This window comes from Natrix helvetica, assembly GCF_964273705.1.
Source record: "Natrix helvetica genome assembly, chromosome: 7".
NCBI lineage: Eukaryota > Metazoa > Chordata > Lepidosauria > Squamata > Natricidae > Natrix > Natrix helvetica.
Window position 1 is genome coordinate 51,506,016 of NC_138558.1, and position 60,948 is coordinate 51,566,963.

Genomic DNA, 60,948 nt, shown 5'->3' on the forward strand with positions numbered 1-60,948 from the left:
AAACAATTATTGGCTCTTCTGCTCTCCATACCCATATTTGTACCTTATCCATCACTTTCTTCTCCCTCTCTCCTCCCCGTCCCTACTTCCTTTCTTCCCTTTGTCATCTTTCCCTTCTCTACTTCCCCTTCCTCTCTCCTTCTCTCTCTCCTTTCCACTCCTCATTTCTCTCCTCCTCTTCCCCCTTGCCTTCTCTCCTATCCCCCTCTTCTTCCCTTACCTCTCCCCTCTACTTCCCAATCTTCATCTCATTAACTTGGTGTATTTCAGCTTCTGAGGAAGCTCCATTTTATGTTGATGGTATTTATAATTCCTTTTCAATATTCATATTTAATTTTAACATGTATTCTTCTCCTTTAAAAAAAATAGAACAAAAAAGTATACATATATAGTCATTGTGCTTTTTTAAAAAAAACCCACCAGTCTAATTTTGGCTGTATGTAGATCTGGTTACAATTCCCAGCTATTTTCATCATTATCTTTTATAATTATACATCCTTACATGCCCCCAATTTGTGATTCTGTCTTTAAATCTCAATAGTTTCCCATTGTAGGTATATTTCATGTTCCCTCTCCATTTTTCCATATCTTCGATTAGATTACCCTTAATTGTCTTCTAGATGGCAATCCTCACTGTTCAATGTTCATTACAATTCCCTTAATCTATTACCGTATTCTTTGGAGTATAAGACACATCTTTTTTCCTCAAAAAAGAGGCTAAAAATCTGGGTGCGTCTCTAGGCTGCCAGGCAGTGGCAGGGAAATCACTCCGGCACACCTTTGCAATGTGCCCCTTTTGCTCGCAACGCTGGCCAGCCAATCTGACATGGTCTCCTCTGCAGCTTGCACAAGGCGGGAGCCACTGTTTGAAAGAGCGTGCTGGCTGGGCGTGGCTTCTGTGCATGCAGCAGCTGTCATCTTCTTCTTCAGAACTCTTGGGCTCGCGATGAATGCGTGTGCTTTTCCACGCTTCTTGGGGCGCGCTTTGGCGCTGCAGGGTTTCAGTAAATTTGATGGCTGCTTCGGATGCCCTGACTTCGTCCAAGGTGATTTGCAGAGTGAGGTTTGATTTTGCGAGCAACCTCCTCTGCAAATTAATGTCCCGAACACCGCATATTATGCGGTCCAGAATCAGCTCATCTAAGTCTCTGAATTCACAGTATGCTGTGGCTTTACGGAGTACGGCAACATACTCATTAATTGACTCACCCTCCTTTTGGTTCCTGATATTGAATTCATGCCAGCGAACGTGCTTGGATGGCTTGGGCGCATAATGAGTCCTAAGCATCTGCTGGACAGGCAACTGATTGGAGCAGTGTCAGCTCGGAGAGGTCTTGTGCTGTCTCAAACACTTCCCGGCCACAGTACCCGACAAACATGTTCTTTTTGCGGCCTTCAGAAAGGCCCATGAGGTCGTTTGCCTCGAGGAAGCAGTCAAATCGTAGCATGTACGAATCCCAGTGCTCGGTGACTGGGTCATACAGAATTGGTGGCGCATGTATGGCCATTTTGCGTGCAGAGGTTGTTTTGAGTTTGACGCTCAAAAATGGCTGCTCGAAGCCGCGCTGAGCTCCGGCCTGGATATACTTGCTGGATCTTCACTCTTTTTGGTTTGCCTAGTTGCCTTCCAATCCCACCTTCGTTGCCAGTGTTAGATTGAGTAATGGATAGGCACACACGGGCTTAACGGTAACAGCTCTTTATTATAACACAACAAGTAGAACAATCCAGTGAAGGTTGAGGGAGCTGTCAGACTGTGTTGTTCCAACAGTATATAGCTAATGTAGGAATTAAGAACTGTCTCCTTTAAGAAATTTCCTCGTGGGAAATGTAGCCGCCTTGTGGGAAATGTAGTTCCATAACATGTGACCACATCTGTGACCCCTGATTGGGCAGCGGGAAAAGTGATTTATTACTGGGCTCTCTCTGAATCGCCTTTTGTTAACTGGGATGGCAGCCACCGCTCATCCCCTCATCTCCGCTCATCGAGGGATATAGGAAACCACAGACTTTTTACACCATGTGATGGGACAGATCGTGGAAAGTCAGAAGCATCTTAACACTGAACTGTAAGTTTTGCTATTAAGGATGCCTGATAATAAACTTGATCTGAAAGAGATTCCTAAGCGTGGAATTTAGCTGCCTGCCTCGGGCAAACTGACATCGCTGAGGCAGAACACAGACCCTTCGGCCAATAGGATTAAACCTCTGTTCCCGCCGGAACAGAGGACCTTGGTGGAAACCACTGTAGTTGGTATAATCTAACAAAAATGTTTTGAGAACTCTGGGATGTTTGGGGATATTCAACATATTTCACAGGGTGCTTGGCTGTGGAGTGCTGGTCCAAACAGAATCTGGCTGCTCTGATCCTTATCAGCTGTCATTCTCTCCCCTCCCTATTTCCTATCACATATAGACACAAAGCTTTATTGCCCTTTCCCCCTTTCATCCTTCCCCACCTTCTTTTGATGGCAGGATGCCTATGAGGCACCACGCTTAGCCAGGCAGAGCTGACAGGCTCCCCAAATCCAAAACAAATGATAGCAATGTAAAATTCAAAGCATTCATTGCAAAATTCTCTAGGAACTCTGGCAAACTTTTTGAAACAGGTCAAAGTATCCATCCCAATGGGTAGATTGTTAACTATTCACGAAATCTCAAGTGAATTATTTTGCCCATTAATTAATATCTATTGTCAAGAGAACCTAAATGTAATAGTGAAACCTAGACTGTATTTTCTCCAGTTGGCATAATATAGCAGCAAAATTAGCTTTTCCTCTCAAAAGGCAAATATATGTCTTCTAGAATCAATAGCATAACAACAAGATAACAAAAGATTTTTTTTTGCTCCAAAAATATTGGATTGCAGCTTGCAGATTGTTGAATCTCAGTTCTAAGTATTATTCACAACAATATATACTGCTTTGTAGTATTTTACTGAAGGGAAAAAGTAAAAATATACTATTTTCCCATGAGATACTACCAACGGCATTTGATGTATAGATTTGTTTTTAGTATTCCTTTTGTTAGTTTGATTTTGAAAGCACTGAACATTTCTTAAAGAAAAAGTTAAGGGAATTAAACAGGTAATACTTCAGCAGCTACCATTCAATGAGAATTTATTATTGAATTTTTCTGTTCTGTACTTTATTTTTAAAAATACACAATAAAAACTTAACTCTTTACACCAGGTTTTATTTCTGGTTAATTAAATGTCAAATAAAGGTAATATATTTTTTATAAGGAAGAGCCAATTTGGAATACTGATAAAAAGCACCAGGCTAGAAACTGAGGAATATTTAGTCCTCCCTTTGGCAAAAACCAGCAGAGTGAGTTAGGAAGAAGCCAATGGCAACCACTTCTGGCAATGTTGCTAAGAAAAGTGCAGAGATTTAGCCAGGCAGTGATCAAGGGTCAGCTTGAAGACATAAACACATACAATTTATAAAGAGAAGGTTTGTAAGTAACTGTCAGTGTATGAGAGTTCATAACTTGGAAGAGACATAGCAACAAGTCATCTAGCCTGGAAAAAAATGTTGCATTAAGGAAGAAAAAGGGCAAGAGATAATAAAACATCTATACATTTGACAGGGATACATTTAACCCGACAGAATATGAAGGCTAAAAGCATAAATAATCAGCCTTAAAAAATGGCAACTTGACAATATACATCAAAAATAAATCATCTCTTATGTTTTTTTATAATGTGACTTAACTCAGAATTGTGCTTGAGATTTTTATCAGTCTCCAAAACCTGACTGAATTTTAGTTGGGTGGAATACAAGAAAAAAAACATGAGAAGAAACATTAAAGATTTAAGGAATAGATTACTATAAATAATTTTGGAATTATACAAGATATGAAATGTCTCCCGATCTCTTAGCAAACAACGGGTATGCTAATGTTTGAAAAATTACAGCCTGGCAAATATCACTGTTCTTCCTTCACATCAATAGCAGAAAGCAATATGGCATTTTTTACCAAAGAAAAAATAAGTGTTCATGCCAAACATAATAGATGGCTCAAAAAGTTTTAAATTGATTTTATAATAGGATGAATAAAGGATATCATATTCAGGCAAAGATCTCAGCTACTTTGCAGTAAGGCAGCATAGCCTGCAGATAGAAGCTTCTCTTGGTCAGTATAAGGCAACTCACTACTGCGAGGAAGCATAGCAATTAGTAAAAAAAAAAAAGTCTGATCTCCTTCAGGAATATGTTCAAATCATTTTTATTTGATTAATTTGTTTATTCATAAAAATGCAACAGCTTCTATTTTAGGCTATAACAGCACATCTCCAATACTGCTAGTTAATATTTTGCAAGAAAATATGATGTATGATTTTTTTTTTTTTTAAGCAAGGACAATTGCTAGAGTCCAGTAAAATACAGGATATTCATTTTTCAAAAATCAGCATTTAGTCTAATCTACTTCTAAATTATTCAATATCCAAACAAAAAAAAAGTTTTAAAATCTTAAGGCTGACTGTTCCATTTCCAAACAACTTTTATTATTAGGAAGTTTCTCTAAAAGTTTTGTCAACATGTATTTTCTAGTTTCTGTTCCTTCTGAAGCTATAAAACCAATAAAGGAGAATATTTGTAGCTCAGGGATGGAAATGAGAGGTCTTGGTGCTCGCTGAGTGTGGTTATTTTCTTGCAGAAGTTTCATTTCCCAAACTAGGTAACATCATGAGTGTTTGCTATAAGATCTGATGGCTTAGAGATATGCATTTTATTATAGCCTTTTCTACCATCTTTATCGCAAGATCACAAATACTAGAAAACTATATCTAAAACAAAAAAATAGTCCTATATGTTAAGGTGACCAACTGTCCTCCTTTAGGGAGGACAGTCCTTCTTTTGTAAGTTCTGTCCTCCCTCGAAAAGTGTCCTCCTACATGTCCTCCTTTTTGATATTTGAAGGCTAATCTGTTGCGCGTTATGTGACGTATTTTATTAAACAGTTTTTAATGGTGTTTTTTTTACTTCATCGCAAGTATATTGAACAGATATTGAATCTTGTGTTGAATTTTTATCTAAAGAAATGCTAGACATTAAAATAGACGACAATTGTCTCTTTGAAGAAATTAGAAGACTGAATGTATATTTAAATTCTGAAAAATTAATACAATGGGAAAATCAACATGTTGAAATTGATAAAAGATGGGTGGATATTTTCAGCCATTTCAAAAATGAACATATTCCATGGGAACATTTATTTATACCTGTTCAATTTACGTTGTGCTGCCCTGGAACTAATGCAGCAGTTGAAAGAGTTTTTTTCAATTGCCAATGATTTTTCAACGAGTGAGAAATCGAGATTGAATGTTGATACTCTAGCTGCAGCACTTGCCGTAAAATTCAATATGAAGGATATTTCTTGTTCAGATATTTCCAATATATTGTTAGAAGATGATACATTTGCAAAAAATATTAATTCAATGGAAAAGTACTCATTTAAATAATAATTAACCGGCATGTAAGCATAATTACAATATAAAATGTTGCAAATGTTTTTATTATGCATATATCATATTTTAGTGTATTATTGTTGCAATGAATAAAATATTTCTTTTATTTACGATATTTTTTTCCAATTTATTTGTCCTCCTTTTCATTGTAAAAAAGTTGGTCACCTTAGCATTTTGGACAATAGAACGTGTTTTGTCCTCCTTTTCATTGTAAAAAAGTTGGTCACCTTATATATGTATGTTATGACACTGGATCTGGAGGTATATAATATGTCACCTTTGGTAATGGCATGCCCAGTCTTCTCAAACTGAACCAGAAGTTCAGAAAAAGAAAGAGAGAAATAAACTTTGCAACTTTTATTCCATTGGAAGCTCAGACTTCATGGGATTTCTTACTATCATTCTTATCTTAATTATACTCCAAACACAGTAACATTCTTTTACAATCCTCCTGAATCTTTCTTCTTCATGAGAAGCAATAACTATTAGGGTGTGTGACCAGAATGCACATACTAAAGTGTTTCCTCCTTACTTACAGTGCGATAAATACAGCATTTATTGTTCTGTTGGACATTACAATACAAATAGTTGGATTCACTTTGTAAATTAAAATAATTCTAGTTCATTAAACTACAGTTTAACTATTTAAATTCCATGTTATTTGAAATTAATATATTCAATGTGTTAACTCAGAAAATACTCTTTGATTTGGGGAAGACTCTTGGGTTTAGCAAGGAGGAAGGAAAACATTAACCAACCCCTTTGCTAATTCCAATAGATTTCTTGAGAGAGAGAGAAATTATCCAAATAAAACAATTGCAGGATGAAAATACAGCAAAATACATAAATATTATGTCATTTCCTTCTTCATTATCAGAGGCTTTCTCTACATCACAAAGATTTCTTCTCATTCTCCCATGTATCCCTGATACAACCCAGAATATTTTTCTCATTATTGTTATGTATTTCATTCCTGTGAATTCAGTTTAAATGTCTGCTTTCAAATTATTGTAAGTAATGTTGCATATTTCAATAATCAGTCATTTCTTTGTACATTTTGACCCTAATAGAAAGCTCACCTCTTGGTGTAATACTTGCACAGTCTTTAGCACATAAGAAGCAATGATTGAGCAATCTGTATTCACAGATTGACAGTAAGAGAAGACAGCTGGTGAAGAATGAATGCTTTTCTCAGACATAATATTATATTAAAATCTTGAGTTACTTTGTGTCTCCTGAATCCTTCACATAAAAATATGAAACTGGCCATGAAGGGGTTCGTTAAACTGAACAGTATGAAGCATATCAAGACATAAACATACCTAAAATCTCTCTGCCTTACCTATGTCTCAACTGCTGAGAAGATTAAATCTATAGTATTTCCCATTTATTATCAATCATTTTAGTACTTGAAGTTGCTTTGTCTTTCTAAGTCTTACACTTCAGCAGATCAGTACAATACCATAATTGCATTAACCCATGTAAAACTCAAATTAATCACTGCACTAAATAAATCGTCCAGAAACATTGAAGTCAGTCCTGAGAATACAGGCTGAAAGGAAAGTAATCAAAAATACCATCTGCTTTTTGTATCAGTTTCTTGAGAGACTGGTTTCCATTAATAGGAATTTTAGGTATACCTAAGGCAGGGATGTCAAACTTGATTTCATTGAGAACCACATCAGGTTGTGTTTGACCTTGGGGAACTGGGATGGGTGTGGCAGGACAGGCATGGCCAGCTCAACATCACTTACGTTGGGACGTCTGTGGTGGCCCAAGCGCTCTGCCAGCAAAAACAGGCTCCCAAACTCAGTTTTCAGCTATGATAGCCTCCTGCAGCCCTCTATCAGTGAAAACAGCTCGAGACGGCTGCCCGCAGCCATCATGAGCTCCATTTTCACTGGCAGATGCGCTGTGGGCCAGTCCTTCACTGTTTCCAGGGTGGCCCCATGGACCAGATCTAAGCACCTCAAGGGCCGGATCTCGTCCCTGGGCCTTGAGTTTGACACCCCTGACCTAAGAGTAATATTATCAGAATTGATCTTCATGAACATTTAATTATCTCAAAATCTCTCAATGATCCTCATTTTATCTGCACAGTAATAAAAAATCACTCCTGAAATGCTGCAAAAATCACTGCATGTTAGCATTTCAAATAGTGAAGATAGTGTTTTTTTATTAAAAAAAAAACCTTTAATAAATTATTCTACAAACCTAGAGATTTAAATCCTCCAGTTACTTTGTACTTTCCTGTAGAATTGTGTCATTATAATAGAGTTAAAACAATTGAGGTCCCAAGACCACAGATGGCCCTCTCTAAAGTTTTTGGGGTGAACAGTTACAATTTTGCAATGAAAACATTGTTTTTTAATGTTCAATGTTTAATGTTTTTAATATTCAATTAATAAACAATTGAAAAATAATTAAATGTAATGTAGAACATTGCTTCCTGGGTGCCATATAAGTAGTGATGTTGACTGCATTTCAATAGTAAACTATTTTTTAAATAATTTAAATAAAACATTTTTGTCTGTCACATTTAGTTTTTTGAAACATGACACCATAAAAGTTTTAGCACTTAGTCAAAAAAAAAAAAGGAAGGAAGACATGCCGTTACCAATTTGGAAACAGAACATTGGTATTTGCTCATTGATTTCTTATTACAAGTAGGTGCTCATCCACCAATTTCTACTTCTCATTTATCTTTATCAGGTGAATATCCAAATTCTATTATCTTGACAGTCAATACACAAATCATTTGAGTGAAGGTATTGGTTTATAATAAACAATCCTGTTAATGTTACATTGACTTCTCTCTATATTATTTTCATTGTACAACCTCCCGCCATAACCCTGCTTTATTAATAACTTACTGACAAATTATTTCTTCTTCTTTAGTAATGAGGACCAAGGGATAGAGTTAAGCTAAGGCTCACAATGAACAAAGGCTTGGGACAAAGGTAAAAAAACCAGAAAAAGCTTCTCCCAACATGTTAAAAACAAGGAAACAATTGGTCCATTGCTGAGAGAAAGTGGCAAGAAAGTGACTATCAACAGAGAGAAAGCAGAACTACTTAACTCATTTTTTGCATCTGTCTTTACACAAAGGGAAAAAACCAGTCCAACCTATCAAAAACAGCACCACAAAAAACAGATTAGGAACAAAAGTTAAAATAGGGAAGAAAATAGTAAGTGAGCACCTGTCTACCCTAGACAAAATCAAATCACCAGTACCGGATGGATTACACCTCAAGGTTCTGAAGGAACTGGCAGATGAGATCTCAGAACCACTGAACTATATCTTTCAAAGATCCTGGAGCACCAGAGAACTATCAGGTGACTGGAAAAGAGCTGATGTAGTTTCCATCTTCAAAAAATGAAAAAAAATAGATCCAGGAAACACAGACTTATCAGCCTGACCTCAACACCAGGGAAGATTCTGGAAAAGACAATCAAGCAACGAATCAGTGAACACCTAGAAGCAAACAAAGTAATAAGCAAAAGCCAACATGGGTTTGTCAAAAACAGATCATGCCAGACTAATCTTATTGCATTCTTTGACAAAGTGATAAAATCAGTGGACCAGAGGAATACAGTCGATATAATTTACTTGGACTTCAGTAAGGCATTTGATAAAGTAGACCATAACCTACTACTAGATAAAGAAGAAAACTGTGGGTTAGACAGCATCACCACCACATGGATTTGTAACTGACTGACCAACCGCACTCAACATGTGGTCCTCAATGGAACTGCATCTACATGGAAGGAAGTATGCGGTGGAGTACCCCAAGGTTCTGTTTTAGGCCAAGTACTCTCCCACATCTTCATCAATAAGTTGGACTATGAGATAGATGGGGAACTCATCAAAATTGCAGATGACACCAAACTGGCAGGAATAGCCAACACTCCAGAAGATAGGCTCAAGATACAGAAGGATCTTGACAGACTTGAACATTGGGCGCTATCTAACAAAATGAAATTCAATGATAAAAAAAGTAAGGTTCTACATTTAGGCAAGAAAAACATAATGCACAGATACAATATATGTGGTACCTTGCTCAATAGTTGTAACTGTGAGAGGGATCTTGGAGTCCTAGTGGACAACCATTTAAATGTGAGCCAGCAGTGTGCAGCAGCTGAACTGAAACAGCAGGTGAGTAGAACTTCTACTGGATTAATTTTTTAAATTAATTAATGCAGGATTAATTTCTCTAATTAAAGTGACTAAGAAGAATGAATGCATATCATGTCTAGTGAACATTGGGCACTATCTAATAAAATGAAATTCAATGGTGAAAAGAGTAAGGTTCTACATTTAGGCAAGAAAAACGAAATGCACAGGTACAGTATAGGTGGTACCTTGCTCAACAGTAGTAACTGTGAAAGGGATCTTGGAGTCCTAGTGGACAACCATTTAAATATGAGCCAGCAGTGTGCAGCAGCTGCCAAAAAAGCCAACACAGTTCTAGGCTGCATCAACAGAGGGATAGAATCAAGATCATGTGAAGTGTTAATGCCACTTTATAATGCCTTGATAAGGCCACACTTGGAATACTGCATTCAGTTTTGGTCATCACGATGTAGAAAAGATGTGGAGACTGTAGAAAGAGTGCAGAGAAGATTATTAGGGGACTGGAGGCTAAAACATATGAAGAATGGTTGCAGGAACTGGGTATGTCTAGTTTAATGAAAAGAAGGATGGGAGAGATGATAGCAGTGTTCCAATATCTCAGGAAAAGGAAGTCAAACTATTCTCCAAAGCACCTGAGGCTAGGAAAAGAAGCAATGGATGGAAACTAATCAAGGAGAGAAGCAGCTTAGAACTGAGGAGAAATTTCCTGACAGTTAAAACAATTAATCAGTGGAACAGCTTGCCTCCAGAAGTTGTGAATGTTCCAACACTGGAAGTCTTTAAGAAGATGTTGGATAACCATTTGCCTGAAGTGGTGTAGGGTTTCCTGCCTGAGCAGGGGGTTGGACTAGAAGACCCCCAAGGTCCCTTCCAACTGTTATTCTATTCTATAAAATAATGAACTTAAAAATATGAAATTGGGGGAAATAATGAACTTACTTTATAAGGTCCTGAATTTTTGCCATAAGTGCTTGGGTTAGGAAAAAAGCAGTAAGCGAATTCCTTTGTGTAAAGATACAATACAAGCATTTCTACAAGAAGTGTCACAGCAGCTGGTATCTTGATTAATAGCAAATATGCTAGAGCCAAATTTGTTTAGGATGAATTCCAAATAAATTGCTAATTGTGTTACTTCAGCTTGGTTTGATATCTTTACAGCCATTATTCAGCCTTTCCATTATCATAGAGCAGACCCACCACACCAAGGAGTCCAGGTAATTAGTACTCAAGGAAATTGTCATATCATACTGATTAAATTCAAACTATTTTATGTTAATGTTTTTATTAAATGCACCTGTCCAAAACACATTTTTGGTCTCTGGTGTATGTATAATATTTTATGGATGAAAGCTTTTCTGACAGCAAAATTTCTATTTTGAATGCTGAGGAAGTTGAAGACTACAAAGCACCCTCTTCAACAAAATGTTATCTAAATGTGTTGGACTACAAATCTCATCTTTCATGAGCTGGCTGAAAATATTGTAGGTTCTAGACCTACAATATCTGAAGTACCAGATACCATGCCCAGCTCGGGCACAAAAGATTCAGATGCCAAGGAATCTGTTCTTGATGCATCAGATGAAATCAGGCTTGGGAAGTAGCAAGCAATCACCTGAGGCTGGTTTTGCCAGCAACCATCTGGAACAGCTGGACCCAAATTCAGATGACAGGAGACTAGACAACCTCCTGGTCCACTTTCGGTACCAAGCCCAGCAGATGCACTGAACGGTTCTATCAGGTGGTGGCTCCATAGAAGACCATTACTACCCAGCCAATAATATTTCTGAAATTCACTCTGAACCCTGAGGCAGCTGGCATGAACAATTAGACTATTGACTATGATTAGATTTGTCAATGCGATTGATGTATACTCTCTTCAAAAAGGGAGGTTATGGGTAAGAAATTCAAATAACGAAATGTATAAATCAGAGTATGGACCTACAAAAGTTTGCAAAGGTATAAAGATATGGAGAACCATAGTGGAAAGCATTGGCATTTAGCTATATTACATTTACTTTTATTACCTCCTGCTGTGAACTATTTTTCTTATGAATTCTTATACCTTTTTCACTCTGCATAATATTGATTACTCCAAAATGGAACAGCATGATCAGTATGTATATAGCACTTGGTCAAGTCTTAACAGTAAGTCATTTATTGATACAGCAGAGGTGTTACTTGTGCATGGCAGATGGGTCATGCTTTTTATATAAAGTTGTGCCTTCTACAAGAAAATTAAAATTAGTAGTCATCTCGTTATAAGCAAGCATCCCTTGAAAATATCTTTGTTTTCTCTCTGCATATATACCATTAGATCATTAGATAAAGAGCTCTAGAGGTAGTGATGACCAAAAATATCAAGTCAAACTGGATGTAAATAAAATATTTTGAATGCCATATGTATATTTGTGGGATTATATTCCCTTATGAAGCAAACCTGAACCAGCAAAGAAAGATTGCCAATTTCAATTTGCACTCCACCTAACCTAATTATTTTTTTAAAGATACTTTAATTTTAAAAAAAATAATAAGTAGGAACCTGTCATGCTTCAAAGTAAAGCATCAGCCTCTAGTATCATATTTACTTGAAACTGTTTCTAGTACTCAAAAGGTCTTACCAGAATGATAATAAGCAATCTACAAAGCTAGTTCATCTTCTGGTAAATGGATAATTTGTGATGATAAGTGCAATTGCCATTTGCTCTCTAAATTCCAGATGTGCTCCCAGTCTAAAAAATACCGCCTGCTTCTACCTTAGTAGGACATGTCAACCCAAACATTATCATTTGTCAATCCTAGTTTATAAACTTAGTCAACTGTTGATTAGTCAACAAACCATCATATAGGAAAATATGTAGGTCCAGCTGCTTGCATCCTAATAAACAGAGTGAAATGTAGCGTAATTCCAGGGAGACACAGGTTGAAGATCACCTTAGTTGTGGAAACTCACTGGATGACTCTCTTAACCCAATCTTCCTCAGACATTTGCCAGTGTGGGTAAACAGAAATAGTACTGCGTAGGAAATAAATCTAATAAATACAATTTATTTGGTCTAAAGTTCAAATAATTTTGTTACATAGTCTAGTGCCCACATACTTCTGATGCTCTTTCAACTTCCTGATTCTCACTCAGTCACTGGTTTCACAATATATCATATTGTTGAATGTTCCTTATTTCCAAATAATGAGAATTAATGAGAGCTTCAGTGCTATCGAGTTTACTTTAATGAAAAATTATAAGAGCTTCAATGCTATTGTGTTAGGTTTTCTTTTATCAAACCACTGGAAACATTGGAATTTGTCTGAGCACACAGGGAGCAATTAACTGTGCCTCAGTACAGTTCAGATTCCCTGAGAACAATTTGGGCAGATAGTCTTCCTGAAATGGCATTCTTGCTCCAAGTCCAGCTCACTTCAGTTAAAAATGCTCCTATCTGTCTCTCTCATGGCCTCTAACCAAATGCATCTTTCTCTCTATCATCCTTGCTGTGCAAGTGAAAACATTTCCTCCTGTAAAAGCTGATGGGTATCTTATTCCCAAAAACCTGATTGTTTCTGTTTTTGTTGTTGTTTTTCATCTCCACTAAAAAAAAATTTAACTGATAATCCCTGATAGTTAGATAATAGTCGCTGTAACAGTTTAGCCAGCATGCATTATATTCTGCAGCTGTGTTCAATTTTGTCCTCACTGTTCATATTCAAGAAAAGCCATTAACATAAGAATAGTGTTAATGCACATTAGAAACATAAGGAAGGTCCTTCATTTATAGTTGTGTATAGTTGTGTGCATTTAGTGATAATTTAAGTTACAATGGCACTGAAAAAAGTGACTTACGATAGGTCTTTGTACTTATAACCATCATCTCCATGCCCACAGTAATCAAAATTTGGAAGCTTGATAACCAGCATGTACTTAAAACAGTTACAGCCTTCTGGAATCCTATGATCACCATTTGCAGCATTCCCAGACAGCTCCCAACAAGCAAAGTTAAAGGGGAAACAATTTGCTTAACAAGTGGAAGATTCGTGAACAATTGTCATATTTCCCTTTTAATTAAGGCAAAAAAGGCATAAAAGTAGGTGCAACTCACATAACCATCTCCTTGGTTAGCTATAGAAATTCTGGTCCCAATTATAGAGTTAAGTTGAGAACTACTTGTATAAGCCTCAGCCACATTCCCGAAGCTCAGTAAAGTTTGGCTTCAAAGACAAAATTTATTTCTACACTTTTTCCTTACTTAATAATGGAAGGAATGCTTATTAATATAACATAACCATAAGGAAGGACCTTGAGGCTGTTTTGAATTTAGAAAATGCTCTAAAAGAATACCCCATTGTCAAGCCAGCCTCCCTCAGCAACCAAGAAAGAAACCACAACTCCATTTTGCAGAATTAAGAGTACTTTTACTGGTTATGAAAAGATAGCAGCTAAGCAAAGCAAGATCTGAGTCAAAAGCGCGCGAAATCATACATATCAATATTTGTCCAACCCCCCTCCCCCTGGTAGCCCTCATCCCATTGTCCAATCTGCAAATCCCTCAGGTGTCATGTGGGTTTCATCTCCAAGGAGCATCATCAGGTTGGTATGCACGATGGTTGGCCTTGACCAACTCTAAACACCAGTCTTCAGCATGCATAGTAGATAGTGAGAACAAAACTCCCTTTTTTCAATCTCTCCTGTACCAAATCTTCCCCTCCCAAATACCAGGTCCCCCTCCCCATTTCAATGGCAGCCGAAAACAAACAGCGAAGCAGAGGCTGACATCCGGCCCTCCTTCAGGAAAAGAAGTCACCCATGTAAGAAAATAAAACAATAGAAAAGATAACATAAAATATGTACATTTCAGATATAATCAAGGCTTATCGGGGTATTTGGCATAGAACTTGCTGGCAATTTCATCCCTCCAGTTCCGGTCAGGTGCCGAGGTGTCAAGACAAAGGATGACCTTGGCAATCTAGAAAGGAACTTTATTTTGGCTACATAACATTCTACTCTGTACTATCCTTCCTCCCAATTCCTCACTATAGAAACAGCAAAGTAGAATAATAGAAGTGTAGCAGGCCAAAGATCCAAAAGGAACATGGCTGCAGGCCTGACAGGCGGCCTCTCCTCAGAAGAGAAACGTTTCCTGCAAAGAGAATAATGTAGGGGTTAACATAACAAAATTAACCACCTCTTCCCCCCTGCCAGGGGGACTTTTGGCTTATTGGGAAACGTATCATGGAATTGTTGTACTAATTTATCAGCTTTTAGGTTCCAACTTTTCACCCAAGTAGCCTAGACAAAGGGTACCCCTTCCAATGCACTAAATACTGTAAGCGACCCCTATACAGCCTGGAGTCTTAAGATTTTTTTTCACCTCATAACGTGTTTCCCCTTCTATCACTACAGGAGGAGGGGGAGGTTGGATGGATGGTCTTATGCTGGACCCAATTACTGGCTTCAATAAGCTACAATGAAATACTGGGTAAATTTTCCCTAGAATTCTGGGTAGACTGAGTTGAACTGTAACTGAGTTAATTATCTTCATTATTGAGAATAGGCCCAGAAATTTTTGGCCAAATTTCTTGCTAGGCATTCTTAATCTTATGTATTTGGTAGATATGAAAACTTTGTCCCACAGACGAAAAGGGGGTTGGAGCCAGCGATGTTTATCAGCTTGCTTCTTGTATGCTTCTGCTGTTTCTGCTAGAGCTTTTTTTGTATTTTCCCACCCTTTTTTAGAGTGTCCATCCATTCAGTCAGAGACATGGAAGAGGAAGGTTCCTTGGGCAGTTCAGGCATGGGAACAAATTCCATGCCACTGGTAATTTGAAAAGGGGTTAATCCAGTGCTGCTGTGAACAGCATTGTTGTATGCGATTTTGGCAAACAGTAGCAAATCCGACCAGTTATCTTGTTGGTAGTCCATATAACAATGGATGTATTGTTCTACCATCACATTGGCCCTTTCTGCTGCTCCATTCATGCTCGGATGAACAGCTGAGGTCAGTCCCTGCGTGGACCCAATGGACTTCAGGAACTCCCTCCAGAACCTGGCAGTGAATTGAACTCCACGGTTTGAAATTATCCTCCTTGGCACTCCGTGCAGGGGGTAAATGTGCTTAACAAACATTTTCGCTAACTTCTTTGTGGACAGTAATCTTGAGCAAGCAATAAAATGGGCCTGCTTCAAAAATAGATCAATAACTGTCCAAATTACTCTATTACCGCTGTATGGGAGCTCAACAATGAAGTTCATTGTGATCTCTTCCCATGGTCAGCTAGGATTGGCCACCCGTTGTAGTAGTCCGGGGAGCTTTCTGGTCCTATTTTCATGGTCATGCATGTGGCACAGCTTTTTATGTATCTTCCGTTTTAATTTTTCGCCACCAAAATTGACACCTGGCAAGGTGGAGCATTTTTAGGAATCCAAAGTGGCCTCCTAGTTTTGTATCATGGCTTCGCTGTAGAACTTCCAGTCTCAAGCTCACGCGAACATACAGTTTGGATCCCTCCCAGGCTAAGCCATCTTTCATCGTCAGGATTTCCTTGTTGTTGTTGAGCCACGGGTCTGCCAGCAGCGCCGATTTCATTGCTGCTGTCAGCTTATTCTGACTTCTGGTGGTGACTTGGGCTGCCTTTTGGTGGGAAGAAGAGAGGATGGGGTGAACCACTTCTTCCTTGATAAGGCATCTGCCAGCAAGTTGTTCCCTGCAGGGATGTGCTTCAGTTCGAATATGAACCTTCAGAAGTATTGTGCCCAGCGAACTTGTTTTGGGGACAGTCTTCGAGGGCTTTTGAGAGCTTTGAGGTTTTATGGTCGGTCCAGACCTGTCATTGTGGAGGTTTTTTGTCATCTAGTTGTGACTGGCTGTTGTTAAGGTGGTGTTCATAAACTGTCCATTGTATGAAGAGCTCATCCATATCATCATCCAATGAATGGAGGTTTGGGGGGGGGGGGGTAATCCTTCTTTGGGTTTGTCTCAGAGTCTCTGCAACTTATTCCAGGATTTCTCGTGCTGTTGTTAAAACTTTTCCCAATCCTCCAAGAGATTCTACTTCTTAGTCTGAGTAGGCTTTCTATGCTTCCTCAAGTTGTGAGCTGCCTCTGCCTTTTCTGAGAGTTGGCCATCCAATTCTGAGTTTTAAATGACCAATTTTGAGCTTTGGATAACCAATTCTGAATCTGTATCGTGGTCAGGCATGGGGTTCGGCATGTCTGATTTGTCTGCCATGGCTAGAAAAGATTTCTATGACTAGGATTAGCACAGGAAATTTCCTGAATGTATTATGAATTTTGAGTTCAATTCACTTTGGTGCATTGTAAGACTTTTGAAATGTAGGCACGATTCACTTCTTGGCCACTAGGGTGCGTTGCAAGACTTTGGAGATGTGGGTGCATTTAACCTTTTGGCTACTAGGGTGCATTGCATGAGTTTGGCTTGAAATACTGGATTGTAGTTTGTAGAGGAGCCACCGGAGGGCGCTGTTTGTGACTAATGTTTGGAGTAACTGGCAATGGCGCTTTTCCTTGTTGAGGATTGTAAGCCAGCCCTCCAATTCTGTATTTCCCTAAGAGCTTATTTTCCTTTGATTGGGATCTCAACTTGGACTGTACTAGCTTCGTCACCTTCTAAAGGGGTTTTGCCTTTCCAATTTCTTCTTAAGAGCCACCAGAGGACGCTGTGTTGAGTAGCTTTGATACAAGCTAGTAGTTTGCAGGTTTAGCACCAGAGGGCGCTGTGTGCTGGTAGCTTTGATACAGGCTTGTACTTTGCAGGTTAGCCACCAAAGGGCGCTGCCTGTGACTAATGTTTAGAGTAACTTGGCTTTAGGCACTTTTCCTTTTAAGGCAGGATAAAAAGTGAATTAAAATATAAAAGTGAGTCATGGCAGAAAGAAGATATAAAGACCTGCTTTTAAGATGTGTACAAAAACAAGAAATGTCAAAAGCCCAAAACCAGAGTTCAGCTAAAGTTCTTACAAAGCCACGTAGCCATTACCCATGGCCCAAGACAAAAGGGGAAGTAAGACAGTATCTGCTTATAAGGCTTCTTTCCTCAAGATAACCAATAAGAAATGGGTTAAATATTTCCGTGTTGCGCTGCTTTTGAGAAAGTATAAGAATGTGTGCTTCTATGAGAAGAATTGTTCAGAAGTTACATTCTAGCCTTTGACTGGCTTTTCTGAACCTGGCTGCCAATAAACTTCCCATTGATCCTGAGACGTCTAAGCCCTGTTATTTTCTGCAACAATTGTGGCGATCCCGTGGTAGGACTTACAGCGATATTTCACTGAGGACGGAACAGACCGACCGGTTCCCAATTGAGGCTGTCTTGCCCAACCTTCAGGCGCTGACAGAGAGTTTCTCTGGAAGGGGGCAGACAACCCCCCTCGGGCATCCAATGGACACCACCGATCCAAGAACCAGAATGGGATCAGAACAAGTCAATAAATTATGTGGGCTGAGAAGAGGCAAGTATTGTGGGAATTGTAGACCCACTCGATTTAGAGTGGAAGAGGGGGCTTGATCACCCCCTGGGATCCGGGACTAGCAAGTCAGAATGAGATCCTAGAATTGTGTGAGAGGTTAAGCCACTGCAGTTTCTGTTGGCGACCGTGAGTCTCCGGGGCTGCAGGTCAGTGGAAAGTGTTTTAGAAATAGAACATGGGTAGTGGAGGAAGCGTTCCTCGGACACCTCTTCAATGCATGTTGAGAAATTTTAAGAAAGCTTTTAGCGGAGATTATGGAGATCCCAAGCCGAATCCCAGGGATTTAAAAAAGTTCTGTGAGAATGAGTGGCCAACATTCAATGTAGGGTGGAAGCCCAAAGGCACTTTTAATCTAGACATCATTTCAAAAGTACATCAGATCATAACAGTTGCAAAAACCGGTCATCTGGATCAATATCAATACATTGACCAGTGGCAAATAGTAGTACAACAGAATCCTGACTGGCTTCGTAAATGCAGGATGGAAGTCATGAGGGTCTGTGTGGCTCGAATGAGGGGAAATGACAAGTGTCAGGTCAAAAAGAGTCACCCCGAAAAGAAGCCTATCTTAAAGACTGCACCCTATGAAGAGGAAAGTCCTCTTCCATATGTCCCCCTTTTATCATCCAAGGCAACAACCAAATGCTGGCGATGACAATAATCAAGGGGCAGTAGGACATAGTGACCAAAGAGAGATGCCAAAAGTGGAAAATACCTCTAGTGGATCCCCTTCTCTTGCACCCCAATGGGCTTCTCACATTGCTGCCCGAACCAGAAGTCAGTTCTTAGCCCCACTCCACCTATAACTCCGAGTTATAGATGGTCAGGGACAGGCAGAAATTCAGCCTCTATTCCAATATGTCCCATTCACTGCAACAGACCTATTAAACTGGAAACAACATTACGGGCCATTGTCAGCTAAACTTCAAGAAGTTATTGACCTGTTTAGAGTTATTATCAAAACCCACAATCCAACCTGGCAGGACTTGGAATAGTTAATGACCATTCTCCTTAATGGTGAAGAGAGAGATTAAGTAGTGCCATTGGTAATATCCTAAAGCCAATGGAAGGTGGTAGCCTCCAGGCTGTGCTAAATCAACGGTTTACAAGACAAGATCCATAATGGGATCCCTATAGAGACATGGCCTCTCTCCAGGATTATCAGGCACTAATTCTTCAGGGTTTAGAACAGTCCAAGCCTTCTCTTATAATACAAGAAACTGATGAAAGTCCCAAGGCTTTCTTCCAAAGGCTGATTGAAACATATAAATCCTACACTCCAATCAATCCCCTGGATCCCGAAAATGCCCGCATATTAGCCATGCCTTCATATCGCAGAGCGCCCCGGATATTAAACAGAAACTCCAGAGGCAGGAAGGAGCCTTAGGAATGAATATGAGCCAATTAATGAAAATTGCACGTAAGGTCTTTGTGAATAGAGACAAAGTGGAAGAAAGGAAGAACGATGACAGAATGCAACCTAAGGCTGAACTACTGGCAGTCGCGCTGTCAAATAATTCCAAAACCAAGGCCAGAGATAGATGTAATTGGTGCAAGGAAGAGGACCACTAGCAACGTCTAAGCCCTGTTATTTTCTGCAACACTTTCTTTGAGGTTTATAAAGCTGACTCCCAGTTTGGGGGTTCCAGTTCCCATTTGGGCTGTGTTAGCTTTCTACTCTTGGAGGGATTTGCCTTTTAGAGTTAGTTTTCAAACAAGAGTCAATGAAACAGCTAAATAGTGACTTTTTGCTATTTAGAATTTGTGGCCTTGCTTCTTTCGCATTCCAAAGCAAAGGTCCTACTCCCTCTGCCTGGCTTTTCATATGCAAATTGACCTAGCCATGCTGGGGGAGCTGCTTGTATAATGCAAATTCTGCTTCCATAGAAACTTTTCCATGAGGCAATTTCAGTTAAGCTCCCATGGAGTTTCTTTGAAGTTTGCAAAGAGAAGGAATCAAACCTTTAGTTTTAGTTTCAAGCAGTTCTCTTATTTTGCGAGATCAGGATGCAAACATGCTTTACTAACTCTGCCGGAGCTGCTTTTCCAGTATATCAGTATACCAGTATATCAGAGGAGAAACAAAGAGTCTAGCCTATAAGCATTCTTCCACAAATGAAAACAGGCTTTTCAGAGCAGAGTGAGCCAGCTAGGTTGCAGAGGCTGCTTTTCTCATGCAGCTCTTGGCCCCCTTTTGCACATTTTCTTAATCACAACAAAGTCCTTCATCGCAGGAGAGTTAATCAGCCTTTCCCAATGAAACGGGATGGTCCTCTGCTCCAAGAAGGGGTGAGGGAAATCCCAGCAGCTGTTCTCAGTTAAAATGCAAATGGAGTTTGGGATTCAATTGCACCATCTTTTTACTATTCTCGCTCGAGCGCTTCCCCGGTTCAAGATGACCTGCACGCAGGCAGAATGCCCCAGCTGCCAATCAGAAACACAGATGTGATCACATGTCATGGAACTACATTTCCCATAAGGCAGTCTCTGCCTACATTTCCCAGGAGGTAGTTTCTTAAAGGAGACAGCTCTTAATTCCTACACTATTTATATACTGCTGGGGCAGCACAGTTTGCCTGGCTCGTTATTTTTGTGTTGCCTTCTTTGAAGGAAACGTGGTGGGCAGAATAGAGGCACGTGGCTTTGCTCAATTTTCTTCGTCCTTCCTGTTTCCAGACGAGCGGCATCACAAATTGCTGTTGGAGCCACAGGTAGGGAAACCTAAAGCTATGCTTGTTGCCCACGAGCTTGTTGCCCAATAGTTCCTCTCGTTCTCTAGAATAAGCTTCTATTCCTGCGTGGCTGGGAGAGAATGAGAGAGCACGAGGTGGAAAGTGATTAAAGAGAAACATTCAGCACCTGTTTAGCATTTAGGGTTCATATAAGAGAGAATTCTTCCTCACTGATGCTTGGTCTACCTTATATAGATTACTGTATTTAAAAAGCTGAACAACCACTAGATGGCAGCAAAGAGATACAGAAAATATTCTTTGTCAGTTTATCATAGTCATCCGGAAGTTTCAGAGTAGATATGGTAGATACAAATGCCTGGAATAAATAACCAAACAAAATCCACATAAGGCATAATTGGCCGAATGTTGCCTAATATCTTCAAACAAACCCAACCATTGTAATTTGTGGGTAGGGAGCCAATTTGGTCTGGTGGCTAAGGTACTAGTTTAGAAACTAGTAGGCATGAAAGCCTACTGGGTGACTTCAGGCCAGTCACTCTCAACCTGAACAATAGGAAGAAGAAACCATAACAATAGGTGGTTAGTTCTAGTTCAGGGGTGTCCAAACATGGCAACTTTTAAGACTTGTGGACTTCCACTCCCAGAATTCCCCAGCCAGCTGGCTGGGGAAATCTGGGAGTTGAAGTCCACAAGTCTTAAAAGTTGCCAAGTTTGGACACCCCTGTTCTAGTTGAAGGTATCTCTTATGAGTTTTACAGCTTATTTTTTTCAGAATAGTGGTGCTCTCAAATATATTTCTAGACAAATTGTAATAGGAAGAAGACAAAATAATTGAAATTCTGTTCTTCATACATAATTCCTGAGAAGTGTGTAGTAAAAATATCTAGTCTATCAATGGGCTTGCATGTCACTTATTGTAGTTGTAAATATAAGAGGGGAGGGATTGTTGTTTATTGGAAAAATACATTTCATATATAGAATAGAATTCTTTATTGGTCAAGTGTGATCAGACACATAAGGAATTTGTCTCCAATACATAAGCTTTTCGTGTACATACAACAATAGTGATAGATCATTAGCGTAGTCATTGTAAAAGTCATTGTAAAAATAGATCATAAAACGTTAGATACAACACTTAGTGATAGTTATGGATACTAAATAAGCAATCAACATAAATCATACCAGGGTACTAATTAAATGATTTAAATCATAAGATACAAGCAACAAGTTAGAGTCATAAGAAGATAAGTTGATAGGGAATAGGGAAGATGAGAATAATGATGATAAAACTGTCTTTCTAGATAGTTTATTTATTTATTTATTTATTTATTTATTTATTTATTTATTTATTTATTTACTGAGCGCTTATAGACTGCCCCCTCTCCCGAAAGGGACTCGGGGCGGTGTACAGTCCATACAAGAAATACATCATATAAATAACTATATAATTAAACAGTTAAAATTGTTAAATAGGTAAATAGATACGAAGGAGGATAAAAGAAGGTTTAAAAGAACTGTACAGCTGAGTAAAATATATAAATATAGTTTAAAACCCCTAAAAATATCCCATAAAATTAAATTTAAAAAACAATTCCCCTAAAATGCCAGTTAAGAAATATGTTTGCCAGGAGGTAGCAGTTATGATTATGCCAGGCCAGCCAATCGGAACAGGTGTGTCTTCAATTTTTGTCGGAAGGAGCGGAAGTCGGTGGTGGTTCTAATGTCGGGGGGGAGGTCATTCCAGAGGGTTGGGCCCATCACAGAGAAGGCCCTACTCCTTGGCGCCGCCCGTTGGCATTGCCTAGTGGACGGCACCAGGAGAAGTCCCTCCCTGTGAGAGCGAATTGGCCGCAGGGATGTGTGTGGCAGGATGCGATCCCGCAGGTAGCTAGGTCCTGTGCCATGGAGCGCTTTAAAGATGGTGATCAAAACCTTGATACGCACCCGAAAAACCACAGGCAGCCAGTGCAGCTCGCGCAGGAGTGGTGTTACGTGGGAGTACCTAGTACTCCCCATGACAGCCCGCGCGGCTGCGTTCTGGACTAGCTGCAGTCTTCGGGCGCGTCCCAAGGGAAGCCCCATGTAGAGAGCATTGCAGTAGTCCAGGCGAGACGTCACCAGTGCATGAGTGACCGTGCGTAGGGCATCCCGGTCCAGAAGGGGGCGCAATTGGCGCACCAGGTGAACCTGGTGGAACGCCCCCCTTGCCACGGCTGCCACATGGTCGTCCATTGACAGCCGGGCATCTAGGAGGACGCCCAAATTGCGCGCCCGTTCCACAGGGGGCAATTGTTCGCCCCCTATGGCCAGCGATGGAGTCAGCTGGCTGAACCGAGGTGCCGGTAGCCACAGCCACTCAGTCTTGGAGGGGTTGAGTTTGAGTCTGTTGTCCCCCATCCAGACCCCGACGGCTTCCAAACATCGGGACATCACTTCGACAGCCTCGTTGGGGTGGTTTAGGGTTGAGATGTACAGCTGAGTATCATCAGCATACAGATGATATTCAACCCCAAAACCACGGATGATCTCCCCCAGTGGCTTCACATATGCGTTGAACAGGAGGGGCGAAAGGACCGACCCTTGTGGCACCCCACAAGTGAGTGGCCTCAGGGTCGACCTCTGCCCCCCTGTCAACACACATTGCGTCCGGTCAGAGAGGTAGGAGCCGAACCACCGCAAAACGGTGCCTCTGACTCCCATCCCCTCCAGCCGGCGCAATAGGATACCATGGTCGATGGTATCAAAAGCCGCTGAGAGGTCTAATAGGACCAGGATAGAGGAACAACCTCTATCTCTGGCCCTCCAGAGATCGTCAACCAACGCGACCAAGGCTGTCTCTGTGCTGTGCCCGGGTCGGAAGCCGGACTGGCGTGGGTCTAGATATTCTGATTCATCAAGGTGTCGCGGAAATTGCTGTGCCACCACATTCTCAACAACCTTCGCTAGAAAGGGAAGGTTGGAGACTGGACGATAATTAGCTAGCTCCGTTGGGTCAAGTGAAGGCCTCTTGAGTAAGGGCCTCACCACCGCCTCTTTCAAGGCAGTTGGTAAGGATCCCTCGCCCAATGAAGCGTTCACCAGGCCCAGAAGCCAGCCTCGTGTCACCTCCCAGGATGCCAGTACCAGCCAGGAGGGACACGGGTCCATTGAACATGTGGTGGGTCGCAGCCGTCCACGCAACCTGTCCAAATCCTCGGGGGCAACAGAGTCAAACTCCTCCCAGAATGGTCTCACAAGACTCACTGTTGACAGCTCGTCTGGTCCACTGGAGGGGGCCCATCCGCTCCGGATCTGAGCGACTTTGTCCTGCAGATATTCCCCAAACTCCTCTGCTCTTCCCTGCAAGGGTGCCCCCCGCGTCCTCTGCGATAAGAGGGAGCGGGTCACCCTAAACAGGGCGGCAGGGCGGTTATCCGCGGATGCAATAAGAGCGGCACAATGTCTGCGTTTGGCCGCTCTCAATGCCACAAGGTAGGTCCGTAAATAGGCTCTTACCTGTGTTCGATCAGATTCGGAGCGTGAGGACCTCCACCTGCTCTCTAGACGTCTCCTATGGCGCTTCATCACCCTCAACTCCTCGGTATACCAAGGAGCTCGGGTGGGTCGCTGCCGTAGGAGAGGTCGCAAAGGCGCAACCCAGTCCAAGGCCCCAGCCGTCGCCCTATTCCAGGCGGCCACTAGGTCCTCCGACCGAGCGCGGGTCAGGGCTACAGGTAGTGGCCCAAGCTCCGTCTGGAACCTATCCGGTTCCATCAGGTGCTTGGGGCGGTACCAGCTTGGACAGTCTGGCTCCGCCTCCTCGCGGTGGGGGTTAGCGCCAGGGAAGTCCAGCCGGAGACATGAGTGATCTGACCATGACAGGGGAGTAACAACTAAATCCCCTATTCCCAGATCACTCGTCCACCGGGGAGCCGGGCGGGCAGTAGCAAATTAACCGACCGTGATCTGCTAATTTGCTACTGCCTGCCCGGCTCCCCGGTTAGATTTTTGCTGGGAGGGGGCGGGGGGGAAGCTCCTTAGCCTCCGTTTCTTTTTCTGCCTCCTCGCTTCTCGTCCCCGCCCGACTTCAGGATCCTCCCTAATCATTGTGGGTCGAAAAGAAAAAAGGGAAAGGGGCTACTTAATTTGCTACTGCCCACGCGGCATGATCGGCTAATTTGCTACTGCCCGCCCGGCTCCCCGGTTAGATTTTTGCTGGGAGGGGGCAGGGGGGGAAGCTCCTTGGCCTCCGTCTCTTTTTCTCCCTCCTCGCTTCTTGGGGCTCCACCAATGGGGGAGCAAGGCCCGCCCAGCGCCAGGCTTTGGGCTAACACAGAGGTCTGCAAAGTTGGCTGTTTTAAGACTGGTGGACTTCAATTCTCAGAATTCTGGGAGTTGAAGTCCACCAGTCTTAAGAGCCAATTTTGCAGATCCCTGGGCTAATATGATTGATGCCCTTGGTGGACTTCAATTCTCAGAATTCTGGGAGTTGAAGTCCACAAGTCTTCAAGCTGTCAGGTTTGAAGACCCTGGGTTTTTTTTTTCTAAAGGGTTGGGGGTGCGAGGGTCTTGCAACTTGACAGCTTTAAGACTTGCATGCTTCAATGCCAGAGTTCCTGAGCCAACATGACTGGAGGAGGAATTCTGGGAGTTGAAGTCCACAAGTCTTAAAGCTGTCAGGTTTGAAGACCCCTTGGGATTTTTTTCCTAAAGGGTTAGGGATGCAAGGATCTTGTAACTTGACAGCTTTAAGACTTGCGTGCTTCAAATGCCAGAGTTTATTGAAACTAAAAACAGTGTACCATCCTATGTATTTTCGGTTTTAAAAATGTGGCTCTCAAAATAAATTTCAATCGTGGTTTTGGCGAGATTTGGCTCAGTTGAAAAAAAAGGTTGCCCACCACTGCCCTAGAGCATTGTTTTGCAGGTAGAAGTTGAAACTGTTTATGTCCAGGATGTGAGGGGTCTGTAAATATTTTCAAAGCCCCCTTTTTGGTTCGTGCAGTATACAGGTCCTCAATGGAAGGCAGATTGGTAGCAATTCTTTTTTTCTGCAGTTCTAATTATCCGTTGAAGTCTTTTGTTTGTCTTAATTGGTTGCAGTGCCAATCCGGACAGTTATGGAGGTGCAGATGACAGACTCAATCATTCCTCTGTAAGAACTGTATCAACAGCTCCTTGGGCAACGTGAGCTTCCTGAGTTGGCTCAGGAAGAACATTCTTTGTTGTGCTTTTTTGATGATGTATTTGATGTTAAGTATCCATTTTAAGTCTTGAGATGTTATAGAACCTAGAAACTCCAGTTTTGAAAATATGGGTAAAAAACAAGATTTTTAACTAAACAGATAATTTAAAAAAAAAAAACCAGAATAGTTGAACAATGTCTTTTGTTTGGCAGTTCTAGAAAATCCTAGGTATCCTTAAAAAGAGCCAAAATAGTAAACAGAAAATGGTGGTAATGTAAACAACAGGCTTTCAACTCTATGACAAACAGCATGAAAATTATCATTAATTTTAATATTTCATATTGTATATCTTACACTGAATGTTTACTATTTTATGCTCTGTATCTTGACATTGAATATTTAGTAATATTTTTTCCAAAATTATATCTCTAACAGGAATGTTTTTTTGAAGAAAACTTTTTGAACAAATAAAGTTTAAGTAATGAATGATAGATGTGACCCATTCTCTTTTGAATGTTACCGTGTGATTTCTTTAAATGCTTGTTGCAGATAATAGTATTTTATAGCATACATATTCTGTCCTTATGTTTATTTGTCTTGATTTTAGCTCTTATTATCCAGTTTATTTTGAAGATTGCCTTTGCTACTTGGTGCATTAAGCATGAATTATTCACGATTCATTACTGCAGTAAGTGCAGCAAGAAAAGCTTCTCCAATAAGAGTCCTCAGTAAGTATATATTTTGCAATCAATTCTTCAGACTTTCCTCAAATTCTAGTTAGGGATTGTCATAGACATGATTATTAAGAAGACATGATATATGGAGATGGGCACTTCTGGGATTTCTAAACTGTTTTGATTTTCTCCCCACAAAGTAGCTGACATAAGAGAACGTCCCATTCAGAAGAAAGGGTGCTATGGTATCTTTGGCCACTTATTTCCAAGAAGACAAATTTGGGGGCGGGGGGATGGATAACAATGCTCAGAAATTACATAGGAAACAATTATTTGAGCTTCAAGTCTTCTTGGAGTTTTTTCTTCCAAAATGTGTTTCATATAAAGTGCAGAGATTCATTATTTCTGAAAATGTGTCATGGAAGATGGTACTTTACACAAGCTTTCTAGATAAATAAGTAAATAAATTAATTAGTGCAGAAAATTAGGCAGCTATTTTTTAAAAATGTCCACACAGGCTACCAGATTTGGCAAAAATCTAGATGACACCTAGGGGACAACAAAACATTGGGGGGGGGGGGATTGTTGCTATTTCATAATAGTCTAGATTTTTGTAACTCAGACAAGTAGTATTAATCATATCAGGTATGATTTAAGTTTTGTTTTTGTGTATTCTTTTACTCTAGCTGAATTGATGCAGCAATCTCCCCCATCATTAATTTCTCTGGCTGGAGGAGCACCAAATTCCAACACGTTTCCTTTCAAAACCGCTACCATTATCATTAAAGATGAAACAAGAATTGAAATCAAGGAAGAACTGATGAAGAGAGCTCTCCAGTATTCTGCTTCAGCGGGGTATTTTAATGGCAAATAAAAGTTGTGATTTTGAAACCACAAACTCCATTTTTAAAAAAACTTCCAAATGTGGGGGCAGGATAAATAGTCTTCTTTATCTACTGCAGAGCTTTCTTTCCATTGTTGACCTCCCTGAAAATGTTTAGTGTAGGTAAGATAAGGAAATAGGGCAAGAATGTATACTTTACTTATCCAGAAAGCAGCAGATTGTCTTGTGATCCCTACTTGACAAAACTGCATTCTCTCGGAGTATCAAGTCCACAACTTGGGGAATCCTTTTAAACCAAAGTGGAAAATGTCGCTATGGAGGGTCTTTGTCCAGCATAAGCTAGTACACCAGTTGCAGATGCCTTCCGAATGGGAGATTTTAATGATAATCATTATAATTAGAATAGTCTATTTCATCAAATGTGATTAGACACACGAGCAATTTTGTCTCCAGTGCAGAAGCTCTGTGTACATGCAAAGCAACAGAATAATAGTAATCATAATAATACCAATAAGAGGGGGTAGTAAAAAAAAGATAAGGAGAATAATAATGCTACAGCCATACAACATGGGTAAATGTACCTAGACATTAGATAGAGAATTAGATGTTCAGCAGAGTGATTGCACAAGGGAAGAAACTGTCCCTGTGTCTAGTTGTTTGACATTGTTCTGACCATTCAATATAGAGATATTCTATGGAAGGCAGGCTGATTGCAATTGTTCTTTCTGCAGTCCTAACTATCTGTTTGTGTTTGTACCCATCCTGTTTGGTTGCTATATCAAACCAGACAAGTATAAAAGTACAAATGACAACTCAATAATTTATCTGTAAAGCTGTATCAACAGCTCCTGGAGCAGTCTGAACTTCCTGGGCTAACACAGAAAGAACATACTTTGTTGTGTGTTTTTTTAAATAATGGATCTAATGTTAGGTGTCCATTTCAAATCCTGGGAGATTACAGAACCCCCAAACCTGAAGGATTCTGCTGTTGATACTGTGCTGTTGAATATAGTAAGAGGTGGTAAAATAAGAGGGCGCCTCCTAAAGTACACTCTCATCTCATTTATTCTCTTGTTAATTCAAACATGTACAATTGAAACCTACTCTGATTGAATTTGCTCTTGAAGACTACTCAGGTGATACAAATGCAGTGGCCTATATGGTAGGAGGTGAAAATCAGTAGGGCAGAGCTACACCAATATTACAGAAGTTGCAGTAGTTATGAGAATTACTTAGGTTCAGGGTATATGTAGGGCATACTACCCATGCTATTTGATCTGTCCTGAAGGCGATGCTCCAGCTTCTTCCTGAAGAAATCATGGTAGAATGGCTCCAAAGGGCTTAAAGACTTTTTGAATTTGTCCCCATAGAACATTCTCCTGAAATCCGTAGTGCCCCTGTAGACTTATTTTTCAAGGAGCAACTAAGACTTGATTCTTTCAAGGAACATTTGGCAATTAAGAGGTGCATCTTGGATTGTTTTTAGACATCAGACTTTTACTGTCACTAAATAGTGGTAATGAAGGTAATGGTAATGACAACTGCAAGGGTAAATCTAAGATAGGATGTATTTTAAGTAAGCAGCAAAAGCTGGTGTGATAGAACAGAGTGTTTTAAGCAAGATCTAAAGGAGGGTATTTGTTCAGATTAGTGACTACATAATAAAAGAATTAAAAGGTAGATTAGATTTGTCTAAGAAATGCAAAAAGAATGAAAATATTATGAAGAAATGCATGATACACCTTACTAATGTAATCATGTTTAGCATTCCAGAACTGTTGTCCTGGTTGAAGGATTTGCAGAAGACGATTCATAACCCTCCAACGGTTGACTACAGTCCTCAGGAAGGACAAATGGAAATGTGTATCACTACTGGAAGCCAAGAAGGGCTATGTAAAGTAAGAAAAAATGAACTATAATGTACAGTGAGTACAGTGAGCATAATTATATAACTTCTGTGAATCTTTAAAAAGTTGCAATGGCCTTGGCTTCCAGATATGTAGGACTTGTAGGGATTATACAAGGCATCAAATTGCTTACCCTTGCAGCTGGGTTGTCTTTAGTTCCAGATTATCCTATTTTCTTCTTCCTATTACAGGTATCACTAGTATTTACTATAAACTTTACAAACATATCTCTGTTTAATCTCTTCCTTCTCAGCTCACAATATTGATGAATGCAGTAGTAAGAAGCGATACTTAGGTAAAGCCATTGTAGATCCTACTTATTTCAGTGAGATCTTCCCTTAAAGAGATGTGCCTTTTCACAAACTTAAAAAAATTAAAATATGAAGTAAGCAGTTGTATAGATAAACTATGAAGCCATTTACCAGATATATTTACATTCTTAAAGAACCAAAAATAAATTGCAATGGAACAATGTTTTAAAATTCTTTAACTTTGGTATGTGCATAATTGGTTTTGGTTTTTAAACAATTTACTACAATAAACAAAGTTTTCTTTCGTCTTTATGCTTCCCCTTCCCCTTATATTTTGTATTACTGTATACTAAACTTTTTAAAAACTTTTTGTGATTTAAAAATCATCTCTCTATCTCTGTTATTATCAAAAGTCATATTTGTCTGCAGCAAGAAAAATTAATATCCTGTATATTTTTAGGTGTTTGAAATGCTTATTAATCCTGGAGATAACATTCTTTTGGATGCCCCAACTTATCCTGGGACATTAGCCGCTGTAAGTATTCCACAGATCTGGAAGACTGTGATGGTAGAAACATGCAATTTTGCTTCTACATATTTAGGTCTGGCTTCCATTTATACCAGGCTGCCATTTCTTAGATTTTTGCTGAACTAGGAAAGAAGGGGGAGAAATTATTTCCAGTAAATTGATTTCCAAATTACCGGTAATTTAATTTGCATTTCCTGAACTAACCTTAAAATGGTGAATAATTATCCTTCAGTTTTGTAGCTTTTCCTATTCTATAACATGATTTTCCAAGAAAAAAAATCTATGAAGAGGTTTGTAATTTGGTAAACCATTTAGTAATAGGAAAGAGCATGCAAAATTAAAAAAAGTTGGCAATATATTTCTTGCAGTGTTGTTTCATTATACAATTCAAATAAAATGTAAAATTCATTTATAACTTAATTAATGGATGGCTACTTGGTATAGAAAAAGAAAAAGTTTTCTTTATACTTTTGCTGTGATTGTTTATACATTTTATTTTTCTTTAATCACTCCATTAATATTATTGAAATTATGATCTTATTGCTAGATGTATGAGACAGATGTCATTTCTTTTATTGAGGTAAATCATTCATGTTTCACCTGGTCAGAGATGAGAGGAAGATAGTAGTAGCCTTCCCTAATACTTCTACCACTACTTCCAACCAGTATAGCTACATTTTAACTGAGAAGCCTGGGAATTGTAGTCTCAGCATACTGGTAGAGTACCAGACTGGGAGAAATGGAACTAGGAGCCTTCCTATACATTTCAAAGGAACAAATTTGAATGTTTGTGCATCTGTATCCAATCCTGATTATCTAATGATCTCATGCAGCGCAGTTAATGTTATAATTTACATAATGACATCTTTAATATATGCTTAAATATATCATATAATATTAAATATGATGTAGGAAACCCATTTAACGTATTATAGTAGCAAATATGATGTAACCAGGTCACATTGACATTGCATACGAATAAAAAACAGGGAGACTTCAGCTGCAATGCCACAACTTCCGTCTTGTTTTGAACTGCCCCTGCAGACATCATTGTGTACATATAATGAAATTCTCAAAATCCAAAAGCTGACCTGCTCCATATAAACAATGTCCTGCATAATGAATAACACCACACAGACTTCAGTTCCCAGAATTCCTACTCAGCAATCTCAACATATTTGGAGAAGGCCAAATATGTCTTATTTGGATAAGACTAAAGTAAACTAACTTCATATCACCTTTGCCTAACCAGATTCTATACCAGTGATGGCGAACCTGTGGCACACGTGCCACAGATGGCACGCGGAGCCATTTGTCAGGGCACGCGAAGCGCTGCCCTGTCAGCTGGCCAGTTTGCATGTGCGCACTGGCCAGCTGAGTTCACCCTTTTTTAAAGCCATTTTTCACCCTCCCCAGGCTCCAGAGGCTTTATAGGAGCCTGGGGAGGGTGAAAAGAGTGTCCCCCTCCGGAGGCTACAGGAGCTTCCCTGAAGCCTCCGGATTGCAAAAAACCAGCCCTATGGGCAAACCGAAAGTTTGGGAACGGACTTCCGGTTTGCTCGGAGGTTCATTTTGACTGCTCCAGAGGCTTCAGGGAAGCATCCTGAAGGTCCCTGAAACCTTCAGAGCGCTCAAAACGACTCTCCGAGCAAACCGGGAGTCACTTCCCGTTTGCTCGGAGGGTGGTTTTGACTGCTCCGGAGGGCTTCCAGGGGGGCGGGGAAGGCTTTTTTCGCCCTCCCCAGGCTCCTATAAAGCCTCTGGAGCCTGGAGAGGGCAAAAAAAGCATGCAAAAATTGGGGGGTTGCGCCTGTAGTGTGCACATGCGCACTGGGGGGTCACACATTGCATTATGGGTGCAGCACACCTGCACACGACCCCGCTGCGCTCCCCCCACTTATGGCACGCGAGCCAAAAAAGGTTCGCCATCGCTGTTCTATACTATATAGTCTTGTCACATATCTTGATATGTTTAGAAACCCAACAGAAAAAAAGACAAATCGCAATAGGAAAAATATATATCAAAGTTGAGCAATTTTTCTAATGTTTTAAGATTATTATTATTATTATTATTATTATTATTATTATTATTATATATTTTGTCACAAAATGACCAATGAGATATGAAATAAGAACGGATGGTTTAGTTTACAGGAATATGAGCACATTATAGCAAGCTTAGACATTAATTTATCAAAAGCAGAATAGAATGCACATGTACAATAAATGCTTGTGTCTCTTCTTTTTTTAAAATAGCTTAGACCGCTGGGTTGTAACATCATAAATGTGCCCAGTGACCAGCATGGTATGATTCCAAAAGCTTTGAAAGAAGTTCTTTCCAGGTGGGATCCAGAAGATGTAAAAAAGCTCAAGAACGATACCCCAAAATTTCTATATACAATTCCTAATGGTGGCAATCCAACAGGAGCCTCATTGACAACAGAACGCAAGAAAGAGATCTATCAGGTATAATCATTCAATAAATGATGTGGTCTCTATACACATTTTTATATCATTTAATCTGATGCAATTATGCTTCCGTCTAAAATAAATGTTTATTATCAGTGACATGGGAAAGGCTTGCTCAGAAAGTCAGTATAATAATATGCAAACAAAAAAATACACAGTTCAAAAGGCAATCTGTGATGCCAGCATTTGGTAGATATAAAATAATGTTTCCTTGCTTATTTGTGTATTCAATGAGAGAACAAATGTATTCCATAAGATTACTTTTTTTTTTCCAATTTATTCTTTTGAAAACCTGGGATTAAATATTTGATAATTAAACATGTAATTGAAATATGATATTGATTACCCTTTTGGGCTCAGGGATCTATAAATATATCTCATATCTATATCTATCTATATTTATGTTTGTCTGTATGTCTATATATCTACCAATATATTACTATATATATCATATCTATCTAGATATATAATTCTTATATATCCAGATCCATATTAATTTTTCTGGGGGAAATTAACATTCATATGCTTTTTTTGTTTGTGTTAATTGGTTTTTTCAATGAAACAATTCTATCTGATTTCAAAGGTTGAAGTTGTGAATGAGAATACTTTTTAAATCAGGCCTGGGAAATCTGTAGTTCTAGATCTTTTTTCCAATCCTTCACAGTAGTTAGGATTATCAGGGATTAAAGACAATCATCAAAAACCCCACAGCATTAATTTTGCCATAAATTCGACCATAGTATTTCTATTGTTCAATCCTATTTCCCACTATTAATTTGAATTGACTTCTTTTTTTCTAATTTTTATACAATTACCCTTTTCAGTGTTAGCTAGGTTGAACTGTTCTTAATCAAATTATATTTAGATTTACATTTGTTTTCTAATTTATGCAATAATGTGCTTTGCCATTAGTGGGAATCTCTATGGGATTCCCATTGTATGCCTTGACTGAGATTCTGGGAACAATGTTGATTTCAGTAAGAAAATTGAAACAGACTTGAGAATTTCCCCAACTGAAAATAACTGAATATTTTAACAATAGAGAAGAGCTTATTGGTAACCATAATATATGATTATGAAACAATTGTTTTGTTTTTATTATTTTGTCTGTGTGTGTGAATATAGGTGTATATATTTCTTTCAGCTTGCAAGACAGTATGATTTCCTTATAATAGAAGATGATCCATATTATTTCCTTCAATTTAACAAGGTGACTTTTTGTCAATTGTTTTTGAATCAGAAGGCACAGCAAAGAATGTATGAATCTGAATTCTTTGGATATGAAGTTTATAAATCGTGTTACAATTTGTCACTACTATTTCCACAGTCAGTAGAATATTTTTTCCATTAATTATGATGCTGTTTTCAAAGCTACCAGGCATGAAGGCATACCATAGATTTCTTGTACATATGCATTTCAAGCCACAACAGTATCCATAAGAGAGTATCATTATGTTCATAGACTTATATGCTGAGCAACAGCACAGTTTTTGTCAGTTATTAAAAATATGAGTAGCATACCTGTGATTTCATCTACGCACATTTCAATTGAAGAAAAAAAAAACATGTCCAATAAATTCTGTTTAGAATTTTTGTATCTTAATAATATATTACGGTCAAAAGGAATCATTCATAATGGTAATTCTCCTTTGCCAAATATGCCACTTCTTGTACATACCTGGTTATACTTTAAATTAGTTGATGGATGTTACAGAATAAATTTGGGACAGATATTGAGATGGGTAGGAATATAATGGGAAATCCTGCTACCTGAATGGAAATGTTGGATGCAGCCCAGTTTTGATGCATGAATATGTTTCATAATGCATGTACACGGTTGGTTTTTTTAAAAAAACTTTTTCACAACATGTGAGCCACCATCTACAAGTATTAGTTACTAACAGCAAATCTTTACTTTCTTTCCTGAAGCCTTGGGCACCAACTTTTCTTTCAATGGACATAGATGGGCGAGTAATCAGGACTGACTCCTTTTCTAAGATCCTGTCATCTGGGTAAATTCAATTGCACCATAGCTGGACATAGAATTGCCTGGCCAAGCACACACTTGAAAATCCCTAAGGCTACTGGTATACATTTAATTTGAAAAAAGATATTTTTATTGTAGTCTTCCTTGAAATTAATTATAGGGTTTAACAGTCAAGTGCTGTTCCATGTATGTATCTTCTGTTCTTCAATTTTCATGACACTAATCTTTTTCCTGAAACAGTATCAGATATTTTCTTTGTCTTACTTGTTCCATAATACTTAGATTCCCACTTCATTAACTTTTATAAAATTGGTTTGTTTTTCTCTTTCTGATACTTTCATAATTCCCTTTTGTTGCCTCAAAATCAATATGAATATTAGGATATATATTGTCTTCCACAATTTTAGACATGGCATTTTATGTGTAAGTAAAGTATTTTAAGTATATTTTTATTTTTGCACAGGCTACGAATTGGATTTCTAACTGGTCCCAAGCCATTAATTGATAGAGTTATTCTACATATACAGGTTTCCACAATGCACACCAGTACCTTCACCCAAGTAAGAATTATCGTTTTTCTAACTATATATAAAAATATACTACCTTAACTTTTAGACACAAACATCAACATAACATCCATGTATTTACACAATTGTTTAAAACTCAACTTACTGAAAAAAAGTTCTTCGTTATTTATAATTCCTCAATACTATATATTATGTATGATTATGTATGATTAGCATAGTATTAATAAAAAGTAAATTTTTCATAAGGAAAAAAATACCAACAGGATGAAAAGCTGGGCCATTTTAAAAAGAAAATATCCTGTCACTGATTTTAATTTAATAGCATGTTAAAATACTTTCTAACTTGCTTAAAGTGGTGAGCATTTGAAAACTCTTATGGATATAGTATTAGATTTTCTGCAGTGATCCCTTTTACTGTTCCACTTCTGTAGTTGTATTAATAATGCTGTGAACAAGCCTGAATTAAACAATGCCTTGAACAACACCCCAAAGTACACAACATCAAACTACTATTACTTACTATTGTTAATACTATGGTATTAGCAGAATAGCATTGGTGCCTAGCATATCAATTTATAAAAATGATTGTAGAGTTTCAAATCTTACAAGGTTGCAGTTGTGCATAGATTTTTTTAAATTCTTTGACTCAGTCTTAACTCCTAACAATTAGCTGAACATGGATCTGCAGTAGTTTTTTTGAGACTAATCATCCTAATCATAGGATTGTGTTACATGGTCTATTTTTGGCTATTAAGCCATTTTAGATTTTTTTCTGGTGTCTATTGATGAGCAAATATACTGACTGTAGCCCCACTATTTCTATAGCTTATAATAGCCCAGCTTCTTCAACAATGGGGACTGAAGGGTTTCCTGGACCACGTAGACAGGTAAATATATTTAGTATATTTCAGTTTTGGCATATTTTATGTCTTAATTACTATGCTCTTGTATATATTTTAAATATATGTTGTTTTAATATTATAGTCACAAATAATTCTACATATACACACACACACATACTGTACATAAAGTCATATTTATATAATGGCCAGAATAATATATGCAATTTATTGTACTGAGATCCATTCATTTGAATGTATAGGATTCAGATTTAATTGCCCAAGAGCTACCCATTGAAATACTTGCTAGGAATTCTGGACATTGTGATCTAAAATATCTGGTAACGCAGCAAGTGATGCTAACTTCTAATTAAAAATAATTAGAATAGAATTTCGATTTCTAACAGTATCAAAAAAATTACTTACTGTACATGTTTTGCAGGACTCGGCATTTTATATCCTGGCTTTTGGAAATTGTAGAAATAAATAAATTACAAATTGGGGAAACTGGAAAAATTGCAAGCAAAATTGATATCTCGGGATAGTTTATATCAAATGGATAAGTTCACAAGAAATTAAGATAAAGTGGCTAAAATGTATCACTGCACTGACATCAGTTGCAATCTGTCCTGTACATTTGAAAGGAGCAGACGAAAAAAGGAATGCTTTTTCATGAACTCTGTTCAGAGACCAACTCTGTTTAAATTCCTGCTACCAAAGTGTTTCCATTGATAATGGTTACTAAAACTGTGAATTAAGCTTCTATGTAATTTGTTGAGGTTTTTTTCATCCTATCTCATATTGTTTTCCTTTTGGGTCACAGTTTCAGTTGTAGCTTGCATATGTTGTTTTATATAAGAATGCCATAGTCCACATTATTTGGACATCCTCTCCCACCAGGTACACAATCTATAAATATCTTTTTGTGCTAGAAAAGAGCTAAGAGACAGAAATATATTGAGGTTTGTGCTGCAGTCACTGAAAATTGAAATCCAATACTGTACATTCACATTTATATCATCATTGTCATCTGAACAATAAGTGATCCTAATAATGATATGCAGATTTTGTTTGTTCTTTAATGATTCTGAAATCATTAAAGAACAAAAAAATCTGTGTATCGCTATTAGGAATGATGCGTCCAAGTGCACCCATATCAATACAGTTTGAATGCATCAAAGATATACACAAAACAACGATGAAGAGGAAGGCCATTTAATGTTCTTTGCATACTGATTATATATACAGTATTCCTTCTGGCAGATTTTTATTTAACAATTGCTTGTAGTAACAAAAAAATGTCTTAATGTTGGAGAATATCTACAAATTGTCATTTAAGGCACAGAAGTCTTTATAACCAATTTTTCTTTCTATAAAGTCCACAAAGTCTTCTCTAAACCAATCTGTGGACTTCAAGTCAGAATTTCTCAGCCAGCCATGCTGAGTCTTCAAGTTGCCATGGTTGGAGTCCCCTGTCCTAAATTCCCTTCCTTGTTTTCAGCATCAGAACTGTTGATTTGGAAGTGTTTCATTGTCATTATGCTTTTCTCTTTTCTTTTTCTCATCTTCTGCTAGCGTGGTGGATTTTTATAAACAACAGCGAGATGTGATGCTCAATGCAGCAGACAAATGGCTAAAAGGTTGGAGTCAATAATGAACCATTGAACTATTTATATATGACTGAAATATAATACAAAAAAAGATTATTAAAAAGGGAAATGTATAACTTTTCTCTTTGTCTTGAGAAATGTGTGAAAAATTAATGTAGGGTTATTTTAAAAAGCAATTTTATTTAAATAAGCAATTATAGTGGGCAATTTAAAGTAGCTCTTATGACATAGCAATTTCAGTTAAATACATCCTTTTTTTTCCCTTCTGAAGGTTATTCAGTGCTCATTGATGACTTGCCTGTGCAAATATAATATGGTCCCTTTCCTTTTGCATTTCATTCCTGCTACTGCTGTGCTCCTACAAGTGTTCCAGATAATATACTTATAGTTGCTGTTCCTTTTAGTAAAGAAGCTCCTCTATCAGACATAACTTCATTTACTGGCATCATTACTAGCCAATAAAACTCAACACAGTCCTTGGATATAGATATAGAGATGGATATATGGTTATGTACATTCGTCAAATCCGTAATATCTCCCACATGTTATTACCTTCTACTAATGGTGATGCTAATTGTTCATCACCACTTATTCAATAAATTGTGTATAGATAATACTAAGTTTATGACAACTGTTAGGACAGAATTTCCATTGCTAAACAAGATCTATTTTGCTGCAGTTGTTAGATGAATTCGGCTTTTCTTATTTACTTTGCTTGTTGGAAATCAGCTGGAAAAATCACAAATCATGATAACATGACCCCAGAAAGCTGCAACTGTCGTAAATAAATGCCAATTGCCAAGCACCAGAATTTTGATTGGGTGACCATGGGGATGCTGCAACTGTTATAAGCATGAAGCCTAGTTGCAAGCCACTTTTTTTCAGTTCCATTGTAACTCAACAGTCACTAAACAAATGGTTAAGTCAAGGACTACCTGTATTAGAGCTAACCATTATAACTAATATGATAGCTATTTCACAGGACACAACCTGATGAATGTCTTTGTGTCACCCTCACTAGATAGAACAGACTAGGGATTCAGCCCCACAGAAAGGCTAAAACTGACTTCATTATTTATTTATTTATTTATTTATTATTCATGCTTCTAGACCGCCCCCTCTCCCAAAAGGGACTCGGGGCGGTGTACAGTCCATGCAAAATATATCAAAATACAATAAAAATTGAATATGTACAGTTGGAATGGAGGAGGTTAAAAATGGAATTAAAAGAACTGTACAAAGCAATATATATAAATATAGGATTTTGAACCCCTAAAACACACACAATAAGTTAAAAACAATACCCCTAAAATAACCAGCCCTAGCCCTTAGTAACACTTATAGTAAATAGAAATTTGAAAATCTGATTTTGCTCCATAAAGACCGTCTTCCTTATTCTCTGGTACCAGCCTAAAGCTCACTCATATATACAGAAGTTTGCTCAAAAGGAAATCCTGTTTTCTTCATTTGAACAGGTTTTTCAATATAGCCACTTGTTGTGAAGAAAATAAGTTGCATTTATTTTATCAGCAGTTAATTAAAATGAAAACATACATATACCATACATATACTGTAGTATTTAGTCTGTACCCAGCTAGGATTTTGTAGTTTGCATCAATCAGTCAGTCAGTCAGTCAGTCAATCAGAATAGAGTTGGAAGGGACCTTGGAGGTCTTCTGTCCAACCCCCATCTCAAGCTGGACATCCTATACTATTTCAGACAAATGACTGTCCAGATTCCTTTTAAAAACTTTCAGTAATGAAGCCACAACTTCTGAAGGCAAACTGTCCACTGATTAATTGTTTTCACTGTTTTCACTGTTTCACTGGAACTTTCTCCTTAATTCCCAGTTGCTTGTCTACTTGATTAGTTTCCATCCATTGTTTCTTGTCCTGGCCTCTAGTGCTTTGGAAAATAAGTTGACCTCCTTTTTGTGGCAGCTTCTCAGATATTAGGAAAACAGATTAACAGAGTTGGAAGGGACCTTGGAGGTCTTCTAGTCCAACCCCCCTGCTTAGGCAGGAAACCCTACACCACTTCAGACAAATGGTTATCCAATATCTTCTTTAAAACTTCCAGTTTTGGAGCGTTCACAACTTCTGGAGGCAAGTTGTTCCACTGATTAATTGTTCTATCTGTCAGGAAATTTCTCCTTAGTTCTAGGTTGCTCCTCCTTGATTAATTTCCATCCATTGCTTCTTGTCCTGCCCTCAGGTGCCCTCTTCTTTGTGGCAGCTCCTGAGATATTGGAACACAGCTATCATGTCACCCCCAGTCCTTCTTTTCATCAAACTAGACATATCTAGTTCCTGCAGCCATTCTTCATGTTTTAGCCTCCAATCCCATCATGTCACCCCTAGTCCTTCTTTTCTCTAGACTAGCCAAACCGAAATCCTGCAACTGTTCTTCATATGTTTTAGTCTCCAAGGTTTTAATCATCTTAGTTTCTCTTCTTTGCCCTTTTTCCAAAGTCTCAACATCTTTTTTGTAATGTGACCAAAATCAGATGCAATATTCTAGGTGTGACCTTACTAAGGCTTTATAAAGTAGTACTAACACTCCACATGATTTTGAGTCTATGTCTCTGCTAATGTAACCAAGGAGTGTATTAGCTTTTTTGGCGGCGGCTGCACATTTGAGTCTTTTATGGGTCTTGGGTCTGTTTTTATATCTCCTACTTTTTAATTGGGTTTGCCATCCTTCCCATCACACTCTACTTCCTTGTGTTTTTTCTTTCTTTTCTTCTTCTTTCTCTTTACTCCCTACCTTCTTATATGATTGGTTATCTAGTGTTTTTTTTTGCTTGGAATTAGGTTCTAAAGGTCTTGAAGATTCCCCCCCCCCCTCTCCCTCCTCAATTTTAATTTAAAGCCCTTTGGATAAAATGAGCCTGTCATTTTCTGAATACATTATTTCAAGTTCTTGTGAGGCTCTCTCCATCCCCTAGCCCAGGGGTGTCCAAACTTGGGAACTTTAAGACTTGTGGACTTCAACTCCCAGAATTCCCCAGCCAGCCATGCTGGCTGGGGAATTCTGGGAGTTGAAGTCCACAAGTCTTAAAGTTCCCAAGTTTGGACACCCCTGCCCTAGCCCTTTCATGTAGGTAAGGAAGACTATGATCTAGGAAACAGAAGTTCTGTTGACGACACCAGCTTTTAAGCCAGTGGTTCATTTCTACAATCCTTTGTTCCCTCATTGGATGTTGCCCTTTTGTTGGAAGTATAGATGAAGAAGTATAGATGAAAATACCACTTGTGCACCTAATTCTTTAATTTTCTTCCCTAGCTGTTCATAATCACTTGTTATTGTTTTAGGATTCATTGTTGTGTCATTGGACCCCATGTGTAGGAGAAGAAAGGGAGGGTAATCCGTGGGGCTGATTATCTTAATAAGGTACTCAGTTACATCTTTGATTTTTGCTCCAGGAAGACGTCCCCAGATTGACTGTTCAGTCTGCAGACTATAGTTTCTGTTCCCTGAAAAATTGAATCTCTTTTCAATATTTGTTCCCCCCTCCTCCCAGAAGTAAACTATTCTTCCTGTCACAGGAATGCTGGGTTGTATCTCTTTTTTAGAAACTATTGATGAATTTTCCTCATCCTGTTCTTTCTCACAGTGTAACTTATAGGACAAAAGCAGCTAAGGAGAAAGCCTTTTCACTTCAGCTTTATCTTAAAAGGAGAAACTTTTGCTACTCTGATAGGGGATCTATTTCAATTCAATTTCAATTTTATTTGATTTATAGACCGCCCCCTCTCCCCGAAGGGACTTGGGGCGGTGTACAGGCACCACATTAAAAACCATATACAAAGAATAAATACACTTAAAATCAAATCCCCTGTCATGGTCAGATCACTCACTTCTCCGACTTGACTTCCCTGGTGCTACCCCCCGCTGCGGGGAGGCGGAACCGGAAGGTATTAGATGGTTCCGCCCCAAGCGCCTGATGGAACCAGATAGGTTCCAGACGGAGCTTGGGCCACCTCCTATAGACCTGACCCGCCCCCAGGTGGAGGACCTGGTAGATGCATGGAATAGTGCGACTGCCGGGGCCATAGACCGAGTGGCGCCTTTGCGGCCTCTCCTGCGGCGACGAACCACCCTGGCCCCTTGGTTCACCGAGGAGCTAGGGGTGATGAAATGCCACAAGAGATGCCTAGAGAGTCGTTGGAGATCCTCCCGTTCCGAATTTGACCGAGCACAGGCACGAGCCTATTTGAGGACGTACCTTGTGGCATTAAGAGCGGCCAAATGTCAACATTGTGCCACTCTTATTGCGTCCGCAGATAACCGCCCTGCCGCCCTGTTTCGGGTGACACGCTCCCTCTTGTTTGAGAGGCCGCGGGAAGCCCCTCTACAGGGCAGAGCAGAGGAGTTTGGGAAATATCTACAGGACAAAGTCGCTCAAATCCGGATGGGATGGGCCCCTTTCAGTGGTCCAGTGGAGGCGCCTGAGGCGAGTCTTGAGGGACCATTCTGGGAGGAGTTTGACTCGGTTGCCATCGAGGATTTGGACAGGTTGCGTGGATGTCTGCGACCTACCACATGTTTATTGGACCCGTGTCCCTCCTGGCTTGTACTGGCATCCTGGGAGGTTACACGCGACTGGCTCCTGGGCCTAGTGAACGCCTCGTTGGGCGAGGGGTTTCTGCCGGCCGCCTTGAAAGAGGCGGTTGTGAGGCCCCTGCTCAAGAAGCCTTTCCTGGACCCAACGGAGCTAGTCAATTATCGTCCAGTCTCCAACCTTCCCTTTTTAGCGAAGGTTGTAGAGAGTGTGGTGGCACAACAGTTTCCACGTCACCTGGAGGAGAATGATTATCTAGACCCGCGCCAGTCCGGCTTCCGACCCGGGCACAGCACGGAGACGGCCTTGGTCGCATTGGTTGATGATCTCTGGCGGGCCAGAGATAGGGGTTGTTCCTCTATCCTGGTCCTATTAGATCTCTCGGCGGCGTTCGATACCATCGACCATGGTATCCTGTTGCACCGGCTAGAGGGGCTGGGAGTCAGGGGCACCGTTTTACGGTGGTTTGGCTCCTACCTCTCTGGCCGGACGCAACGTGTGTTGGCAGGGGAGCAGAGATCGACCCTGAGCCCCCTCACATGTGGGGTGCCACAGGGGTCGGTGCTCTCGCCTCTCCTGTTCAACACATACATGAAACCGCTGGGCGAGATCATCCGTGGTTTTGGGGTGGGATATCATCTGTATGCTGATGATACTCAGCTATACATTTCCACCCCGAACCACCCCAACGAGGCCGTTGAAATGATGTCCCGGTGTTTGGAGGCCGTACGGGTCTGGATGGATGGCAACCGACTAAAACTCAACCCCTCCAAGACGGAGTGGCTGTGGCTTCCGGCCCCCCGGTTCAACCAGTTGCTTCCATCTCTGGCCATTGGGGGCGAGCAACTGGCCCCCGTGGAACGGGTGCGCAATTTGGGCGTCCTCCTGGATGCCCGGCTGTCCATGGATGACCATGTAACAGCCGTGGCAAGGGGGGCGTTCCATCAGGTTCGCCTGATGCGCCAATTGCGCCCCTTATTGGACCGGGATGCCCTACGCACAGTCACCCATGCGCTGGTGACGTCTCGCCTGGACTACTGCAATGCTCTCTACATGGGGCTTCCCTTGAGATGCACTCGGAGACTGCAGTTGGTCCAGAATGCGGCCGCGTGGGTGATTATGGGGAGGACTAGATACTCCCCTGTAACACCTCTCCTGCGCGAGCTGCACTGGCTTCCTGTAGTCTACCGAGTGCGTTTCAAGGTTTTGATTACGATCTTTAAAGCGCTTCATGGCACAGGACCTAGTTACATGCGGGATCGCATCCTGCCCCATACATCCCTACGACCAATCCGCTCACACAGAGAGGGACTTCTTCGGGTGCCGTCCACTAAACAGTGTCGGGGGGCGACACCCAGGAGCAGAGCCTTCTCTGTGATGGGCCCAGCCCTGTGGAATGACCTCCCCCGTGACATCAGGATTACTTCCGATCTCCGCTCCTTCCGTGTACAGCTGAAGACCCACCTCTTTCAATTATCTGGCCTGGCTCAACCGTAATTTTTTCTTATTCCTCCTGACAGTCCTTTTGAATTTTAAATTGTGTTATTATTAATGGGGTATTTTAATGGCTGATTTTTAACATTCCTAATGTGATGTAATTTGTTACCTCCTCCGTGCATGTATGTCTTTGTATATGTGTGTATTTGGATAGTTTATGTGTTTCCACATATGTTTTTATGTTTTATATGTTCTATTGTACGCCGCCCCGAGTCCTGTGTGGAGAGGGAGCGGCTAATAAATTCAAATTTATTATTATTTATTATTATTATTATTATAAATTAAACCTTAAAGCTGTACAGGATGGTAAAAATTAAAAATCAACTTAAAACCGACCCCTAAAAATTTTAAAGTGCAGAATTGAGGGACTAAACTGGGATTAGGCCAGGCCAGCTAAACTAAACAGGTGGGTTTTAAGCTTCTTACGGAAGGAGCGGAGATCGGTAGTTGTTCTGATGTCAGGGGGGAGATCATTCCAGAGGGTCGGGCCCATCACAGAGAAGGCCCTACTCCTGGGCGTCGCCCGCTGGCACTGCCTCGTGGACGGCACCGGGAGGAGTCCCTCTCAGTGAGAGCGGATCGGCCAAAGGGATGTATGGGGCAGGATGCGATCCCGCAAGTACCTAGGTCCTGAGTCTACTTTCCGCCCATTCATAGGGTAAAGAAGTCAGCCCATGCAGTTAAGTTTTAAATCATGATTTATACTCCAGTGCATTTCTAAAGTAATTTCTTAAGTTAGTTGATTATAGGCATGTATGTGTTTTTTTCTGTTTTTCATTCTGCTATTTCATTTCTCTCATTTAAGGTCTGGCAGACTGGCATATCCCTGCTGCTGGAATGTTTCTATGGATTAAGATTAAGGGAGTTCCTGATACCCAAGAGCTGATCATGAAAAAAGCTTTGGAGAAACAAGTATGAAAAATAAATACTGAACCGCAAATAAAACGGGGAGAAAGGGCTAGTAAAATTTTTAACAGTTTCTAATATGAGAAGCTTATGACTGACTGAGAAAGGTTCTGCTTTAGGTGCTGCTGGTCCCTGGATGTTCCTTTAATATTAACAGTTCTGATCCCAGTTCTCATGTCAGAGCCTCCTTCTCTCTCTCTTCTCCAAGTCAGATTGATCAGGTGAGTGAGGTTTTCCTTTTCATAAGACTCACAGTCATTATTATTATGTTCAGTGACGTGCGGTGAGGTTTATGGCTGGTGAGGCTGGTGACATCATCAGGAAGGCGGGGAATGGGACCACGTGTGCTGGAGGCTCAGGCTGCCTCAGCCTCCAGCACACGTGAGCCCATTCCCTGCCTTCCTGAGCGTGCTCCGCCAGCTCGCGCTCCGCAGTCCTCGAAAGCGACTGGGGAACGACGAGAACCTTCCTGCCTCTGCTGGACTTTGCACGCTCCTCGCGACTGCATATTGCAGTCGTGAGGAGCGCGCGAAATCCAGCAGAGGCAGGAAGGTTCTCGACGTTCCCCAGTCGCTTTTGTGGCTTCGTCATCCGGCAGCGCCGACAACATTTCTGCCTCCGCAGCTCCCGGGCGCGGCCAGACGGATGTATATAATATTATAATATTATATATATATATATATATATATATATATATATATATATATATATATATATATATATATATATATAGTATATAATATTATATACTATTATTTCATGAAGAGAGGTGAGGCTCTGCCTCCCCTGCCTCCCCTGACCGCACGTCCCTGATTATGTTATAGTTGATAAACCATGTTCTATTCAATTACAGTCTTTCCGTTTTTCTGTGAGAAACCAGCTGAATTTGGGCTAACAAATTTGATTCTTTCATGTATGTTACATTACTTTTCATGTGTAGGTTGAAAGGATGATTTAGTTATTTGCTGTAAAAAATTTAAGGACTAGAAAGTTAATTCAGTCTTATATAGTAGGGTATTGATATAGGCAGTCATAGAATCCTGCTTTTATGTAACATTAGAATCATCCCCATGTAACAATGGAATATTGCTATTAATTTCTGTATATTTAGATATATCCATGAAATATTGTAGGCATTTGCAGATATTTAGTTATCAAGTCAATTTGCCTAGGAATAGTACGAATATAGTTAATGTAGGAGTTTTCTAAAAAGATTGCTACTCAAATTTATGAATAGTGCCAATGCATAGAAGAGTGATTTCTCTTCATCTAAATCTTAATTCCATTTACACAAAAAATATATTTAAGAGAAATATATGTATAGACCAGTGTTGGCGAACCTATGGCACGCATGCCACAGGTGGCACGCAGAGCCATTTGTCAGGGCACGCAAGGCGCGGACTTCCTGTTTGCTCGGAGGGTCATTTTGACTGCTCCAGAGACTTCAGGGAAGCTTCCTGAAGGTCCCTGAAGCCTTCGGAGTGCTTAAAACGACCCTCCAAGCAAACTGGAAGTCACTGCTCGGAGGGTCGTTTTGACTGCTTCGGAGGCTTCAGGGAAGCCTCTTGAAGGTCCCTGAAGTCTCCGGAGGGCTTCTGGGGGTGGGGGGTGCTGTTTTCGCCCTCCCCTTGCTCCTATAAAGCCTCTGGAGCTTGGGGAGGTGAAAAAAGCATGCAAAAATGGGGGGGTCACGCCTGTAGTGCACGCGTGCGCACTGGGGGGGTCGCGCATTGCATTATGGGTGCAGCAAGCCTGCAAACGACCCCTCTGCGCTCCCCCCACTTATGGCACATGAGCCAAAAAAGGTTCGCCATCGCTAGTATAGACATTACATGAAACAATTCAATGCACATTCAATGCGAGAACCCTGTGGCATTGATCATGAGAAATATGGTAAATGGAAAAAAGATTGGGTAACATATGGATCATCTATGTAGTTATTTCATATCTTGGAATTCCAACTTATATTTCTGCATTTGTATTGATGAAACTACTTTGGAAAAGAATCAATTTCTTTTACATGCACACCTAATGCACTCCTTGATATAATACGGTTCAAAACATTTATTGGTTTTATTTTATTATAATAATTCATTATAGTATTCATTATAATTATATACCCACTAATTTGGGGGGGGGGGTTAAACAATGTTATACAAAATAAAAGTACAAAATAGTAAGCTAAATGGATGAGATAAAAGTAAAAAAGTTTACAATATCATCAGCATTCACTACATCTTTCAAACTTTTGTTTTTGCGAACTAGTCTTATTTTTAACCACATCTTTTTACTGACTCGTGTCATATAAATAGTGTTATTGTTACAGGGTTTCCGAAGATTGGCTGATCTCATTAAAGAAGCTGCATGATTCTATTAAATGAAAAATCTCCAAGAAGCTAGAAGATTTCAAGATAAAACAAATTTTTTAAAAAATATGTTTCTCCAGCTGTAAAGAGTATACAATGATACAGAATATATGTGGTAAAGAATTTTATGCACTTTTAAAATGTACATTTACATCTCAAAACATTGTATGAATACGTGCAAAAACTTACCTATTAAATTAGGTTTGCCACAAAACTTTACTCAGGGTGAAATCACCAAAGTTTTAAATACTTTTCAGATTTCATGGTGATTCTCTTGTTTTGTCTTAGTATTCTCCCTGAAACTTTATACAGTACATTTCAAAATCAAGCTTATTTGTGTGGAATTGATTTAATTTCTGTTTCTTTTAATAATGTTCTGTATCTTCTAATACTCGTCATGGTTCATTCAGAAATTCTCTAAAACTACTCTGTGTGTTGTATTAATGTATTATTTGAAGTTTTCTGCAAATGGAAACTTAGAACTCAAAGCAACCAATTTTTACAGGTAAGAATGAGCAGAATTTGAGAATAGATTCTCTAATATGAGCAACTTTATTTTTGGCTCATTTAAATTCTATAATTTAATTGATATATATAATATAAATTATCATTTACCATTCTATAATGGTATGTATCTCTTATAAATTAAAGGCTATATTTGATGTTATTATAGTGATTCTTTCACAGCAATGTTTTCCATGGAAATCCTGGTTTCCTATACTTAAAGTTTTGAATTAAGAAAGCACATCTTCTTCATTTCAATGTGTAAAATTCCAATGTGTAAAAGATATTTTATATGGATATTTTATATTATTTATAAAAATGATATATTTTACTGAATTGTCTTCTACACACTCAACTATAAGATTCTCATCCTCTAGTTTAAAAAAACAAACACCTACATTAAATAACATTGTGCCTATTTCTTCTGAGAGTAGATAGCTTTTTTTCACAAAGCATATTTTAAATACCCAATAATTGAATTATAGAAGTCAGGTCATATAATACTTATGAGAAGAGAAATACTTCCTCTGCCTGGTTATTGGCCAAGCAAAACTGGCCTACTTGAAGAGCCGAGAAAAGTCAAAAATTCTTTTGCACCAGTGCATTTATTTGTCATATTTTTAGTACTTTAAAATAGAAATGCTGATACTCATGTTGTAAGTCCATCTGGCTTCAGTTCCAAGTGGGAAGAAAGACACTGGAAACATGGAGACTGTTTGGAAAAATGGTTTAATGGTGGGCAGAACCACATGGTATGAGGTTCTGGGTAGCTGACTTTATGGAGTGGAGAGAGATACATATTTATACCCTCTGTTGGGCTTTGCACTTGCTTCCTGTTCCTATGGCAAGAAATGTACCCTGACTGGTTTTCAGATTCCCATGGGGCCATGCAGGGGTAACTTTGTAACTTGTCCTGAGTCCCCTGCTTGGTTGAATCTTGCTGGGTGATGTAATCTTCTCAGTTGTCCTGGTGAGATGGATAAAGGGCTAATCCTATTATGTCCTGAGGATTAAAGTCTTTTGTGTTGTAGATAAACTGGCTTAGTCTTTCTGTGGCTATTAACAAATGTGGGGCTGCTTTCCAAGAGCATGTTTCTCCTTTTCTCATGCAGGGAGGTATAATATTCTATCTTTTTAATTTTCATACAATATTTCATTCTTCTAGGAGTGGGGTGGATGCTAACTTTCTATACTCTCATGAGGATTCTTTTTTAACTATTATGCTTTCTTCTCTTCTTTCTTAATTGATAATTCCTAAAGATGGAATATTGCTATAGATTAAAAATAAGCAGATAAAATGGTGGTGGGAAAAGTATTGAAGAAGAAAAGATAATTTCTTCTCCAAGTTACTTCTGTTATTCAGTATGCCACTAGAGTTCATCCTACCCTATCATGACTAGCATCAATTGACCTATTCATGTTGATGGCTGCAGTCAGCTTCACAATCACTTAAATCCTCTGGCATTAAGCCAGTGCTTCTCAATTATTTTCTGTCATGCCCCCCCTAGGAAGAAGAAAACATTTCGCGCCCCACCCCGCGTGACTGTAAATAGTATCATTTGTCTATAAAATTGTTATAAGTACACCTCTGCATAACACTGTATCCTTATTAACGTATAAGAGAATAAAAAAAGAAAGAAATGTGGATCAATTTACAACAAATAGCTTTATTAACTGTAGCAGAAAAGATTTAAAGGAGCACAGGATTTAAAGGAACACAATATTAAAAAAAACTTTAACCTGCAAAACAAAAATATATAAAATAATTTGAGCTGAGCCCCCCTTTACGGAGCCTCGCACCCCCCCCCTGGGGGGCCCGCCCCACTATTTGAGAAGCACTGCATTAAGCCATTCCTGGGTGCAACATGATACAAAAAGGTCTAAATTCTCTAATGTCTTAGAAATCCTGCATTACAAGTCAAGATTGCCAGGCACCAATAGCTGCCAGATGAGTGGCTATAGGGATGGGTGTAAACATCTGCAAGACACCGTATTCCAATCCAATTCCTGTCCTTTTTTGTGTGTGCATGATACTAAAACATACAATTGGAGTGACACTTAGATTACAATGCTATGCCCAGGACCTCCACACACATGGACATTGCTGCTCCAAAGCAAGCCCCCCACACACACACACACAAAAGAGGGAGGAACTGTGTCTGAGTAAGCAAGTATTGACTCCTAGTAACTGCCGGGATTAATTTTTGCAGCTGGCTTTCTTCCTAGGATGGAGTGAACAAACCTAGTTCAAGGTCACCCTGCTGGTTATGTTCCTTGCCAACTACTTAACATTTCAAGGCTCTTCATAACTATCAGCAACTAGCATTTGTTCTGAATTGAAAGCAATTTCATTTGCATTTCTATTGTATATGAATCTATCATTCCCTCAGCTTGTCCTTGCAAAAAAAAAAATTGGATTGAAGAGACTATTGAAACTAAGTTTAAAAAATCTGTTAAATGGGACTAAAATAAATTTTATAAGACCCAATCAAAAACTATTATGAAACATCGTATCAAAATCAATCAAATTGATTTTATTGGAGACACTACTTTCTGTACTCTCTATCCTAAAGCTAAACAAGTTAAAACTTATGTACATGTTCCCCTCCCCTAATATAACAAACAATAGTGAGTCGGTAGTGACTTTTCACAGGTTAGCAAGACAGCTCCAGAGTATGTAATGGAGGAGAGAGTTAATTTCAGTCATTCAGATGAGGGGTTTTTAACAAATAAAACAAAAATACCATTTATTTATACACGCTTGATTTTTTTAAACTTTTTTTCTAGGCTTTATGTATTTACTATGTTTTAGGATCATGGACTTTTAGTTAACACCCTTTTATATGTACAGAACTCAGGCCCACCACATCTGTCTAATTGCTTTAATGCAGGCCTGTCAAACTGGCGACCCATGGGCTGGATACGGCCTGCACAGGCCACGCCCACCCTCGCAAAGGCAAATAACTTCCTGATATTTCACAATACAGCCTGCAATGCAATTGGGTTTGATACTCCTTTAATGACTTTGAACCAGGCTTTTGCTTTACCTGAAAATAGATTGCCCTATTTAAAGTTTCAGGTGGCAATTCTATTTACAAAACTCCATTCTAGAAAATTCCTTGGCAGGGAAAATTCATTCTAGCCATTTTGCCTTTGAACTTCCAGCCAAAACCAAGCTTTTTCCATATGACAATATTATTTGCAACCTCTTTTATCCAGGTTATGCAAAACCACTTTCCCTAATCAGGTTTTCTACTTAGTTGCAACTCCTCCTCCCAAGTCTTCACCCACTAACTGCTTCTTTATTTATACTAAAATGGAACATGCACAAATGGGATGCAAAGTCAGGGGGGGGTGGAGAGAAGCAATTCAACATGTGGGGTCTAACCAGTTGCACAACCAATGGAAGGTTAATCCCAATTCTCTTTGGAACTATTTCTTCCTGAGTATCTTCTTCTTAAATGCTCCTTTAATATATACTAATTAGAGGCATGTGAAAATGGGATGCAAAGCGGGAACAGATAAGACATCCAAATTGAGGCAGACTCCTGGAATAAAATCCTCCCCATTCTTGCTGAGATGCCCCAAATAAAGGATGTTGGTGATGCATTGAATTGTGACTGTTGAAAAGCCAAAGAAGAAAATCAACTCATTCTATACCAAGGGGAAAATTTACCAAACAGGACCAGATTATTGGCAATCACTTGGAACAGAACCAAGAGAGGCAGGATGCAATACTGGCAATACTGATAGTGACATTTATGTAAGCATTGTTTCACGAGGATTCCAGGATAGATTTTTCTTGGAAATATCTTCATAAATCAGTGGTATAGTTACTTACTTTCACTTGGTTTGTTTCTGTTACGTTTTATTATTTTTCATGTACGATTATTACATTTCTCTCAACTATAATGTCAAGGTTAGAAATAACATCCAAAATTATTAAGATATTCTGGGAGTTGAAGTCCACATATCTTAAAGTTGCCAAACACCAATTTGAAAAACACCAATTTAAATAAAAATTTCTTTAACAATTATATAAAATTTAGGGAATTCATGTTATCTGTCCTAATGGTCCTAATGGTCTGTGAATATAAGTATAATTGGTTCACTGAAGAAAATGGTTATTTGTCACATTTGCTTCCAACAAAGTGCTTCATGAGTGTATCATTTATTTAAACTGGTTTGCTTATCCTATTCAAAACAACCAGCCTTTCCCTGTCATTTTCTTGCCATGGATTTTGTCAGATTATATGAAATAGAATGAAAAGATCATGATACTTTATGATAATACTGAATTAAAGAACGTTTGCATTTTAAATGCATCTTTTTTTTTAAGGATCCAACAAATTGGAAGAAGCTGAGTAAGAAATGGATATCAACTCTGAAGCAAATCTGGCTGAAACCATCTTGTGCTGCCTCATAGTTGCCATGAAGCCTGAGAGGGGGAAGAGGGGGGGAAGTAGATAACCCAGCTGACAGTCGAAAGTTTTATATTATTATCTTATTCTACTATACCAAAGAGAGTCGGAAGTCAACACATTGTCTTTCTTTTTTCCTTCTTTTCTACATTTTTTCCTTTTCTTTTCACTTCCCTATTTTCCTATTTTTTAATTTTATATTATAAACTAATAAAAAAGGAGAGAGAGAAAGAATTACATTAGAGATAGTACAGTCATGCTGCTGCCATTCTTGAAGAAATGGCTAAACAACTACAAACTGGAATTTTTTAAAAAAAAAAAACCTTTCGCATGAACTGTTGTAAAATGGTACTTCTATTCAGTAAATAATTAATTGGACCCCAACTTTCTGAGGTTTCATTATGCCATTGTTTTTTCTAAATTTAATTGTACTGTGATCAGAATTTTTTTTATTTAGATGGTGTAAATGTTTTTTTCAAAGCATGCCAACTGTACAATTTTGAAAAGCTTGTATTTATTTGTCAAGTTTCATTACAGTATTAAAAGGGCCTTTCCCAATTATATACAGTAGCTTCACCAGCAGATGGCAGAACAACTTCATTAAACAAGTTTCTATAATCAACGCCAGTATGTTGCCATTCTTAATTATTAGTATATTTCAAAAAACGTTTTCATGAAGTTGTCCTGCCACCTGGTGGTGAAAATATATATTTGATGTATAATTGTTTATTAAAACTATGTAATAAGGATCTTATGAAAGTGTAAACTGATATGATTTTGACCTTATAACAGGTGGATTGCTGCCGGTTCGGCCCGGATCAGGTGAAGTGGTAGTAGCGGCAGTGGGAGGCTCTACTCACCCGCCCAGACGCTTCTGTGTATGCGCAGAAGCGTCGCACATGAGCAAACCTGTAGGAAAAAAATTAGAAACCCACCACTGCTGTATAATTATATGTTGTTTTAAATAAACTGCCTCAAACAATGTCCAAACAGTTTTAATATCAGTTCTGATAATTGCTGGCACAGACAAAACAAAACAAATCAAAAAATATTCTAGTATTTGCATGGGTTTTTTAAAATGCAGTGGGGGGAAAATGAAGTAATTAATGACTCTTCAGTTTCTTAATGTTTCTCATAATATATAAGCATCTTGATTGTACATGAAAGAGAAGAATAAAATAGAAACAATCTTTGTTATATTTCTATGCTTCCAGTGATCTGCAGCATGGATTTATTGAGATGCCTAAAATAAATAAGTAAACAAACAAACAAACAAAGCCTCAGATAAATATATAAATCTTAAAATATGATAGAATAATTAGGTCCAGGGGAGATATCTAGGAAAAGGCTAAATGGAATAAGAAAATCTGGGGAAAAATATGGCTGGATCCAAACTGCAACTTAGGGGTAAATGTGCGGTGGAACAATGCACTACTTCAGCTGTTTGTTTGTTTGTTTGTTTGTTTTTATTCCTATACAGTAGGACTTCCTCCACAGGGAAGACATGGTTAGCTCCAAACTCCAACCATTATTTTCATAAAAAATATTTTTGTGAAACCAAAAATGCACTGAATGTATATGCACTATTTTTCCTACTATTTTAATATCCACCTGCCTTGGAATCCTTTTTTAATTGTCACTGACTGTTTTGCCAAATGGCATCATGCCTCTCTTGGGTTTCTTCCAAGTCTGGAATCTGGTCCTTTCCCCCTTGGTATTGACTGTGTGTTGGTTTTCTCCTTTGGCTTTTCTACAGCCTCAACTCAATGCATTACCAGCCAGCAGGAAAAACACCCCTTATTTAGGATATCTCAGCAGGACTGGGGAGGATTTGACTCCAGGAGTCTACCTCAATTTCATTGGCTTGTCAGTCTCCTCTTTGCATCCCATTTTTTCCTCTCCAAATTAGTATAAAATAATGAAGCTTTTAGAAAGATGGCACTCAAGAAGAAATAGCTCCGGAGACGACTTCCGGTCCCCCAAGGCGACGGATGTGTGCATCTGCTGTTCGCCTCTTCGGTGGGCTCCTTTTAGGAGCACAGGGGGCCTTGGAGGGGCTCCCTGCCGCAGGGCAGCTTGTTGGGACCCCCTGGATCGGTGGCAGCCACAGGGGGGTTTCCAACCTCGCCCCAGGAGCTGGGGAGCATGGGGGGTGCATGGCGGCGCTGCGCGCTGTCGCTGTGCGCCTTCGCCGAACGGAGCCTGGAAGGAAACAATCAATCAGATGCCACAGCTGAAGTGCGGTGAGGTGGGAAGTTTCCCTCAATCTCTTTTTAATCTACCTAATTGATGAGCAGCAGCTTCTCTAAATTGTGGATTCAATCCTTTGAAGTGTTAAGATTGGAGGGGGGGTTTCCCCTGGCTTGGAGCTGTACAGGAAAACTAACTTTCACTTCTGGGCTTGTTTGCCTCACGATCTCTCCTAGCTGTGCATTCCACAGACACCATTTCTTTTGTATAAGACTTACAGCTATCTCTGAACTTAATATGGGACCTAAAAAGCCACCGCCTGGTAAGGCATCTTTGGCCCTGACATCTTCTATGTCTAGCCCGATTACACAACAGACACAAATGGCCTCATTTCTACAACCTAAAACAACTGAAGAGAGTTCAAAGGACTTCTCTGTTGCCCAAATGTTTCAAACTATTATGAAGGGACAAAACGAACTGAAAAAATAACTGGCAGACTTAAATGATCAGCTCAGAGAAACGCAACAACAAGCAACACAAAATAAACAGAGAATAGCTGTGTTGGAGGAAGACACGACTGGGTTGAGGGAAGAGGTTAAGATAGTCCAGAAGGGAAATAGAGAATTTGAAAATCATATGATAAAGATGGAATTTGAAAGAATGTCTTTTTTTCCAGGGCGCTGCTCTGGAGAGTCCAAAGAAGGGTTAAACACAGCCAATCTGCCCAGAACTGAATTGAAACTTTAAGCCATGCCTCTGGTGCCGACTCTCCCCAGATTTTTTCAATTCAGCTAACCCAGTAGACGCGCTTTAAGATTTTGTCCAGTTCTAAGATTGATTCCTTGGACTCTCCAGAGGAAGAATAATTTTTTAAAACAGTATATTTAAGGATTTTTAGAGCAGGCTGGTGAGTTTAAATTTAAGTTTGTTTTTTTCCCTTTTTAATTGGGTTTTTCTCACCCTTTCGGCTCTCCTGGAGTCCGGGGCTTTGCTCTGGCTCCTAGAAGCCGCAGGCAGCTGTTGGGGGAAGCGCGTGGGTCGGAGTGCCGACGCCAGCGCTGTTGGGGCACCCCTACTGGGGGCCGATTCCCACTGGAAGCCCTCCGTTGCAATTTGTGCTTCTAGCAAGTCAAATTGCTGCGTGGGCTCCCAGGGCAGCCATTTTGGCTTCTTCCCTCTTTAAAATTGGCGTGCAAAGCTCTGGTGAGTTCCGGCCGCCATTTTGGATTGCGCAATCTTCCGGCTTTACTTTTAAAAGTTTTTTGCCGCAGCTGCCTGGTGCCTGGCTCTTTGCAGGAGCCGCATGGAGTCAGACTTGCCCGGTGTGACCGGCGACCTGGGCCCCAATCCAAGCAAGTGATAGCGGCGTGGGATCGTGGCCTGCTGGGTCGCCTCCTTTACTCTCCTGCAGGCGCTGGGAGCAAATTCTGCTCGCGCCTAAGAAATTCCAAGCTACTTCAGGCCTTGCAGTTTCTCTGTCTCCTCAGGAGCATCGTGCTGTGGTGGGCTTTCTGGAGGTGGTGAGTGGTGGTTTCCCATCCTCCTACTGCCCCAACCAGTGATTGTTACCACGGCAGATCAGGTCCCTGAGACTTCTGAGGGTGTCTCTTCCAGAGCCCCTGTAAGACAGGCCGGGAAAGCTGCCAGGGAGGCCATTAGAGGGAGTAAGCCTTACTCCAGGCATGGCCCCAAGCAGGGCTCAGGCCTAGACAAAGATGCATTAAGGCGACAGAAGGCCTTAGAAAAACAGTTTTCCAAAGCCCAACAGCAGGCCCAATCTTCCCTTTCGGTGTCTCCTGGGGAGCCCTCCAGGGAAATTCCTCCAGCCCAGGGAGGCCCCATTTCTGATAGTGAAGAAGAAGGGGATTCCTTGGCCATGGCAACTTCTCCAGGCCATTCCATGGCTGATCAGGCTGATCTCTTTGCCTGTCCCTCTGATATGGAGGAGGGACCAGCTCCAATGGGGCCCTTAGCCCCTCAACAGCCGATCCCCGGGCCCACTCAAAGGGTTCGCCCCATTGAGGCCCAAGGGCCTAACCTATCCACTGAAATGCAGGAAATAATTAACAGGGCCATTTCCCAGGGCATTGAGGCAGGCATGCGAAAAGGTGGCAAGCGCACTCGCAAGACCCACCATTTGCAACCCCAGGAGGATTCCAGAGAGATGACTCCTAGCCTTCCACCTCCATCCCTGCATTCTTCAGTGGCCTCTGATGAGTCAGACTGGGAGGAAGAAGAGGAATTTCTTCCTAGGCAGGAAGCTGAATTCTCTGGGGATGAGGCAAGCCCCGCCAAAAAGCCGGCCTTTCAGGCTTATTTAATTTGGATAATTTCAAAACCATTTTAGATAAGGCTAAGATCTCAACTCACATGGGGTCCACCACCCCCCAGCTCAGGTGGTTGTAGACCCTGATGATCTATCTGGGGATCTCTTTGAGGAACCCATTTCGGTCCAGGAAATAATTCCTGTACCCAAGATGTTCCTCAATTTAGTTCAAAGACAGTGGGCGCAGCCAGCTACCATGGCTACCCCCAGCAGCCATGACAAGAAGCTATATACGGTGGATGCCAGCCTGGAGGAGCTGCTCAAGCTCCCTCCTATCGATCCCCCTGTAGCGGCTCTTACCTCCTCTTCTGTGCTCCCTCCTGACCTGTTGGAGGGGCTCAAGGCTGAGGACAAGAGAACCGAAACTGCTTGTCACAAGACCCATCAGGCAGCTGCATGGGCCATTAAGTCCTCCGCTTCAGCCTCCTTTTTCTCCAGGGCGGCTCTCCTGTGGCTGAGGCAGTTGTTGAGGAAGATACCTGCCAAGGACGTTAAAGTCAGGCAGGATATCAATAAAATCATGGCAGCCACAGAGTACACTGCTGATGCCACTCTGAATGCTGCTAAGTTTGCCTCGCGTGCCCTAGCGTCTAATGTTACTTCCAAACGCCTCCTGTGGCTTAGGCACTGGAATGTGGATATGCGCTCCAAATGGAAGCTTGTTACTGCCCCCTTTAAAGGGGACAAGCTGTTTGGTGAGGTCCTTGATCCAGTCCTTGTGGAAAACAAGGACAAAAAGAAAGTGATGCCATCAGTCACCAAAAAGCCTGATCGTAAAGGTCCTGGCTCTTACAGGAGGGAGGCCTTTCGGAACAATGAGCCCTCCACCAGCTCCGCCCCCTATCATCGGGCGTATCCCCAGCAGGGTGAGCGGTCTCAGGACCGTCAGTCCTTTCGAGACAGAGGTCGCCAGCAGCCCTTCTCCAAGCGGCCATTTCGGGGGGGCTCCGGCTCCCGACCCTTTAGGAGGTATAAATGACCATCACAGGTCAGCTCCCATAGGAGGGCGGTTGCAGTTGTTCCACGCCAAATGGGAGCAGACCACGTCGGACCAGTGGGTTCTTCAAACGGTCCGCATGGGTCTCACTTTAGAATTCTGGTCCCCCCCTCCCCGCCACTTCATCCGGTGTCCAGTTCCCTCAGGGTTAGTCAAAAGATCCCTCATGGAACAGGAGATAAGGCACCTCAAGGAGATCAGGGCCATAGAACCTGTCCCAGCAGGCCAGGAAGGAAGAGGGTTTTACTCCATCCTGTTTCTGGTCCCCAAAAACTCAGGAGGGTGGAGGGGGATATTAGATCTAAAGAGGTTCAATCACCACGTGACATATCGCAGGTTCAAGATGCAGTCCCTCCAGTCCATCTTGGGGGCATCAGGCCAGGCGATATACTAACGTCCATAGACCTCAAAGAGGCCTACCTCCACATCCCTATCCGCAAAGCCCACCGCAAGTTCCTGAGGTTCTCTTACGCGGGCCTCCATTACCTCCGGGACCACGGGTTCACCATCAACCTGGAAAAAAGTCATCTCGTTCCCACGACCAGACTGAAGCATCTAGGGGCCGTCATCGACACCACCTCGGGCACGGTATCCCTGTCCCCGGAAAGGGTGGCCAGCCTTCGGGAGATGGTCGTTCAGGTGCAGCAGTCACGTCTAGTCAAGGTGGTTCAGCTCTCACAGCTCCTCGGCAAGATGATCTCGTGCCTGTCAATCGTGCCTTGGGCGAGACTTCACTCCCGTCCCCTTCAGTGGCTCCTGCTTCCATATCAAAGAACAAACGAAAGCAGCTCAACAAGACTGATTCCAGTTCCAGCAGAGGTACGTCGCTCTCTAAGTGGTGGTTGTCTCCGGCCCTGTTAAAGGGGTCGCCATTCAAGGAGCCAGTCAGGCTCACCATCACAACGGATGCCAGCCTGTTCGGTTGGGGGGCCCACTGCCACAACCAGCTCACACAGGGCAGGTGGTCCCCTTCCGAAGCCGCTCACAGCATCAACTGGCTGGAGCTGAGGGCAGTCAGGCTTGCGCTGAAGCGCTTCCAGAGCACCGTTCAGGGCCACCACGTGCGCATCATGACAGACAATGTCGCCACCAAGGCGCACATCAATCGACAGGGGGGAACGCGCTCCAGATCCCTGATGAAGGAGGCGGAGCTCTTGGGTCGATGGGCGGAGAGGTATCTCCTTTCTCTTCAGGCGGAGCACATCTCGGGCACGAGCAACACCCAGGCGGACTGGCTGAGCAGATCCACAGTCGACCACTCGGAGTGGCGTCTACATCCGCTGCTGTTCCAGCAACTGTCCCAGAGGTTCGGCCTCCCGCTGGTGGACCTGTTCGCCACCGCGGCCAACGCGCATCTTCCGCAGTTCTTCACAAGATTCCACGACCCGAGGGCGGAAGGAGTCAACGCGCTGCACGGCCCATGGCCGAAAGGTCTGCTTTACGCTTTTCCCCCGCTACCTCTTCTTCCCAGAGTCATCAGGAAGATCCTAGCAGAGGAGGTGGAGGTGCTGCGGGTAGCACCGTACTGGCCCAGGAGAACCTGGTTTGCAGACTTGGTGAGTCTTTCGATCACACCACCGTGGCGGATTCCTCCACAGGACATCTCTCTCAGCCAGGGGGCCCTTCAACATCCAGAACCCCAGTGGCTGCAGCTGGCCGTCTGGCACTTCAGAGGGATCTCCTAAGCAGAGGCAAGTTGTCAGACAAGGTGATTGGCACCATCCAAGCGTCACGATGGCAGTCCACGACGCGCATCTACGACGCCACTTGGAAATCCTTCGCCAGCTGGTGCACGGCTCATGGTACGTCTGCGCCCCTTGCTTCGGTTCCTGTCATCCTGGACTTCCTGCAGGAAGGTTTGGACAAGGGCCTGGCACCTAACACCCTGAGGCGCCAGGCGGCAGCCCTGTCAACCATCCTCTCAGTTGAGGGCTACGCATCTCTTGGCCGGAATCCGACCATCCGCAGTTTCCTCAGGGGAGCGACCAACCTGAGACCCCCAGTGGTCCACAGATACCCATCTTGGGATCTCAATGTAGTGTGCGGTCCCTCATCGGGCCCCTGTTTGAGCCCATTAAGACGGCCAGTCTCAGACACCTCACATTCAAGACGGTTTTTCTGGTCGCTATCACGTCTGCTCGTCGCATATCGGAACTGGCTGCCTGTCAGTCAGAGAGGACTTGTGTCTCATTCGTAACGACAGAGTAATCCTGAGGCTGGACCCTTCCTTCAGTCCGAAGGTCAATTCCGGGTTTCATCGGGCGCAGGAGGTGGTCCTTCCGGATTTTTGTCCGCATCCTCGGCACCCGAGGGAAAAGCGCTGGCACATGCTGGATGTGCGCAGGACTATTCGCAGATACATCAAGCGCACGGCCAGTTTTCGGAAATCCGAATCTCTATTCGTCTCCTTTCAACCAGCTTCTCAAGGCAAGAAGGTCTCTTCATCTACCATCGGCGGATGGCTGCGAGCCTGCATTGCGCTTGCCCACGTTTTACAGTCCGTTCCTGTGCCTCGCAATATCACAGCACATTCGACTAGAAGCGCCGCCACCACAGCTGCCTGGTCTACACAGGCACCGATTGAAGAGATCTGCAAGGCGGCCACCTGGACTTCTCTGTCTCCATTTGTCCGAAATTACAAACTGGACAGTTTTGCATCGGCAGAAGGGGCCTTTGGGAGGCGTGTTCTTCAGGGCATCCATACCAGCGGAGCGACCCTGATGGCTGAGCCTTCCCGCCCTAGTGACAGTTAGCTTGGGCATGTCCCTTCTTTGGACTCTCCAGAGCAGCGCCCTGGAAAATGACCATTGTCTTACCTGAAGGGTCCTTTTCAGGGCGCTGCAACGGAGAGTCCACCCCGCCCTGGGGTCTATTCTCCGCTGGTGTTTGTGAAGTCACAGTGTTGTTTGTTGTTTCTGTTATTGTTGTTGGACTATTTTTGACTTGTTCCATATTAGACTTCCAGTTGAAGTTTCAGCACGCAACTGTTCCACGTCTTCATTGAATAAATCTGAGGAGAGTCGGCACCAGAGGCGTGGCTTAAAGTTTCAATTCAGTTCTGGGCAGATTGGCTGTGTTTAACCCTTCTTTGGACTCTCCGTTGCAGCGCCCTGAAAAGGACCCTTCAGGTAAGACAATGGTCATTTTCTTAGATTTCAAAACTTACCAGAGACAGAAAATGAAGACCTTAAGGAGATCATGACCACAATTTTAGCAGAATACATTAAAAGAAATAAACAACAGCTATGGTGGGATATTGATTTGATTTATAGGATCAATTCAGCATACGCTAGAACACACAATGTTCCAAGGGAAATACATGTTAAATTTCTTAGAAAGACTACAAGAGATGAGGTCTTAGGAGCTCAAGGGGTGGGACCATTAAAATATAAAGACAAAGAAATAACCACCCTTAAACAAATTCCGAAGAAAGTAAGAGATAAGAGGAAGAAATATTCCTCTTTATCAAAGAAATTATATAATAAAGGAGTTTGGTTCAGATGGTTATTGCCAGAAGGAATGATTTTCTGGGAGGGCACTAGAATTAGAATTAACACAGTTGCGGAGGCAGAGGCTTTCATTAAAAAATACAGTGCCT

General features: G+C 40.8%; 1 protein-coding gene across 3 annotated transcripts; it reads left to right on the top strand.

Annotated features, from left to right (window-relative positions):
• Positions 1–20,621: 20,621 nt before the first annotated feature.
• AADAT (aminoadipate aminotransferase) lies at positions 20,622–48,838 on the top strand. 3 transcript variants are annotated; one of them, XM_081959419.1, is made up of 14 exons: positions 20,623–20,808; positions 26,547–26,669; positions 27,302–27,470; positions 29,225–29,357; positions 30,078–30,152; positions 32,403–32,612; positions 33,760–33,825; positions 34,545–34,627; positions 35,066–35,162; positions 35,955–36,016; positions 37,544–37,608; positions 44,446–44,552; positions 44,666–44,767; positions 46,873–48,837. In XM_081959419.1, the coding sequence occupies exons 2-14, from the start codon at positions 26,603–26,605 to the stop codon at positions 46,912–46,914; spliced, it is 1,278 nt and encodes a 425-aa protein (XP_081815545.1). In that variant the 5' UTR covers positions 20,623–20,808; positions 26,547–26,602; the 3' UTR covers positions 46,915–48,837. The 3 variants fall into 3 exon arrangements, with proteins under 3 accessions (XP_081815546.1, XP_081815545.1, XP_081815544.1); XM_081959418.1 differs by having other exon boundaries at positions 20,623–20,794; positions 26,549–26,669; XM_081959420.1 differs by lacking the exon at positions 44,666–44,767 and having other exon boundaries at positions 20,622–20,794; positions 26,549–26,669; positions 46,873–48,838.
• The last annotated feature ends 12,110 nt before the right edge of the window (positions 48,839–60,948 follow it).

Coding starts and splice junctions, on each gene's coding strand:
- AADAT (XM_081959419.1), top strand. CDS start 26,603: ATGAATTATTCACGATTCATTACTGCAGTAAGTGCAGCAAGAAAAGCT. Junction 29,358..30,077: donor GCCAAGAAGGGCTATGTAAA/GTAAGAAAAAAT, acceptor GTATATTTTTAG/GTGTTTGAAATGCTTATTAA. Junction 33,826..34,544: donor ATTTCCTTCAATTTAACAAG/GTGACTTTTTGT, acceptor TCTTTCCTGAAG/CCTTGGGCACCAACTTTTCT.